Source organism: Choloepus didactylus, chromosome 3, assembly GCF_015220235.1.
Source record: "Choloepus didactylus isolate mChoDid1 chromosome 3, mChoDid1.pri, whole genome shotgun sequence".
NCBI lineage: Eukaryota > Metazoa > Chordata > Mammalia > Pilosa > Megalonychidae > Choloepus > Choloepus didactylus.
In genome coordinates, this window is record NC_051309.1 from 88,055,141 (window position 1) to 88,127,229 (window position 72,089).

General features: G+C 37.8%; 1 protein-coding gene, 1 long non-coding RNA gene and 1 pseudogene across 2 annotated transcripts; 2 read left to right on the forward strand and 1 right to left on the reverse strand.

Annotated features, from left to right (window-relative positions):
- The first annotated feature begins 13,221 nt into the window (after positions 1 to 13,221).
- On the forward strand, positions 13,222 to 14,538 carry LOC119529578 (ADP-ribosylation factor-like protein 2-binding protein). The gene has a single exon (XM_037830089.1). It carries the CDS (start codon positions 13,507 to 13,509, stop codon positions 13,996 to 13,998), a length of 492 nt encoding a protein of 163 aa, XP_037686017.1. The 5' UTR covers positions 13,222 to 13,506; the 3' UTR covers positions 13,999 to 14,538.
- A 5,027-nt stretch (positions 14,539 to 19,565) lies between these two features.
- On the reverse strand, positions 19,566 to 56,913 carry LOC119529580. The gene is made up of 3 exons (XR_005215900.1): positions 56,722 to 56,913; positions 48,156 to 48,301; positions 19,566 to 20,000 (listed from the first exon to the last, which is right to left on the reverse strand). It is a non-coding gene; the product is annotated as an uncharacterized LOC119529580 (long non-coding RNA).
- A 299-nt stretch (positions 56,914 to 57,212) lies between these two features.
- Positions 57,213 to 60,375, forward strand: LOC119530330 (annotated as a pseudogene).
- Positions 60,376 to 72,089: the final 11,714 nt, after the last annotated feature.

Below are 72,089 nucleotides of genomic sequence, written 5' to 3' on the forward strand. Positions count from 1 at the left end.
ATAGTGGCATTAATCACAATTGCCAAAAGATGGAGAGAACCCAAGTGTCCATCAACTGATTAATGGATAAATAAAATGTAGGATATACATAAATGGAATATTACTCAGTTCAAAAGGGAATGAAATCCTGATACATACGACAACATGGATGAAACTTTAAGACATCATGTCGAGTGAAATAAGGCAGACACAAAAGGACAAATAGTGTATGATCTCAATGATTTGAAACAATTAGAATAAGCAAGCTCATAGAGTCAGAATCTTGTATAACTATATATAGCTATATGGCTTTTATCATGGGACCATGTGATTATGAAAACCTTGTGACTGATATTCTCTTTATCCAGTGTACGGGCAGATGAGCAATAAAATAAAGACAAAAATATATAGATAATAGAGGGCATAAGGGATGTGGGATGTTTTGGGCATTCTTTTTTTATTTTTATTTTTTTCTTTACTTTGGAGTAATGAAAATGTTCTAAAATTGCTTGTGATGATGAATGTGTAACTATGTGATGATACTATGAGCCATTGATTGTATACTTTGAATGGATTATATGGTGTGTGAATGAATATATCTCAATAAAATTGCATTTTTAAAAAAGTAACTTTGTACATATCCAGAAATTTTAACAGAATACTGACCAAGTTAATGTTAGTCAAGATCAAGCTATTCTGTTATCTTTCATAGCATTCATTCATTAAATTAGATAATGCATATAAAGCACTTAAAACAGTGCCCAGCCATATGGTAAACACATCAAAGATATTATTGTTATTATTATTATTATTATCTGCTTAGTAAATATTTTTGAGCAACTATGTGCCTAGCATTATGTTACCACTATTAATAAGGCACACGTATATAGTTGAAGAAAAATAGGAAATCCTAGACTTTTCTATTTGATGTCTTCCTGGGCTCACACCACATGTCCATGTTCAATAACAAAATGGGTGACATAATGTCCACACTGTTGAAGAGAAAAGAGTGTCCTTGTTTCTTCAGAAAAAATTAGGTTCATAGTGAGATTGCCTGTTCACATCAACCAGATGTGTCCCCTTTTCCCATAATGTCAACACCCCTTTTCAACATGAATAAGTTAGGGTGGTCACTGCCTAGCCATCTCTGAAGATCAGGAATGTGATTAAACTAGGGGAAGGGGTAGCAACAGACAAGATGGAATTTAACAAAGGATTATGAACACTGAATCTCTATATAATTTTCTTTTTCTTAGTTGCTAGGGTATTAGAATAGCTAGAAGGAAAGAATTTGAAATGTGGTACTGTAATCTATAATATTCTTTGAAATTTGCTCTCTAACTACTTGTTAAATTGCACTCAGTTATCACTTCTATGTATATTTGTTATATTCTACAATTAAAAACTATGATTTAAAAAAAAGGAAAGTCAAGGAACAAATACGTTATCACATATTGCCTAGGTGATAACAGAAGGCATGGTGAAGTCTCTGGAGATAATATGTGGTTCTGTCACTGGCTAAGAAATGAGGGGATAAAGATGATAGAGTTGATATTACACCTGATTAGATCACCCCTGCTTTAAAACTCTTGTGGATCTCTCCTAGAACTGCCTCCTCACAGATACCTGCTAATAACTGAGTGACAGCCCACAGCAGAGACATGGCCATTCACCAAGATTCATAGAAGAAAAGGAGTGTAAGGCGATCAGTTGCAACAGCTACTGGGACTGAACAAAGGGAAGCTTTGCTAATGAAAACCATGTCAAATGTCACAGACAAATAAACACAGCTTATAATTAGAATCTATCTTTGGGGAGGAAGCAGATCCAGAGTCAAGCTTCAACACCTTAACCACCAATATTTGTAAATAGCTACCACTCTTCTTCTTCTTCTTCAAAAAAAAAACCTAATAAGGTAAATACAAAAGTGCTTAACTGATAAATAAGGAAAGCAAACATTATGATCAGCACCACAGGAGGTAGATATGTGTTTTGACAGCTAACAGAAATAGAATCCGAACTTCCCAAAAGCTACTATTAAAAATACTTAAACAATTTAGTCACTTTCATGATTCCCTTGCTTCATTACTATACTACAAGTTGATTAGGGTAATGCTATATATTTTTTTACACCAATAGATTTCTAGGTTTTTAATGGCAATTTAGCATATATTTCTCTGATAAGTAAAGCAATTAAGGCTTAGGGGGTTGGAGAAAGGTGGATAAGACAATCTCACAAGGAGTCTGGCAAGTAAAGGAGAGCCTAAGCACAAGAGATGTTTCTAACCTTCTTTGACTACAAGAATGAGCAGTGTCTTCTTTCCTAGAAAAGGGAAGGATCCTCTCTCTCTTGGATTCTCAAGGAAGATTTTTTTTTTTACCTTTCTTTTTTCCCCCTTTAGATCAAATACGCTTTTTAAAAATATATATACATTAATGTAAATTTTCTCAGTACTAAATAGACATCTCTTACAGAAAGCAGAATATTTTATAATAATATTTGCCATAAAAATCATGACCGGAGAAACTAAGATGGCGGCTAGGTGAGACGGGGCAAAAAACAACTCCGTGAAAATACTAGATAAAAACCAGAAGGTGACCCAGAATACCAGTTTCAGCAGCATGCACCAGCTGGACAAGGTCTGCTAGAACCACAGGGGCCATACACTTGGTGAAACTGGGAGTGCGCATTCTGAAACAAGTGAGTAAGCCGGCTGAAAGACCCATGGCCATGCTGTGGTGTAGGGAAGCCTGGGGTTGGCATTTGGAGACAGACTAGTTCTTTAAAAAAAAAAAAAAAGGAAAAACCCAGGAGCGGCTGCAGTTGCAACAGTGGGAACCATGCAGTGAAGTAGGGCAGGAGCGGGCTGAGCCGGCCTCTCGGTGTCTGGCATGGAGCATAGCCCACTGGCAGATTCCCCCAGGGCCAGAGGAGCGGAGGGGAGACCAGAAGGAGAAAGAAACCCCACTGCTTGCAGCTGGCTCCCCGGTGGGCTGGAGAGACTCCTGCCCAGGGCCGTGCCCACAGCCCAGAGCCATGCCAGTTGTCCTGGAGCTGGGAAAGAAGAACTGTGCGAAAAGGTGGGGGAGATTGAGATGCCCCATTCGGACATCTTTGCATCTGGCTGGGAGTGCCCCTGCATGGCCCAGCGGCCCAGGGCTTCCCTTGAGGGAAGATGTGCACTAGTGACGTAGCACAGCCTTCCCTCAGCAGAGGTCCTGGAAGATCACAGCTGAGAAGGGGGGCCCACTTGGAAAACCCAGGGACACTACATTAATGCCGGTGGTTTGTGGGTCAGCGACAGAGAGGGTCTGGGGCAGAAATGAAATGGTTTAGACTCTTGCAGTGATCTTGAATCTCCGGGAACACCTGGGGGGTTTGAATATTAAAGCTGCCCTGCCTCCCTAGCCACCTGGACACATGCCCCACATTCAGGGCAGATGGCTCCAGCAACACACCCAAACTGAGTTCACCAACTGAACCCCACAAGAATCATTTTCCCACACACACACAAGGACAAAGTTGAAGACAACTGACTTGAGGGTATAGGTGACTCGCAGACACCATCTGCTGTGTAGTTGGAGAAAGTGTATGTCAAGAACTTGTATTTCTGAAAAATTAGATTGGTATTTTTTTTTTACAACTTGAAAGAACCCTATCAAGCAAAACAAATGCCAAGAGGACAAAAACAACAGAAAATCTTAATGCATATGATAAAACCAGACGATATGGAGAACCCAATTCCAAACACCCAAATCAAAATATCAGAAGAGACACAGTACTTGGCACAATTAATCAAAGAACTACAATCAAGGAACAAAAACATGGCAAAGGATATAAAGGACATGAAGAAGACCATGGCACAGGATATAAGGAACATAAAGAAGAACCTAGAAGAGCATAAAGAAGACATTGCAGAGAAGCGGGGCAAGATGGCAGACTGGTGAGCTGTAAGTTTTAGTTACTCCTCCAGGAAAGTAGGTAGAAAGCCAGGAACTGCGTGGACTGGACACCACAGAGCATCTGTCTTTGGGCATACTTCATACAACACTCATGAAAACGGTGGAACTGCTGAGATCACGAAATCTGTAAGTTTTGCGGCCAGGGGACCCGCGCCCCCTCCTGCCAGGCTCAGTCCCAGGGAGGAGGGGCTGTCAGCTCCAGGAAGGAGAAGGGAGAACTTGCAGTGGCATGCTCTTATCGGAAACATCATTCTACTGATTCATACTCAAACCATAGATAACTGAGGCAGACAACCAGAGAATCTCGAGAGCAGCCAGCCCAGCAGAGAGGAGACAGGCATAGAAAAAAAAAACACCACGAAAAACTCCAAAATAAAAGCAGAGGATTTTTGGAGTTCTGGTGAACACAGAAAGGGGAAGGGCGGAGCTCAGGCCTTGAGGCGCATATGCAAATCCCAAAGAAAAGCTGATCTCTCTGCCCTGTGGACCTTTCCTTAACGGCCTGGTTGCTTTGTCTATTAGCATTTCAATAACCCATGAGATCTCTGACGAGGGCACTTTTTTTTTTTTTTTTTTTTATCCTTTTTTCTTTTTCTAAAACAATTACTCTAAGAAGCCCAATATACAAAGCTTCAAAGAATTGCAATTTGGGCATGTCAAGTCAAGAGCAGAACTAAGAGAGCTCTGAGACAAAAGGCAATAATCCAGTGGCTGAGAAAATTCACTAAACACCACAGCTTCCCAAGAAAAGGGGGGTGTCCGCTCACAGCCACCATCCTGGAGGACAGGAAACACTCCTGCCCATCGCCAGCCCCATAGCCCAGAGCTGCCCCAGACAACCCAGTGTGACGGAAGTGCTTCAAATAACAGGCACACACCACAAAACTGGGCGTGGACATTAGCCTTCCCTGCAACCTCAGCTGATTGTCCCAGAGTTGGGAAGGTGGAGCAGTGTGAATTAACAAAGCCCCATTCAGCCATCATTTCAGCAGACTGGGAGACTCCCTACACAGCCCAGCAGCCCAGAACTGCCCTGGGGGGAAAGCACTCACCTGTGACATAGCACAGTCATCCCTCAACAGAGGACCCGGGGTGCACGGCCTGGAAGAGGGGCCCACTTGCAAGTCTCAGGAGCCATACGCCAATACCAAGGACTTGTGGGTCAGTGGCAGAGACAAACTGTGGCAGGACTGAACTGAAGGATTAGACTATTGCAGCAGCTTTAAAACTCTAGGATCATCAGGGAGATTTGATTGTTAGGGCCACCCCCCCTCCCCGACTGCCCAGAAACATGCCCCACATAAAGGGCAGGCAACACCAACTACACACGCAAGCTTGGTACACCAATTGGGCCCCACAAGACTCACTCCCCCACTCACCAAAAAGGCTAAGCAGGGGAGAACTGGCTTGTGGAGAACAGGTGGCTCGTGGATGCCACCTGCTGGTTAGTTAGAGAAAGTGTACTCCACGAAGCTGTAGATCTGATAAATTAGAGATAAGGACTTCAATAGGTCTACAAACCCTAAAAGAACCCTATCAAGTTCAGCAAATGCCACGAGGCCAAAAACAACAGAAAATTATAAAGCATATGAAAAAAACAGACGATATGGATAACCCAAGCCCAAACACCCAAATCAAAAGACCAGAAGAGACACAGCACCTAGAGCAGCTACTCAAAGAACTAAAGATGAACAATGAGACCATAGTACGGGATATAAAGGGAATCAAGAAGACTCTAGAAGAGCATAAAGAAGACATTGCAAGACTAAATAAAAAAATGGATGATCTTATGGAAATTAAAGAAACTGTTGACCAAATTGAAAAGATTCTGGACACTCATAGTACAAGACTAGAGGAAGTTGAACAACGAATCAGTGACCTGGAAGATGACAGAATGGAAAATGAAAGCATAAAAGAAAGAATGGGGAAAAAAATTGAAAAAATCGAAATGGACCTCAGGGATATGATAGATAATATGAAACGTCCAAATATAAGACTCATTGGTATTCCAGAAGGGGAAGAAAAGGGTAAAGGTCTAGGAAGAGTATTCAAAGAAATTGTTGGGGAAAACTTCCCAAATCTTCTAAACAACATAAATACACAAATCATAAATGCTCAGCGAACTCCAAATAGAATAAATCCAAATAAACCCACTCCGAGACATATACTGATCACACTGTGAAACACAGAAGAGAAGGAGCAAGTTCTGAAAGCAGCAAGAGAAAAGCAATTCACCACATACAAAGGAAACAGCATAAGACTAAGTAGTGACTACTCAGCAGCCACCATGGAGGCGAGAAGGCAGTGGCACGATATATTTAAAATTCTGAGTGAGAAAAATTTCCAGCCAAGAATACTTTATCCAGCAAAGCTCTCCTTCAAATTTGAGGGAGAGCTTAAATTTTTCACAGACAAAGAAATGCTGAGAGAATTTGCTAACAAGAGACCTGCCCTACTGGAGATACTAAAGGGAGCCCTACAGACAGAGAAACAAAGACAGGACAGAGAGACTTGGAGAAAGGTTCAGTACTAAAGAGATTCGGTATGGGTACAATAAAGGATATTAATAGAGAGAGGGAAAAATATGGCAAACATAAACCAAAGGATAAGATGGCCGATTCAAGAAATACCTTCACAGCTATAACGTTGAATGTAAATGGATTAAACTCCCCAATTAAAAGATATAGATTCGCAGAATGGAACAAAAAAAATGAACCATCAATATGTTGCATACAAGAGACTCATCTTAGACACAGGGACACAAAGAAACTGAAAGTGAAAGGATGGAAAAAAATATTTCATGCAAGCTACAGCCAAAAGAAAGCAGGCGTAGCAATATTAATCTCAGATAAAACAGACTTCAAATGCAGGGATGTTTTGAGAGACAAAGAAGGCCACTATATACTAATAAAAGGGGCAATTCAGCAAGAAGAAATAACAATCGTAAATGTCTATGCACCCAATCAAGGTGCCACAAAATACATGAGAGAAACACTGGCAAAACTAAAGGAAGCAATTGATGTTTCCACAATAATTGTGGGAGACTTCAACACATCACTCTCTCCTATAGATAGATCAACCAGACAGAAGACCAATAAGGAAATTGAAAACCTAAACAATCTGATAAATGAATTAGATTTAACAGACATATACAGGACATTACATCCCAAATCACCAGGATACACATACTTTTCTAGTGCTCACGGAACTTTCTCCAGAATAGATCATATGCTGGGACATAAAACAAGCCTCAATAAATTTAAAAAGATTGAAATTATTCAAAGCACATTCTCTGACCACAATGGAATACAATTAGAAGTCAATAACCATCAGAGACTTAGAAAATTCACAAATACCTGCAGGTTAAACAACACACTCCTAAACAATCAGTGGGTTAAAGAAGAAATAGCAAGAGAAATTGCTAAATATATAGAGACAAATGAAAATGAGAACACAACATACCAAAACCTATGGGATGCAGCAAAAGCAGTGCTGAGGGGGAAATTTATAGCACTAAACGCATATATTAAAAAGGAAGAAAGAGCCAAAATCAAAGAACTAATGGAAGCTAGAAAATGAACAGCAAACCAATCCTAAACCAAGTAGAAGAAAAGAAATAACAAGGATTAAAGTAGAAACAAATGACATAGAGAACAAAAAAACAATAGAGAGGATAAATATCACCAAAAGTTGGTTCTTTGAGAAGATCAACAAGATTGACAAGCCCCTAGCTAGACTGACAAAATCAAAAAGAGAGAAGACCCATATAAACAAAATAATGAATGAAAAAGGTGACATAACTGCAGATCCTGAAGAAATTAAAAAAATTATAAGAGGATATTATGAACAACTGTATGGCAACAAACTGGATAATGTAGAAGAAATGGACAATTTCCTGGAAACATATGAACAACCTAGACTGACCAGAGAAGAAATAGAAGACCTCAACCAACTCATCACAAGCAAAGAGATCCAATCAGTCATCAAAAAGCTTCCCACAAATAAATGCCCAGGGCCAGAAGGCTTCACAGGGGAATTCTACCAAACTTTCCAGAAAGAACTGACACCAATCTTACTCAAACTCTTTCAAAACATTGAAAAAAATGGAACACTACCAAACTCATTTTATGAAGCTAACATCAATCTAATACCAAAACCAGGCAAAGATGCTACAAAAAAGGAAAACTACCGGCCAATCTCCCTAATGAATATAGATGCAAAAATCCTCAACAAAATACTTGCAAATCGAATCCAAAGACACATTAAAAAAATCATACACCATGACCAAGTGGGGTTCATTCCAGGCATGCAAGGATGGTTCAACATAAGAAAAACAATCAATGTATTACAACACATTAAAAACTGGAAAGGGAAAAATCAATTGATCATCTCAATAGATGCTGAAAAAGCATTTGACAAAATCCAACATCCCTTTTTGATAAAAACACTTCAAAAGGTAGGAATTGAAGGAAACTTCCTCAACATGATAAAGAGCATATATGAAAAACCCACAGCCAGCATAGTACTCAATGGTGAGAGACTGAAAGCCTTCCCTCTAAGATCAGGAACAACACAAGGATGCCCGCTGTCACCACTGTTATTCAACATTGTGCTGGAAGTGCTAGCCAGGGCAATCTGGCAAGACAAAGAAATAAAAGGCATCCAAATTGGAAAAGAAGAAGTAAAACTGTCATTGTTTGCAGATGATATGATCTTATATCTAGAAAACCCTGAGAAATCGACGATACAGCTACTAGAGCTAATAAACAAATTTAGCAAAGTAGCGGGATACAAGGTTAATGCACATAAGTCAGTAATGTTTCTATATGCTAGAAATGAACAAACTGAAGAGACACTCAAGAAAAAGATACCATTTTCAATAGCAACTAAAAAAATCAAGTACCTAGGAATCAACTTAACCAAAGATGAAAAGACCTATACAAAGAAAACTACATAACTCTACTAAAAGAAATAGAAGGGGACCTTAAAAGATGGAAAAATATTCCATGTTCATGGATAGGAAGGCTAAATATCATTAAGATGTCAATTCTACCCAAACTCATCTACAGATTCAATGCAATCCCAATCAAAATTCCAACAACCTACTTTGCAGACTTGGAAAAGCTAGTTATCAAATTTATTTGGAAAGGGAAGATGCCTCGAATTGCTAAAGACACTCTAAAAAAGAAAAACGAAGTGGGAGGACTTACACTCCCTGACTTTGAAGCTTATTATAAAGCCACAGTTGCCAAAACAGCATGGTACTGGCACAAAGATAGAGATATAGATCAATGGAATCGTATTGAGAATTCAGAGATAGACCCTCAGATCTATGGCCGACTGATCTTTGATAAGGCCCCCAAAGTCACTGAACTGAGCCATAATGGTCTTTTCAACAAATGGGGCTGGGAGAGTTGGATATCCATATCCAAAACAATGAAAGAGGACCCCTACCTCACACCCTACACAAAAATTAACTCAAAATGGACCAAAGATCTCAATATAAAAGAAAGTACCATAAAACTCCTAGAAGATAATATAGGAAAACATCTTCAAGACCTTGTATTAGGCGGCCACTTCCTAGACTTTACACCCAAAGCACAAGCAACAAAAGAGAAAATAGATAAATGGGAACTCCTCAAGCTTAGAAGTTTCTGCACCTCAAAGGAATTTCTCAAAAAGGTAAAGAGGCAGCCAACTCAATGGGAAAAAATTTTTGGAAACCATGTATCTGACAAAAGACTGATATCTTGCATATACAAAGAAATCCTACAACTCAATGACAATAGTACAATCGGCCCAATTATAAAATGGGCAAAAGATATGAAAAGACAGTTCTCTGAAGAGGAAATACAAATGGCCAAGAAACACATGAAAAAATGTTCAGCTTCACTAGCTATTAGAGAGATGCAAATTAAGACCACAATGAGATACCATCTAACACCGGTTAGAATGGCTGCCATTAAACAAACAGGAAACTACAAATGCTGGAGGGGATGTGGAGAAATTGGAACTCTTATTCATTGTTGGTGGGACTGTATAATGGTTCAGCCACTCTGGAAGTCAGTCTGGCAGTTCCTTAGAAAACTAGATATAGAGCTACCATTCTATCCAGCGATTGCACTTCTCGGTATATACCCGGAAGATCGGAAAGCAGTGACACGAACAGATATCTGCACGCCAATGTTCATAGCAGCATTATTCACAATTGCCAAGAGATGGAAACAACCCAAATGTCCTTCAACAGATGAGTGGATAAATAAAATGTGGTATATACACACGATGGAATACTACGCGGCAGTAAGAAGGAACGATCTCGTGAAACATATGACAACATGGATGAACCTTGAAGACATAATGCTGAGCGAAATAAGCCAGGCACAAAAAGAGAAATATTATATGCTACCACTAATGTGAACTTTGAAAAATGTAAAACAAATGGTTTATAATGTAGAATGTAGGGGAACTAGCAGTAGAGAGCAATTAAGGAAGGGGGAACAATAATCCAAGAAGAACAGATAAGCTATTTAACGTTCCGGGGATGCCCAGAAAAGACTATGGTCTGTCAATTTCTGATGGATATAGTAGGAACAAGTTCACAGAAATGTTGCTATATTATGTAACTTTCTTGGGGTAAAGTAGGAACATGTTGGAAGTTAAGCAGTTATCTTAGGTTAGTTGTCTTTTTCTTACTCCCTTGTTATGGTCTCTTTGAAATGTTCTTTTATTGTATGTTTGTTTTCTTTTTAACTTTTTTTTTCATACAGTTGATTTAAAAAAGAAGGGAAAGTTTAAAAAAAAAAAAAAAAAAGAAAAACAAGGAAAAAAAAAGATGTAGTGCCCCCTTGAGGAGCCTGTGGAGAATGCAGGGGTATTCGCCTACCCCACCTCCATGGTTGCTAACATGACCACAGACATAGGGGACTGGCGGTTTGATGGGTTGAGTCCTCTACCATAAGTTTTACCCTTGGGAAGACGGTTGCTGCAAAGGAGAGGCTAGGCCTCCCTATATTTGTGCCTAAGTGTCTCCTCCCGAATGCCTCTTTGTTGCTCAGATGTGGCCCTCGCTCTCTGGCTAAGCCAACTTGAAAGGTGAAATCACTGCCCTCCCCCCTACGTGGGATCAGACACCCAGGGGAGTGAATCTCCCTGGCAACGTGGAATATGACTCCCGGGGAGGAATGTAGACCCGGCATCGTGGGACGGAGAACATCTTCTTGACCAAAAGGGGGATGTGAAAGGAAATGAAATAAGTTTCAGTGGCAGAGAGATTCCAAAACGAGCCGAGAGGTCACTCTGGTGGGCACTCTTACGCACACTTTAGACAACCCTTTTTAGGTTCTAAAGAATTGGGGTAGCTGGTGGTGGATACCTGAAACTATCAAACTACAACCCAGAACCCATGAATCTCGAAGACAGTTGTATAAAAATGTAGCTTATGAGGGGTGACAAGGGGATTGGGAAAGCCATAAGGACCACACTCCACTTTGTCTAGTTTATGGATGGATGAGTAGAAAAATAGGGGAAGGAAACAAACAGACAAAGGTACCCAGTGTTCTTTTTTACTTCAATTGCTCTTTTTCACTCTAATTATTATTCTTGTTATTCTTGTGTGTGTGCTAATGAAGGTGTCAGGGATTGATTTGGGTGATGAATGTACAACTATGTAATGGTACTGTGAACAATCGAAAGTACGATTTGTTTTGTATGACTGCGTGGTATATGAATATATCTCAATAAAATGAAGATTAAAAAAAAAAAAAAAAAAAGACATAATGCTGAGCAAAATAAGCCAGGCACAAAAAGAGAGATATTGTATGTTACCACTAATGTGAATTCTGTGAAAAACGTACAATGTTTTATACTGTAGAATGTAGGGGACCTAGAGATACCAATTAGTGGAGGGGGAATGATAATCTAATAAGAACAGATAAACTATGGAGGGTAATCTCAATGTTATGGGAATGCTCAGGAATGATTATGGTTTGTAAACTTTCTTGGATATAGTAAGATCAAGTTGGAAGCAATAGAGTTATTTTAGGTTTTTTTTTTCTCTTATTCCTTTGTTTTCTTAGGGGTTGTTAATTTTCTTGGGGTATGGAAGGAACATGTTGGAAGCAATGTAGTTATTTTAGATTATTTGTTTTTCTTACTCCTCTGTTTGGACATGGTTTATTAATTTTCTTGGGGTATGGTAGGAACATATTGGAAGCAAAGTAGTTATTTTAGGTTATTTGTTTTCCTTAATCCATTGCTTTGTTTGAAATGTTGTGGGGTTTTTTTGGTTGTTGTTTGCCTGTTTGTTTTTAATTTTTTGATAAACAAAGTTAAAAAATTGAAAAAAAATCAGTAGAAAAATGGGAGTAAAAACTAAATGACAAATAGGGTGGGATGGGGGGATGGTTTGGGTATTCTTTTTTCACTTTTATTTTTTATTCTTATTCTGATTCTTTCTGATGTAAGGAAAATGTTCAGAAATAGATTGTGGTGATGAACGCATAACTATATGATCATACTGTGAACAGTTGATTGTATACCATGGATGACTGTATGGTTTGTGAATATATTTCAATAAAACTGAATTAAAAAAAAAAAAATAAAGAATTGGGGTAGCTGGTGGTGGATACCTGAAACTATCAAACTACAACCCAGAACCCATGAATCTCGAAGATAGTTGTATAAAAATGTAGCTTATGAGGGGTGACAATGGGATTGGGAAAGCCATAAGGACCACACTCCACTTTGTCTAGTTTATGGATGGATGTGTAGAAAAATAGGGGAAGGAAACAAACAGACAAAGGTACCCAGTGTTCTTTTTTACTTCAATTGCTCTTTTTCACTCTAATTATTATTCTTGTTATTTTTGTGTGTGTGCTAATGAAGGTGTCAGGGATTGATTTAGGTGATGAATGTACAACTGTGTAATGGTACTGTAAACAATCGAAAGTACGATTTGTTTTGTATGACTGCGTGGTATGTGAATATATCTCAATAAAATGATGATTAAAAAAAAAAAGAAGACATTGCAAGAGTAAATAAAAAAATAGAAGATCTTATGGAAATTAAAGAAATTGTTGGCCAAATTAAAAAGACTCTGGATACTCATAATACAAGATTAGAGGAAGTTGAACAACGACTCAGTGTCCTAGAAGTCCACAGAACAGAAAATGAAAGAACAAAAGAAAGAATGGAGAAAAAAATTGAAAAAATCGAAACAGATCTCAGGGATACGATAGATAAAATAAAACGTCCAAACTTAAGACTCATTGGTAACGGACGCCGCGATCGCAGAGGCGGCGGCGGGCGCGGAGCGGCGTGGTGGGGCCTGAAGGCCCGGCCCGCGCATGGCCGCTGCGCGAGGAGTGCAGGCGCAAACTCGGCTGGGCCGTGGCAGGCTGTGGGCCCCGCGGGGAGGCCTCTTCCCGGCCCCGCGACGCGCCCTCGATGCCGTTTGGGGCTCAGCGGAGCGGAACGGAAGCCGGGCCCGGACAGCGGGCTGGGTAGAAGACTGAAGGGCCTGGTCGTCCGGCGCGGGTGGATGTGGCGGCGGCGGCGGCGGCAGCGATGGACGCCTTAGAGGAAGAGAGCTTCGCGCTGTCCCTCTCTTCCGCCTCTGATGCAGAATTTGATGCTGTGGTTGGATATTTGGAGGACATTATCATGGATGACGCGTTCCAGTTATTACAGAGAAATTTCATGGACAAGTACTACCAGGAGTTTGAAGACACAGAAGAGAATAAACTCACCTACACGCCCATTTTTAATGAATATATTTCCTTGGTAGAAAAGTATATTGAGGAACAGCTGCTGGAGAGGATTCCTGGATTTAACATGGCGGCTTTCACAACAACATTACAGCACCATAAAGATGAAGTGGCTGGTGACATATTTGACATGCTGCTCACATTTACAGATTTTCTGGCTTTCAAAGAAATGTTTCTGGACTACAGAGCAGAAAAAGAAGGCCGAGGATTGGACTTAAGCAGTGGTTTAGTGGTGACTTCATTGTGCAAATCATCTTCCACGCCAGCTTCCCAGAACAATCTGCGGCACTAGCTCCCATCTCTAAGCACTGGACTGGGTCTAGACATCACCAGCATGGTGGGCTCGATGAGGCTTTGGCTAATGCCAACAAGAGAATACAGTTTGCAAAGACTGACTGTCATGTGGCTCTTCATTAATGTTAAGTATTGATGAGTCAAAAAGAAAATTCCCTGACCCTCCCAGGACCTGTTTCTCCTGAGCCACCTTCTTGTATTCAGTAACCCTAGAGCCCCTCCTAGAGTAGACAACTCTCTCAAGTACATCTGGGAGAAGCCCTTCATTCAGCATAAATGGAATGTCAACAGTGTGGAGTAACCCACCATCACGAGCCCTCTCTGCCCCCAGTACCAGAGTAGGCTTTGGAAGAATCTTCTCTGCATGCTCAGCTCTTTTGCTTGGTTTCAGTCCTTCAGCCCCAGTGGTCCAGCTGGGTGGGTTTTTATTTCAGTGTTTTATCTAGAGTGTCACCACTCCTGTCTCTAGATTTCCGGAGCCCCTATTTTCATAGCTAGTCTTGGCCTTGGCAGTCAGTGGAAAGAGATGCCTTTTACCTAAAAGAGATGTAAAACTCAGCTTGTGTTTTCCAGTCCTTTTGTCACTATCTTCTGCTGGTCTTGATATAGTCCCACTGTGTTCCTAGAAGCCTCTTTTAAGCATTATTTTTTGAAAAATATTTTTATAGATGAATACTCAGGCTAACCTAGTGGATCTAATCTTGGAATTTCCATGATTACCCACTTAAAGATCAAAGTATTATATGCTGTGTGCTTTTTAGATGTTAGTGCTATGAAGGCAAAAATGCTTTCTACATTGGTGTTCCTAACTGGGCACTGATGAATGTGAGCTGTGTGCTGAATGTAGACTAAGAGGTATCCTTTACTTATACAGCATGTTAAGTGTGTTTGTGCAGGTTTCCTTAAAATCCTTTCTATATAAATCAATTCATTAGATTTTGTTGGGATGGGTGTCAAGTTTAGTGAAAAAAAAAACGTGACTGCAATTGCTTCTTCACATCACATCTCTCCTACCAAGATGGTGTTCACTGCTCTAGCTCAGCATGACTAGCAGGTAGCAAACAGCTTTCATGGCTTTCTGTCTGGCTTTGGTTTAGTAAAATGTTTGGTATAACATTACTGACCAGAAAACATGTATGCCATGTCCTGAGAAAGAAGAAAAAACATAGCTTAATTCCCAACGTGTACCTTTGAAAAAAGTTTTTAAATAAAAATAAAATTCTGTACTGACTTTCCAAAAAAAAAAAGACTCATTGGTGTCCCAGAAGGGGAAGAAAAAGGTTAAAGGTCTAGAAAGAGTATTCAAAGAAATTGTTGGGGAAAAATTCCCAAACCTTATACACAATATAAATACACAAAGCATAAATGCCCAGCAAACTCCAAACAGAATATATCCAAATAAACCCACTCCAAGACATGTTCTGATCAGACTCTCAAATACTGAAGAGAAGGAGCAAGTTCTGAAAGCAGCAAGAGAAAAGCAATTCACCACATACAAAGGAAACAACATAAGATTAAGTTGTGACTACTCAGCAGCCACCATGGAGGTGAGATGGCAGTGGCATGAAATAATTAAAATTCTGAGAGAGAAAAATCTCCAACCAAGAATACTTTATCCAGCAAAACTCTCCTTCAAATTTGAGGGAGAGCTTAAATTTTTCACAGACAAACAAATGCTGGGAGAGTTTGCCAATAAAAGACCTGCCCTACTTCAGATACTAAAGGGAGCCCTACCAACAGAGAAACAAAGAAAGGAGAAAGAGATATAGAGAATTTTAACAGACATATACAGAACCTTACATCCCAACTCACCAGGACACTCATCTTTCTCTAGTGATCACGGATCTTTCTCCAGAATGGACCATATGCTGGGACATAAAACAAGCATCAATAAATTAAAAAAAAAAAAAAGAAGAAGAAATTGAATATATTCAAAGCACATTCTTGACCACAATGGAATACAAATAGAAGTCAATAATTTTTGAATTGTGACTCCACTATTTACTTCCTACACGATATAAAATACACAAACTCTAATGACAAATCAGTGGTTTTGAACTCAGTGTAAAATATGTAATTTTTGGCAAGAACTATATAAAGGTGGGGGAATGGAGGAGTATAGGATCATAGTTTATGTGTCTTATTGAAGTTAAGTTGGTATCAAAGAAAAACAAGATTGTTATGGATTTAAGAGGTTAATTTTAAGCCCCACAGTAAACACAAAGAAATTATCAGAGAATATGACCATAGAGATGAAAAGTAGAGTATGGGTTAAGAGAAATGGGGGAAGGGGCAATGGGGAGTTAAGAAATGAGTGTAGGGTTGCTGTTTGAGGTGAAGGGAAATTTCCAGTAATGGATGGTGGGAAAGAGATAGCATTACAACATTCTAAATGTGATTAATCCCACTAATAGAATGCTAGGGTGGGGGTGGAATGGGAAGATTTAGGCTGTGTATATGCTTCCACAATTGAGAGAAAAAAAAAAAAAGACAGTCTAAATAGATGACAATTGAAAGCCAAGGATGACCCTGGATGGGATCTGAGGATGGAGGACAGGAGGCTCAAAAGGACACAGTTGAGACATAAGGGAAAAAAGAAAAAAAAAAAAAAAGGAAATATAGAATTTAAGCTTTGTATCAATGTTGAATCTCTTATACTTCTTAGCTGCGTTTAATGGGATTGCATAAAAGAATGTTCTTGTTCATGGGAATTGAATATGTGAATTATAGTGTTTGTTCAAGGATGTGTGCACCTAGCTCTCATATGTTCAGAAGACAGAGCAATAGATGATGGATGATAGATAGGGAGGGAGGGAGGGAGGGAAAGAAATAGCGGTGTGACAGTATGTTAAAGTTGGTGGATTGGGGTATCAGGGGAGGGGGGTCTGGGTATGCTGGAGTTCTGTGTTTGGGGTTTGTATTGTTTTTGCAACTGTTCCTATAACTTTGAATTTATCTCAAAATAAAAAAATATATATATCATGACCACCTTCTGAGTCACAGGCTTTCTGTCATGTGAATCATACTGAACTCTAATGCTAGAGTACATACCTGTTTTGATCTGCTAAAGCTACCGGAATGCAACATAGCAGAAATGGGTTGGCTTTTAACAATGGGGATTTATTAAGTTAGAAGTTACAATTCTAAGACCATGAGCATGTCAAAATTAAGGCATATCAAGAGGGTACCTTTTATGAAGAAAGACTGCTGGCATCTGGGGTTCCTTTGTCAGATAGCAAGGCACATGGCCAGTGTCTGCTGGTTCTTCACTCCAGGGCAGATTTTGAAGTAACATCCTTGTATTTTCTGTGGCTAATATTATAAATAATATAATATTATAAATAAAACATTAATCATTATTACCCTTGTCTGAAAAAAAAGAATGCTGTGCTAGAGACTAATCCACATTTTTCAAAACCAAATTCAAATTTCATGCTCCCCTGTGCCAAATTCAGAAGTGTTTACTCCTGAGAAAAAATCCCTTTGCTCCTTTTACTGAGATTTTCTGACTCAACCAAAACCCTTAAAGTTGAAAATTGCCTTGAGTATCATGAGCACCATAGTCAAATACTTGAGTAAAATGAAACCTTGCCTGAAGCTGCCAAACGAAGCGGTGTCTCTTGTATTATTTAGCCTGAGTGTATGCCTCAACTTCTTCCTGAGTAACGTAAAGATGCAAATGTTTAACAGCTTCTTTAAAGATTATTTCAACACACAAGTCCAAACATTCTACCAATTCAAAATCCCAGCATTGCTATTAGGCAAAGGATATCCCTTAGGAGATACTCATAAATTACCCCCAGCTTTCTGGTCACCTGTAAATGAAAGTATTCTCTGCTGATCACAGAGAAACAACTGTGATCATTAAGCACTTGTGACCAATTTGCCTAACAATTTGGACCTTGGCACTGACAAGTTCTGTCTACTATTGATCATGAACTTGCTGGTTATTATCAGATTACACTATTTTTTGCACAGTGTAAGTCATTAGGTAGGGTCAGAAAGAGTTGACATGTCTGAAATTACATTGCACATTTGCTCGCTACTATTATGATCACACATTTCTTATTTGGAATGTTAAAAGATGACTATGTATAGATAAGTTATACAGAGTGAGCTCCTTTATTAACCAGCTTCTTCAGCCCTCCAAAGGGACAAGATGACTTAAACCCATACAGTAACTTTTATGCATTTTCTCCAGGGCAGCAGAATTCAAATCCTACATCCTGGAGCAGGAAAAGTTTCAATAATTTCAGTTACTGTTATTTTAACCTCTTCTGAATAGATAATTCAAAATGGATGAAGGCTGAAATGATAGTCAGATAAACAACTACAAAAAAAAAAAAAATGACTTCAACTTTCTAATTCAGCAAATAAGAATAATTGCTATAATTTATATTAGTACAGTGTTTTACAGTTCACTAAGAACTTTCAAATATGTTATCCTATAGTTGATTCTCCAACAGCTGACTTAAAATAATATTAGACCATACAATAACAATTGTAGAATATAGTGCAACTGGGAAAAATGTAGAACTAATGGACATGGAAATATATTCATAATATATTTAGTACAAAATGCTGATTTTAAAATAGACTGGTCCCATTCTCTCTCTCTCTCTCTCTCTCTCTCTCTCTCTCTCTCTCTCCCTCTCTCTCTCTCTCTCTCTCTCTCTCTCTCTCTATATATATATATATATATATATATATATATATATATATATATTCACACACACATAAAAAGAATATGGAAATATATCAACCAACTGTGGTCTCTGTGTTAGGATTACTGACTACTTTTCCTTTTGTGTATTTGTATTTTTCAGATATTTCTGCAGTGATCTTGTATTACATATGTCATCAGTAAAAGCTAATATTCATATATGTTAAAGAATGTGGACATTTTATTTTTTTTTAACTAAGATTTTTTCAGTGAACTTCAATAACCAAGCTTAATAGTGAGGAGAAATGTGACCTAATTTGAACTGTTTTTAGAAGATGTATTTTGTGAATATCAGAATTTATTGAGTTTTATAATCATCCCATAGTTAATAGGGCTGCCATTTCAGGACAGTCCGTCACAGAATATGCATTGAGTGATGTCTTAATCCAAATCCTTTAGTAAGCTGAAGTACTGAAATTTTATATGGTTGCTGCAAGACAAAGGTGATTTAGGTGGGGAAAAAGGAAGCAAGGCAAGGAAAGATGCGAAGCAATGCAATGCAGTGTCACCATACCCAAACTGACCACTTCAGAACAATCTGCAGAGACGCAATGGGTCATGCATGTTCGCTTAGCACATGGGACTTTGCTGTGACTGGCTGCAGGAAGTAACCACCTTGGAGCAGTCCAGGGAAGGGAAAAAAGAACAGGGTTTATGTGCCTAGTTTCCCACCATCTCCAATGCCCCTTGGTCAAGGTCCACCTGGAGATGACCATCCCACACTCCTAGTAGCATCATCAAGCCCCTCAATACCCACTCGGGAAGCCAGAGCCACTGCCTTGAGTAGCATTTTATCCAAGTGTGGAAGGAAAGGAGCAACTTAGTGCAAGTGGGGCTCAGTATTTGGGGTGTGAAAGCCAGAGAGGCCCAGGGCATCATCTCAGACTCCGGAAAGCAAGGGAGCCAGCAAAGGTAGCAGAATGTGGAAGAAGGCAGCATCTCCAGAGAAAAGAGGTGACTAAAAGAATCCAAGAAACCATATAGAGGTTTACCTCCAACATAAATGTCTTGCCACATCTTGGAAAGAGTTGACCATTTTATTACATCAAATTCCATTAACAATGAGAATACTAAAAATGACTTTTCTTTTTTACATCTGTAAATATAAATTAGACTATACAGACCCTTGTTTTATTAATCTGCTTCACAGACATCTGGCAAAGCATTCACATGTACATGAAATGGGCATACTCAGATTATGAACCGCACAGATTATACACAAGTCCTGGCACCCGAAATATACTTCTATCCTTTTCTCTCCCACTCAGGAAAGCACCCTAGAACAAAAATAAATGAAGCTGATATTATTAAAGAAATTATCTTAAATTCACTCTAGTTTTTTTTTTAAGTAAACCATTTATAAACTTCAGTACTTTTGAGTGAAAAAATTACTTGTGATTCACCTCACAACTTGTCACCACCCCTTATATGTACAGATGGTGATTAAAACCAGCTCGTGAACATAGTAGGTATTCAATTAATGCATATTGGTATGAAATAAACAACTGGAACATCCAAAATCATACTAGAGTAATAAATTGCTTAAGGTTACTACAAAAGTATGAAAACCTGTTTTAGGCACAATTTTTCCAAAGTCTTCCAATGTCTTCCAAAGACTCTACCAACACCACCCCAACCCCCACCCCACACACAAACAATACAGGCCTGGCAGAAATTATTTGCCATGCTTATAGCAGTTAAAAACTTATCCCTTAATCCATAAAGAGCTCCTACAAACTAATAAGTAAAAGGCAAATAGCCTAATAGGAAAAAACCCAGTATCTATCAAAGGATTCAAAACACATGAATCCTTTATCCCCTGAATTTCACTTAAAGAAATCTCTCCTCAAGAAATGTTTGCACATCTGCACAAAAATATGTGTGCAAGAAAGTTCATTTTAGTATTGTGTGTAGTCAAAGAAACATGAAAACAATCTAAATGCTCATTAAGATAAATATAACTAAACAAAGTTTTGAGGAAGCCATGCTGTAGAATACTACACACCTGCTAATAAGAATGCAGTAGACCCACAAGTGCTAAATGGAAAGATAACGTGAAAAAAAACAAAGTATGATGCCATTTATTTTTTTATACATTTTTATTGTGAAATTTAACATATATACCTAACAGCGACAACTTTCAAAGCACAATTTAACAAGTAGTTAGAGCGCAAATTTCAAAGAATGCTATGGGTTACAGTTCCACCATTTCCGTTATTTCCTTCTAGCTATTCTAATACCCTAGCATCTATAAGTATATATATATATATTTATATAAAGATTCAGTATTCATAATCCTTTGTGAAATCCTATCTTGTCTGCTGCTACCCCTTCCTCTAGTTTAATCACTTTCTCAATCTTTAGGGACGTCTAGGCAGTGACCACCTTAACTTGTTCATCTTGAAAAGGGGCATCACCATTATGGGGAAGGGGGCTGCACCTGAGTGCTTAAAAAGGCTGTTGCCTCTGGGTTTCAGGACTTATCTGGCATAGGAATGCTCTGAAAGATTTAAGTTTCTGAGACCTAACCTTAGTTAGTGAAACTTTTATAGACTCTCAGATAGGGATCTAGGTATTTGGGGACTACTGTTGGTAAGGGCATGGCATACTGTGGCCATTTAGGATATCTAGCTGGAGGTTGCATAAGAGTAACCTCTAGGATAGCCTCTCAACTCTATTTGAAATCTCTTAGCCACTGTAACCTTATTTTGTTAGCTTCCTTTTCCCCCTTTTGGTCAAGAAGGCATTTTCAATCCCTCATTGCCAGAGCCAGGCTCATTCCTAGAAGTCATGTCCCATGTCACCAGGGAGATTCACTCCCCAGGGAGTTACGTCCCATTACATAGGGAGGTGAATGAATTTATTTGCTGATTTGGGCTTAGAGAGAGAAAGGCCACATCAGAGCAATAAAAGAGGTTCTCTGGAGGTGCCTCTTAGGCGTAATTATAGGAAGGCTTAGCCTCCTATTTACAGCCCTAAGTTTCATAAGAGCAAGCCTTAAGATTGAGGGTTTGACTTACTAAGTAGGGGGTTCCTAATTTCACACAGCATATATTCTGTTCAAGATAAAAAATCAGTGTCTCACATTATCTTCACTTAGTTGTACAATCATCATCACTCTTAATTTTAAACAATTATCATAACACAAAACATCCCAGAGCTCTTATCAGCCACTATTATTCGTCCTCAGTATTAGTGTAGCACTGATACGATATTCCTATTAAATATAGTCTATATATGTAATGGATAGTTTTTTCATATACCACTTTGTTGTTAACTCTTTGTATCAGTCTCATAACTTAGAAGTATATCATGCAAACACTTATTTATATTTGTAGGGCTACTCTGTGGGTTACATGACTTGAAACAACCAGTTTCAATCATGTTTGCCTTCAATGTGATGCCATTTATTTTTTTTTAATTTTTTTTAAATTCAGTTTTATTGAGATATATTCACATAGCATACAATCATCCATGGTGCACAATCAACTGTTCACAGTACCATCATATAGTTGTACATTCATCACCCCAATCAATTTTTGAACATTTTCCTTACTCCAAAAAGAATGAAAATAAGATTAAAAATAAAGTCAAAAAGAACACCCAAAGCATTCCATCCCCTCCGTCCCATTCCATTTTTCATTTAGTTTTTGTCCCCAGTTTTCTACTCATCTGTCCACACACTGGATAAAGGAAGTATGAGCCACAAGGTTTTCACAATCACAGAGTCACACCATGTAAGCTACATAGTTATGCAGTCATCTTCAAGAATCAAGCCTACTGGGGTTGCAGGTGATGCCACTTATTTTTAAATAAAAACTACCAGTGTCCACATATGCAAGGATGTGTGTGTGTGTGTGTGTGTGTGTGTGTGTGTGTGTGTGTGTGTATCTTACAAATATCTTGAAAGACACATATCCAAACTACTAACCAAGGATATCTCTGTGGAATGGAGCATTTATGGGAGTGTGAGAGAATGAGGCAATTGTAGACTCCATTAATCAGAACTCTGTTGGTTGCAAGTGACCGAAATGAGTAAAAATCACACCGAGGAAAAAAGAAAATATAAATTCAGAACTCCTGGCTTTATGCAAGACTGGATCCAGTAACGCAAAGATGTCATCAGCCTCTGCCTTACTCTCTTCGGCTGTCTCTCCTCAGTTTTGTTCTTCAGAAAACCCAAATGGTAACCAAAGTTGCCACTGGAAGTTCAGGCTCCCATCCCTTCAACTTAGCAACCCCAGGGAAGAGAGGCTATCTTCCCCCTTTACCCCACAGAAAAGTCCGAGGATGAGCTGATTGTTCCCATTTGGAACACATGCTGAATTTGAGTTTGTATTTAGGAGCAAGTTACAGACCACCCAACTAACAGTAGTTTCAACACGTACAAGTTTGATTTTCTTTTTATCTGACAACAAAATAAGTCCCAAAAGTAGGCAATTGTTGGCATTGGTTCATAGGCACTAAAATTCTTTTGATCTTCCTTGGGTTGTAAGATAACAATTGCAGCTTCAGTTCACACATCTCTGAGTATCAGGTAAGAAAGAAGATAAAGTAGCATCTGTATCAGGAAACCAAAGGGATTCCCAGAAACCTTCAGCAGACTTCTGCTTACTTTTGATCTATAGAATGGTGTCACATGGTCACCTATCTGCAACGGTATCTGGGAAAATTTAGCATTCCAAACTCCATAACAAAAGAGAGCAAAGGAAGCTGATGTGGAAAAGAGTGTTGAGTGAACCAATCTAGATAATCTGCCACAATGTCTATTCCTGACCAATCAACCCCCATAGCCAGGGGTATGGAGTAGTCTAACAAGCCAGGATCAGGTCTTAATTTTCATCCGTGTGTCAGGGGACAATAGGATTCATGACCAACCCCAAGAACCACATGGAATGGAGGGAGATCAACCCCCCAACCACCCAAAAAAAGAATTCTCTTTCCAAAGAAAAGGAATGGAAAATCACCCTGGATAGAAGGCATTAGAGTTACCACAGTCAACTCCGAAGATTCATAAAACACACCCACATATACACACACATACACAGACACACACATATAGACACAAATACAAAGACACATGTATACACAAGCACACACACATATACCTACAGAGGCAAATACACACAGACATATACAAACTCACACACACACACAAACACACAAACACATACACACAAATACACATACACATACCAGGCTAAAACATCGGAAAAGTTGAAAATGTTTTAAAAAATTAAAGCTACCCTATTAATCATGTTTAACTTGCAGGGCACAAGTGATAGCTGGTGATGGTTAAAGGTGCAAAGAACAAAAAGAATTTCATTTCTTACTTTATATAGCTCCCCAAAATAATTGAGGAATTGAAGGCAATTTTTCCTTTTCTGGCTTTTGCTTTTTTTTTTTAACCCAGTAACTTTCAACTAACAAAGAAAACTTTAAATTATTAATAGTAATATGATAACAAACCAAATTTTATTAAAGAAAGAAATGAGACTAATCCAGACTTTAAAGAAAAACATGATGATCCTAGAAATTATCATCATGAGGCAATATTTATTAGGAAAGAATAAAAGAGGAAAAAAAAAACTAGGTAAAGAAAGAGTCATGAATAATGAAAATTAATCTCTCCCATTTAATTTTCCCTACATCTGTCTAGATGAAATTACACCTACTAAATATTGACTTTGCTTCTAACGACCTGAAGGCATGTGACATACTTTATTTGACATAGATCACTACATTTAACCTTTGGGTAAGGATGCAGTCCGCACATTTCATTCAGTGACACAGAAGAGAGTGATGCATAAAGAGGTAGAGTGATGAATTTGGTCTCAGTTGTCACACAGCAATAGCCTCATAGACCCCTCTGCCACTTATGGGGAGGTGTGGGTGACTGCATTTGTAGTGGCTGCTTTTCAGAAAGTATACACTCCTACCCAAAATGGAGCTCTTCACTTAGGACACTGTGAACCTAGATGGGAAATAAATCACAGCTTTATTTCCACAAACCTCTAACTTAGATTTCCTTCCATTACTTTGTAGGGCATCACCATGTATTAGCAGCACCCATGACCTTGTCACCAGTAAAAATCACAGATATTTTCTTGTCACATCACACTGTTGCTGATACCTTGAAATATCATTTACAGTCATCACTACTTCAAAATTACAGCAGTTCTTTGACTCACTGCAAGACCTTTTATTTGGTATGTTAATAAAGTACATATGTATTTAATTATCGTGATAACTATATTTCAATAAAATGTGTATTTTAAGGTAGTTTTATTGAGGTAAATTCACATACTACACAATCTATCCAAAGTGTACAATCACTGTCTTCTGCTATTTTCAGAGTTGTGCATTCATCACCACAATCAATTCTCAAATATTTTCACCCCAACCTATGTTTTTTATTTTATGCATTTAAAAACATTCTCTTGACTGTCAAAGACATCCATGACACTAAAAAATAAATCAAAATAGATTTAAAAGGTTAAGAACATCCCAATAGAGTATCTCAATCACTGTGGCATCTATAGGAGCCCCCAAAGAACTTTCCCAAGATTAGAAGAAATTCAAGCCATCCTTGCCCCAGGGCTGCAGTGGTATTTGACCACAGAATACCAGACCCATTGCTTGGAGTTTGTTTGCCTTGTGTTACAACATAACCAATTTGACAAATCAAGGCTCAAATACCCAATTCCTGTTTTTTCCTCCTCTTAGAAGAACATTCTGCTTTCACTGCTATCAGGAAGCATCAAACATTGTCTGTGTCAAACAAAGCAACTGCCATTTCTCTAACATAATCACAGACACTTTCAGTAGTACAGTAGTTCACAGACAACAATCTAAGACACAATCAATAAAACTAGAAGCCATGTGAAAAAAGTTAAAACCTACCTTCTTAGCTAGAAAGAAAATATAAATTACATAAATTAGCTGTCACTTTCAGTGTTTTCCTGTGGACATTGGAGTCAAACAGAACTGGTTTTGAATTCCAGCTCTTCTGCTATACCTGTGGATGACCTCAGGCAGATATGGCAGATATTATTCCTGAGCTAAGGATTTTTTACCTGAAGAACCCTCAAAGGGTTATTCATTCATTCATTCATGCACTCAACCATTCAACAGATATTATTTGAGCATGTACCATATGCCAGTTATTGCTCTAGGAGCTGGAGACACCGTGGTAAACAAAGCAGGTGAAATCCCAGCCCTCATGGGGATTATATTCTAATGGGGGGTGGGGGTGTGCAGGGGAGAAAGACAATAAAGACTACAATAAATGCAATAAGAATAAATTTATACATGGAGAGAAGTGCTAGAAAGACCAAAAAAATCAGAGAAAGAGGTTAAAGAGTGACTGGATAGGATACTCTGGGAAGGAGTTTCTGAGGTAATATTTGAGTAGTTACCAAAATAAAGTGAAAGAACAAGCCATTTTAAAACCTGAAGGAAGAAATGTCCCGGTAGAGAACAGCAAAAACAAAGTCCTGAGGAAGGAAGAAGGTCGATAAAGAATGGAGAGAGAATGAGAGAGATTTGAAGGTCAAGAGGTAGGCAAGGTATGATGCTGTGAGTTTGGAATGGGGTCTTGTGTATAAAGCTTAGCATATACGTGGTTCATAATGAAGCTGGTTTAAGCCAGGATTCTTTCTAGTATGGATGAGAAAAAATCCAACTCGAACCAGCTTAAGCCAAAAGGAAGTGCACTGACACATACAACTCTAAAGTTCAGGACCAGAGCTGACTCAAGCATCGGAACTCAGTTTCTGGCCCACTTCCACTTTCTGTTGGCTCCATTCTCACACTATCTCTCCTACTATGTCGGCAAAATGACAGAGGCATTTCTGGGTTTTTCACTTTAGACTCAAGCCCAATGGGAACGAGCTAGCCGCTTTTCCAATCAGGCTTTCAGTCCTGACCATTGTCACTCTGACTGGAGCCATTTAGGTTATCTGGCCCCACCTGGTCCAGTGACTGCGGACAGGTAAATAGGCTGAGTGTCATAGGCCCATGTTACATGCCCATGCCCTGATCTGCAGGCGGAGTCCCATTTAGACCCCATGGACTGGGAAATGGGGAGGAGTGGATGCATAAACAAAGCTTTAGGGTTGTTGTTGGACGAAGACAGCATATTCCGGGAAGGCAAATGACAAATGTGCACTAGAGAAATCAACAAAACCTTGTAGTCATTACTGTTGCTGTTGTGTTTTTGTGAGTCTTCACTATAAAAATGAACAGTTCAAGGGTGACTGCTGTTCAGTAGTTCATTCATTCATTCAACAGATATTTATTGAGCCCTTAGTATATGCCAGGCACTGTCCTGGGTACTTGAAATATATCAGGAACAAAGTAAACAAAGATTTGTGCCTTTGAGGAGCTGAAAGTGGGGATGGGGTATGGCAGGGCAAGAAATTTTTAAAAGTCATAATAAGTAAGTAAATTATTGAAAGGTGTATTAGTATCCTGTGGCTGGTATAACAAATTACCACAAATTTTGTGGCTTAAATCAACAGAAAGTTATTCTCTCACAGTTTTGGAGGCCAGAAGTCTGAAATCAATATCTCTAGGATGAAACCGAAGTGTCAGCAGGGCCATGCTCCTTGCAGAGTCTCTAGAGGAGAATTCGTTCCTTGCCTCTTCCAGCTTCTGGTGGCTGCATTATTCCTTGGATTCTGCTGCATCAATGCAATTTCTACTTCCTGTCACATTGCCATCTCCTCTTCTGTATGAGTATCAATCTCCTTTGCGTTTCTCTTAAGAGGCTACTTGTGATTGGAGTAGTGTCCACCTGAATAATTCAGGATAATCTCTCCATATGAAGATTCTTAATCACATCTGCAATGACCCCTTTTCCTTGTAAGGTAACATTTACAGGTTCCAGGGATTAGGACACCATTCAGCTTACTACGGAGGTGACAAGGGCAATAGAAAAAAAGAAAAATTATAGAACAGTAAAAGAGAATGGAAGTGTGGGGAGAGAGTATTTGCAATTTTAAATGTAGATGGTGACATCTGAGTAGAGGATTGAAGAAAATGAGGAAGACATCCACCGGCTATCCAAAGGGAGAGGCAGAGAGAACAGTACATACAAAAGCCCTGTGGTAGAAGCATACTCAGCACGTTCTAGAAAGAGCCACCCTGACTGGAGCCGAGTGAGAATCACGGGAGATGAGGTCAGATGACATGATCCTATAACACAGAAAATCCCAAAGAAACCACAAGAAAGCAATGGAGCTAATAAAGAAATTCAGCAAAAATGTGTAATACAAGATCAATACATGAAATTCTGTGGTGCTTCTATGCACCAGCAATTGACAATCTGGAAAGTAAATCATAGCATCAGAAACTAGAATACCAGCTACCAGGGGCCAGGTGGGGGATGGGAATGGGGAGTTAATGGATATGGAGTTTCTGTTTAAGGTTATGGAAAATTTATGGAAAATTCTGGTAATGGATGGTGGTGATGTGGTGATGGCACAACATTGTGAATGTAATTAACACCATGAAATTGTATATTTGAAAGCCAATAAAATGGGGAATTTTGGGTTGTATATAAGTCACCAGAAAAAAAAATCAGAAGAAAATATGGAACTGTACAACACAAAGAGTGAACCCTAATGTAAACTATGGACTAAAGTTAATAGTATAATTACAATAATATTCTTTCATCAATTTTAATAAAGTTACCACACTAATGCAAAATATTAATAATAGGTAAAACTAGGGATGGGGATACGGAAAATATGGGAATTCTATACTTTCTGCATGATTTTTCTGTAAAAATACAATTGCTTTAATTTTTTAAAAAAGGCTTAGCTTTTAAAAAAAATAGAAAATCGCAATGAGATAACACTAAACACCTATTAGAATGCATAAAACTAAACAGACTCAGCATACCAAGTGTTGGCAAGGATGTGGAGCAACTGGAATTCTCAAATGATGCTGGTGGGAGTGTAAAATGGTACAGCAACTTTGGGAAAAGTTTACAGTTTCTTTAAAAGTTAAATATATGTCAATGTGTGATCCAGCCATTCCTCTCCTCAGTGTTTACCCAAGAGAAATGAAAGCATTTGCCCATACAAAATTCTATACACAGATATTCACGGCAGCTTTATTTGAAACAGCCAAAACTGGAAATAAATCAAATATCTATCAGCAGGTGAAAAGATAAATACATTGTGGCTTGTCCATACAATCGAATACTACTTGGCAATAAAAAGAAATAAATTACTGATAACATGCAGCAAAATGAATGAATCTCAAAATAACTATGCTGAATGAAAGAAGTCATACCCCTCCCCGAAAAAAGAGAAAGTACATACTCTATGATTCCATTTATATAAAATTCTAGAAAAAGCGAATGAATCTATAGGGACAGAAAGCAGATCAGTGGTTGCCTGGGGATAGGAGCAGGGGTGAAGGAAGAAGAGCCAGCAGGGAGGGATTACAAAAGGTCATGAGGAAACTTTTGGGAATGTTAGATATGTTCATTATCTTGATTGCAGTGATGATTTCCTAGGTGTATGCATATGTCAAAATTTTTCAACTTGCACACTTTAAATATGGGCAGTTTATTGTATATCGATTATATCTCAATAAGCTGTAAACATTTTAACTACAAAGGAACATGCACAATATTTATGTAAACTTTAAACATAGAAAACAATAATACACATTACTCATGGATACATCCAAAGGCAGTAAAAATTATAAATATAAAAACATAAATGAGAAAAATATATGCCAACTTCAGAATATTGGTTACTTTTTAGAAGGAGAAGAGAATGAGATCACAAAGGGATAAAAAAATGCTGATTAGATAATTTCTGAAAGATTTCTTCTCTCCCCAACCTGAAGTAAATATGGCAAAATGCTGACATCACTCAAATAGGAGAATTGTATACATACATTTTTAAAAGAAAATAGAAGTCCAAAAGATTAAATATATTTTAAAAAACTTAATAAAATTTCCAAATATTTCTTCTTCCAAATAAACCATATTTGTCTATTAAAAACCTATTCTGGAACAATAAAAAGACCAACAACCCAAAGTAAAAATGGTAAAAAGACTCAAATTGAAATTTCTCCAAAGTAGATATACAATAGCCAATAAATATATGGGAAGATGCTCAATGTCATAAACTATTAGGGAAATGCAAATCAAAATCAAAACGAGATACCATTTCACACCTACTAGAATGGCTACTACAAAAACAACTGGAAAATAAAAAGCATTGGGAAGTATGTGGAGAAATAAGAACACCTGTACATGGGTGTTGGAAATGTAAAATCGTGCAGCCACTTGTGGAAAACAGTTTGGCCATTCCTCAGAAAGTTAAGTACATAAAGTACCATGTGATTGGGCAATACCACCTCTAGGTATATATTTGAGAGAACTGACAGTGGGGACTCAAGCAGATGTTTGCACAGTGATGTTCACAATGGCACTATTCACAATTGCCAAAAGGTGAAAGCAGCCAAGTGTCCATCAACAGATAAATGGATAAACAAAATGTGGTACATATGTAAAACAGAATGATTCAGCTATAAAAAGTAATGAAGTTCTGATGCATGGCTACAACATGGATAAACCTCCAAGACTCTGTGTTGAGTGAAATAAGCCAGACACAAACGAAAAATATTGTATGAACTCATTTATATGAAATAACTAGAACATACAAATTCATAAAGTCAGAAACTAGAATACAGGTTACCAGGAGCCCAGTGGGGTGGGCAATGAGGAGATGATGTTTAATTGGTATGGAGTTTCTGTTGTTGGAGGTGATGGAAAAATGCTGGCAGTGGATATGGTCATGGAGACCTAACTTTGTCAATGTAATCAACACTACTGAACAGTATATTTGAAAATGGATAAAAAGGGAAATTTTAGGTTTTATATAAGTTACTAGGAGAAAAAAGCCCATAGTACTGTACAACACAAAGAATGATTTAATTTATGGGCAATAATAATAGTATAATTATAATAATATTGTTTTATCAATTGTAACAGAGGTACCACACTAATACAAATTGTTAATAATAGGGAAAACTGTGTAACAGTTTACTTTACTTTAAAGTTTGGGAACTTTACTTTCTACATGACATTTCTGTAAACCTACAACTGTTTTCATTTAAAAACAATTAATTAAAAAAATACACATGACATTTTGAGGATGTCATGAAAAACAGAAGGTAAATATCTCATTAGTATTTTATATTGATTATATTGATATTTATATTATTTAAATGACAGTATTTTTACCTATTAGTTTAAATAAAATATATTATAAAGTAAAAATATATATATATATACAGACCCCAGGAGTGTTAAGTTAATATTTAATAAAACATTAACTGCTAAAAAAATTTTGAGGCAAGTGATAAAATATGATTTACAAAAAGAAAGAAAGAAAAGGGGGGGAAATGCTACAGAACTTCAGAAGCAAACTCTGTCCATAAGGGAAAAATGTATGTGTATTAGTGCTAAGAGGGAGAGATATCTCTTTCTTGTGGTAGAGATTATGCCAGAGAATTGAAGGAAATATAGACTCACAGAGTGTTACTAAATACCTCCCCACACACATATAAACCTAAGAGGGGAGGATGGGACCCAGGCAACCTATTTACAGTTCAGCTTTAGCTTAAAAAATAAAATAATTTTTTTAAATTGTGAAATCTGGTAGGTTTGTACAGGTTAGTATGAAATTCCAATACATCCCAAAGTAATTTGGGCAGAGAATGAGGATGTATTTGCAGGGACCCCTGGGTAATTCGGGAAGAATGCAGAAATGTTTGACTTCCACACCTGGGTTGTTACTGGTGTTCTTGCAAACACTGAGGACCGACAGTTTGGTAGGATGAGCCGTTGATCTTGGGGCATGCCCTTGTGAAGCTTGTTGCTGCAAAGGAGAGGCTGAGCCTACTTATAATTGTGCTTAAGAGTCACCCCCAGAGAACCTCTTTTGTTGCTCAGATGTGGCCTGTTTCTCTAAGCTCACATGGCAGGTGAACTCATTGCCATCCCCCCTATGTGGGACTTGACTCCCAGGGTAGAAAATCTCCCTGGCAACATGGGACATGACTTCCTGGGATAAGTCTGGACCCGGCATGTGGGATTCAGAAATTCTTCTTGACCAAAAAGGGGAAGCAAAATGAAATGAAGTTTTGGTGGCTGAGAGACTTCAAATGAAGTCGAGAGGTCACTCCAGAGGGCATTCTTATGTGCTATATAGATATCCCTTTTTAGTTCTTAGAATATTGGAATAGCTAGAAGGAAATACCTGAAACTGTCAAACTGCAACCCAGTGGCCTTGATTCTTGAAGACTACTGCATAACTATGTAGCTTACAGGGTGTGACTCTGTGATTGTGAAAAGCTCGTGGCTCACACTCCCTGTATCCAGTGTATGGACAGGTGAGTAGAAAAATAGGGACAAAAACTGAATGAAAAATAGGGTAGGATGAGGGGGATGGAATGTTATGGGTGTTCTTTTTTACTTTTATTTTTATTTTATTTATTTATTTTTTTTTTTTGAGTAAGAAAATGTTCAAAAATTGATTCTGGTGATGAATGCACAACTCTATGATAGTACTGTGAATAAACAATTGTACACTGTGGATGATTGTAGGGTATGTGAATATATCTCAATAAAACTATCAAAAAAAATGTAGTGCTTCCATTTTGGGTGATGGAAAAATTTGGGTAATGAATGGGGGTGATGGTATTACAACATTGTGAGTGCAATTAATACCACTGAATTGAATGCTTGAAAGGGGTTAAAATTAGAAAATTTATATTGTATATATGTTACCATAATAATTTTTAAAAATTAATTTTAAAAAACAAAACACCGGTAATACTTCCTGAACCAGAATTACCTATTTCCATTTTATAGTCAAGTTGTTGCGGCATCATTAGCAGTTGACACAAATTATCCTATATGTTTCATGTTATGCAGTTAACATCTCTTTTTATGATGCTTAAACCAGAACTTGCTGACTTAAAATGCAATGTCATCTTTCACGTGGTCTCCCTTGTTCTCTTTTTAAATACTACATCAAATTGTTTGAAGAAGACAAGGCCTTTTCTCAAATTACCATGGTACCCAAGAGTATTTCTTTCCATCTGTCCCATGCCCATATGGAGAAAGATAAAGTCCAAGCACATCATCATTCTTGGCACTAGCCCAACCTCAAGTAAAATCTGAAACAGAATCAGCCTGTGAGAGTGAAGGAGGCTGCATACACCCGAGTTAGACACTGGGTTTGTGAGACATGACTGCATGGGTATATCCATATATAGCTATACAAAAATTCAATCACATAAGGCAGGACAATACAATGGAAAGAAATGCAAATTTTAGAGCCAGAACTGAATCTAATCCCAGCTGTAATTTACAAACTGGATTTCCTTGGACAAATTTCTTAATCTCTCTGAGTCTTAGTTTATGATGAATAAAATGAAACTGATATCAAATTTTTTGGGTTATTTTAAGGGTGTAATGAGATAATACCTATACCTAATAGTTCAAAAAGTTCCCTTAATATGCATCCTTCTTCATGTAAGATAATTATGAATAATTATCACTCAATTATTATACTCTTATTATTTAAATCACTACTGAAGTCATGAAATCACAAACACACAATATTTACATCAGAGATTAGATTGCACCCATTCTCATCATTTTAGAGATGAAACTGAAATCCAGAGACTAAAGCCAGAGAAACTGTACATAAAGTTACACAGCCTGTGAGCCAAGCAAGAGTTATTAGATACAAGTGATCTAATGGGGAAAAATAGAAGGTGGGATGTACTATAGCGTTTTCACTCAAAGTACTGATAAAATTCACTTACACTGATCAATGTAGCACCATGATGAGCTAGTTAAATGGCAAGCACTATTTTACTTTTTGTTTTCCTTTGCTTTGTTTTATTGTCATTTTATTTTATAGACAGTTAATCTCAACCAGATTGGTTTTTCACAATCATGTTCCAACCTCTTTCTATCCTGAGACATCAAATTTAAATGTGAAATCTCCTTCAAGTTTTGGATATAATACGAGAAAAGGGAAAAAAAGAATGGTTAGGCTGTTTTTCAATAAAGTCAGCTGAATAACAGCCCTGATCGATGTAGATGCTCTTCTGTTAGCTGCTCACACAGAACAAAATACCTGGTATTGTATAGCATCACTTCCATAACACATTAGCATTTATAGAGTAATTTATCATGTCATCCTCACAAGGATGTTATTTTTTCCACAAGGAAGTTAAAGTAGGAAGTAGCAGTGTTAGCACTGAACCAGATCCTTTAAAGGATTTTATTCTGACATCATTCACTAATTGTGATATGATGGGAAAAGAGCCTAACGTGTCCTAATCCTAAACATGAGTGTAAATTGACATAAAAATTTTGAGAATGAAACCCCAAACATATTTCATTTAAAAAATTAAATTCTATTTAAAATGAATATTAGAGCTTGTCATTCTTAAGAAAAAACACCTTGCTTTCAGAATTTTATGCCTTTAATTTTTGGTATATGGAAATTACACCTGGCTGAACTTTGGTCATGAGCTTACCAGTGACCTTGAAGTTGCTTACTTCCTCCTTACTAATTATTAAAATCTAGCCTTTCTTTGGTTAAAGTTAGTTCAATAAGTATATGCATACAATAATTTTTCTGTGTAATAATGACATTACATTAATAAGAAAGATTTATATTTTTCTTTAATATTTTATTATTCACACAAAAAGTTAAATAAATGAGGATATTATCTATTAGTTATTCCCAGCAGAAGTAGACTGTCCCTCAGATTCCCTGTACACTATTAGTTAGGATAACACTAGTCGCTAAAACAAAGATCCCAAAATTTCAGTGGCTTAACACAATAATTGTTTATTTTTCACTCACATAAAAATTCATGGAAGATATTTCTAGCCAGTGGTCAGTTCTTCTCTAATGAGAGTCAAGGACCCTTACTCTTCCATCTGTGGTTCACCATTTTCTAGGGCCTCATCATTATTGCATGAGGATGATCATGGGGTTGGCAAAAGGTGAGCATGGAGAATATTCACATGCTTCTCAAAAGCCTCGGCATGGAAGTGAACCATCTCATTTCTGCTAGCATTTCATGGGTAAGAACATGTTACCCAGCCACTCTTAGCTGCAAAGAGGGCTGGGAAACGTAGTCCTTTACTAAGTAGCTGCTTCCCATCAATAACATTACACCATGGAAAGAAAAGCATAAATTTCCATGGGCAGCCAGTCATCTCTATGCCCTTAACAGATAATGCATAAATGCAAGAAACTCAGAGAAACCCAATATCAGGGTATGCAAACACTCTCAAGACAAAAATCCACAAAAGATTCAGAAATAGTGGACCCAATTTGTTGTATTTCAGGACACAGTATGACAGAATGAGGTTTCACAGCAACACAGGACAAGTGAAGAGAAAGGGGATTAAGGATCTAGCAGACATTCCCCAGAACCAGGTAAACAGACCTAGCCAGCATAGGAACATGGACTGGGCATGATGGAAACCATATCAGTTATTGAAGCAAAGGTCCACCAAGGAAGACCAAGAGAGGATTGGGAGAGAGTACTCAGCACCTAAGTGAAGAATAGCAGCTGTAAATCCAGGATCAAGAAAGACTCAAGAGTGACATCACAATGTTTGTCGGTGGGGAAACAGAACTTCTGCTACCTAACTTGGAGGCAGAGCCACAGAGAAGGCCTAGGAAGAACAAAACAAGTTAGCAGGCACCAGAGCTGACATCCAGAGCAGACAGAGATGCATGCAGGGAAGCAGAGGTTGTAGCACTGAGGGTAGTATTGGAACCCAGTAGCCATAGGAGCACCAAACCTGGGCTACTGACAACAAGAGTCAGGAAACTGGCAGAAGCCTACAAGTGTATCCAAAGCCCAGCTTTAGGAAGATGACTAGTGCTAAACAGAAGGTGAAGGCCACGAGGTATGCATTTCCTGCCTCAGTGAGGACTAGCTCTGAACCTAGGTCAGGAGGAGGTGGGTAGGTAGGGGAACGCAGTGGTACCAGCTGTGAGGGCCAGAAGCAGAGAGACAAAGGAAGTGAATGATGGGGGGAAGGGTGTTGACCCAAAAAGGTTCAACTTTAAAATGTGGTCTATGACCAAGAAAAGATGTACAAGAGGCTCCCCTATCACTATGAAAGTTCATTTACTCCCAAACAAGGTCCTTCCTATCTTGGAAACATCCCAGACCTAAGTCATGGGGTCAGGATTTGCCAAAAAAAATACATTACCCGATCTCAGGGTGAAAATTTCCGGAGAAGCTCTACGTTAACAACTAAAAGATGTTGCCTAAGAATATACCTTGAAAAATATTAATACACCAGAAATGAATAATTTCAAAAAGCACTTCCTCCTACTTAAAATTAACACAAAACAAGCATGGGAAATACAATCATCTTTATACCTAGACTTAAATACTTTAGCTCAGAAGTTAGGTGAAACATCTTATGAAACTATATCACCACAGTGTGATTGTGAAAACCTTGTGGATTGCACTCCTTTTATCCAGTGTATGGATGGATGAGTAGATAAATGGGGACAAAAACTAAATGAAAAATAGGGTGGGATGGGGGGATGATTTGGGTGTTTTTATTTTTACTTTTTATTCTTATTCTCATTCTTTCTGGTATAAGAAAAATGTTCAAAAATAGATTGGGGTGATGAATGCAGAGCTATATGATGGTACTGTGAACAATTGATTGTACACCATGGATAACCGTATGGTATGTGAATATATCTCAATAAAACTGAATAAAATAAAAAATCACCAGTTGGCATGTAAGAAACTCAGTAAGTCTGCAACTTTCCCCAAGTCCAACCAAAGTCCCCTGTCATAACAAACCAATCTTATTTATCATGTTAAACAATTTCTTAATTTTTTATTATAATCGTTTTACAAAACAGGCCCAAGTAGATATCTTTTAAAGTTGGGTGGCCTTTATTTTCAAAGAAGAAAGCATATTTAAGTAACAAAGATAGGCTTTATTTTGTAATAAGCCCACCAACCTTAAAATGGTGTATTGCTGTTTTTCAAAAGGAGTAGAAGGAAATACACAGAAATGAACATACTTGTATAAGGTTTCTGAGATTGTGGTCATTTACAATTTTTTTTCCAAATTTTTCTTTAATGCTATCATATCATCTTCCCAGAATATATATATAATGCTCTCCTTTCCTTGGCCTACTGAATGAGAATATTGAACTGATTTAGGTTTAATTAACTACACCTTGGGTTACTGGTTCTCTTTTACAACTTATCTGCCACTAAGGAGCTCCTCTGCCTTTGTTGTCTAAAGCCTTTCCGAAAGCATTTTAAAATAAAAATGCTTTACAAGTATTTAAAGCAAAGCTTCCTGGAAGTTTTATAATATCCCCCCAAGATTGTGACAAGTATAAATGTCACTGAAGCAGCTATAAGCAGTCCCTCTGAAACTGCAGTGGCTATAAAAGAAATTGATTTTTTAAAAATTATTTTCATTTAAAAGCACAGCTCACCTTAATGTTCAGGGAAATGTAAACTTCTGCTCTATTTATACAGCAGCCCCCAACATTAAGTTTAGGCTGCAGGCCAAAAGGGTAAGCTTAAATTCTAGGACCCCACATAAAAATTTCTATTTGTGGTTTTCAAAACAAAAACCTTTCCAGTAGAGAAAATTTGAACAGGCAGTGATCAGACAGTATCTGTACGTGGAACTGGCAAATAATAAAATGACAACACTGCAAGTTGCATTGCAGTTCTTTTTTTAATTCAGTTTTATTGATATATTCACATACCATACAATCACCCATGGTGTACAATCAACTGTTCACAGTGCCATCATATAGTTGTACATTCATCACCCTAATCTATTGTTGAATATTTTCATTACACCAGAAAGAATGAGAATAAGAATAAAAAATAAAAATAAAAATAAAAAAGAACACCCAAATCATCCCCCCCATCCCACCCTATTCTTCATTTAGTTTTTGTCCCCATTTTTCTACTCATCCATCCATACAATGGATAAAGGGAGTGCAATCCACAAGGTTTTCACAATCACATTGTCACCCCTTGTAATCTACATAGTTATACAATCACCTTCAAGAGTCAAGCCTACTGGGCTAGAGTTTGGTAGTTTCAGGTTTTTACTTATAGCTGTTCCAATACATTAAAACCTAAAAAGTGTTATCTATATAGAGCATAAGAATGTCCACCACAGTAATGTCTCAACTCTATTTGAAATCTTTCAGCCACCGAAGCTTTATTTCATTTCATTTTGCATTCCCCTTTTGGTCAAGAAGATGTTCTCAATCCCACAATGCCAGGTCCAGATTCATCCCTGGGAGTCATATCCCGCATTGCCAGGGAGATTTACACTCCTGGGGGTCAGGTCCCACATCGGGGGAAGGCAGTGAGATCACCGCCAAGGTGGCTTAGTTAGAGAGAGAGGGACACATCTGAGCAACAAAGAGGCACTCGGGAAACTCTTAGGCACAATTATAAGCAGGTTTAGCCTCTCCTTTGTGCATTGCAGTTTTTAATATAGAATGAAGATAATAGGCAGTCATCTATCTGTTTCCTTTTGCTAATTTTCACACCCAAGTGAGATTCTTGATGGACTTTTCCTTGAAAGTACCTTGTTCACTCAACTACTCTAACTGGGGTAATAAAGAACCAGCCTCATACAACACATGCAATGAATGGATTTGGTATTCAATATGCACAAGTCATCCCAGACAGAGTATAGGATGCCTCATTAAATTTCTGTCTAAGATAAACAATGAACATATTTTTTCTATAAATATGTCTTAAGCATTATTTTGGACATACTTATAATGAAAAAGTATTTATTGTTATATGAAACTCAAATTTATCTGAGTGTCCTATATTTTTATTTGCTCAATCTGGCAACCATATCTCCTGTCTCATAGATGCAAGGCCTGCTTTTGGAATATTCAGTTATTTGCTGTTTGTTTCTGGTCCTTCAGCCAACAAAATGAACCAACACATTTTGAATTCTACTATATAGCTTGTTCTTTCTATTTGGTTTCAAGGAACTCCAGTTTAATTTGTAGACACTGTTAACAATTACAGATGGATGATGATTGCTGAAATGAGTTTGCTTTGGGTAAGCACCATGACATCCATAAAGCTTTTATAAAATGTACATAATCAATAAAAAGAAATTAGAACCATCAATTCTAGGTGTAAAGATGTAACCAGCTTTCAAGGGCATTTTAAATTCCTTATTTTAATGTTGTAGCCTTCAGAAGAATATAGGAAGAACACAAAAAGAACTTTTTTTTATTTTCATCATTATTAAAAAAATTATTTTTTAATAAAAATGGAATCTATCCCTTTAAGGATAATGGTGTTTTTAAAAGATTTTGTAATCTGCTATTTCAATCTCATTTCTTATTCTCTCCAGACCGCTGCTCCTTCAACTGTAAAATGAGGAGGTAGAAAACAACTCTAGGGCTCTTCTCAGGATTCTGGAATTAGCCCCAGGCTTAATCAGCCTTTTCCTCTCTCTCTCCCTTTTGTCTCTCCACCACTGACCCCACCTCTCATCATAGCTTTTCTTCCTTAGTGTTGGGAAAGGCCCCTCCAAGCATAACAGAAAACACAAAAGAAACAATTGTTAGATTTGGCTGCATGTATCAAAAGTCTTCATAAACAAAATTAAAAGGCAATGACTAAATGGAAGAAGTATTTGCATGATATAGATAGAAAAGTTAACCAACCAAAAAAAATTGCGGCAAAGGATAAAACAGGCAATTCACACATACACGCACATACATGCACAAACAAAAGATATATGTGTGTGTGTGTATGTGTATATATATATATATATATAGAGAGAGAGAGAGAGACAGATGTGTGTATGTATACATATGTGTGTGTGTGTATAGAGAGGAGGGAAATAGCCATATGAAAATATGTCCCATCCATTGATAATTAAAGAAATATGAATTAAAGCAAGAAAGCACCATTTTGTCTATCAAATTCATAGAATTCTTTTAAGAAACCAACCAAATATAATAAAAATGTGCTCACATGCTGCTGGTAACTGTTAAAGTGATACAATCATTTTAGCAGCTAATATGGCAATTCATATTTAAGGCCTTAAAAATCTACAAACTTTTTAATACAGCAATTCAGCCTCTAGGAATTGTGTTCAAAGAGTGGGCTTAAGACCTTATTCATTCTGTCATCAGTGAGAGCAACAATTTGGAAACAATCTGACTTAGGTTGGTTAAATTAATTATGATACAACCATATAGTAGAATACCACGTAGCTATTTAAAATTCTATTGTAGAAGAGTACTTAATGATGTGAAATACATCCATGATTTATTTTAGACATTTTTAAAGGAGCTCACTAATAGTATGACTCTATTTTTCTAAAAGAAAATGTGTGTTTATAAACATATAACCCTGGATGTAAGAGTAAAAGTGTATACAAACAAAAACAAAAACAAAAACAAAAACAAAAACAAAACAAAACACTATTTCTGAGCAGTGGGATTAGGAGCTTTTTTCTCTCTACTTTCCTAGTTTCCTACAATAAGCATGTAATATTTTTTATAAAAGGGAAAAATAATAAATATTATAGTTTTGAATTCATCTATCCTGTCTTAAGACCTGCCTCTACTGAGCTGTACATTAATCTAATAAAATAGGCCATTTATCTGCTGGTTTGTAACATTATGCTTTAAACTAGTGAACTAGTTTAAAACACTTAGTTGCAAGAAACAGAAATTCCAGTTTGAAATAGATTAAGTCAAAAGAAGCATTATAAAATGTGGGGCTGCATAAGAATACAGTGTGGTGGTTTGAAACTGTTATGTACCTCAGAAAAATGTCATATTCTTTTAATCCATTTTGGTGGGTGCACAACTGTTGTGTGTGGGACCTTTTGGTTAGGTTATTTCTATTGAGATGTGCCCCACCCCATTCAGGATGAGTTTTGATCCTTTTACTGGAGTCCTTTATGAGAGGATGGGATATATACAAAAGAAGAGAGATGAAATCCAGAGAAGCTCATAGAGAAAAGCCCTGGAGAAACTATAAAAGGACCCACAGAAGATCAGAGAAGCTGGAAACAGAAGCTGAAAGCAATGAAACCCAGGAACGAAAGACCAGCAGATGCCAGCCACGTGCATTCCCATGTGACAGAAGCATGCCAGATGCCAGTAAGGCAGGTTAGATATAGAAAAAGGCCTAAGAAGACCCTGAGGTGCCTTCGGGATCAGGTGCAGGGCAGAGGCATCTGAAGATAACTATCAAGTCCTGAAACCCAGAGCAGTTGAACAAATAGGAGACATTACTCAACCACCAGTCACAGATAACAGACTCTTGAAACACAATTGATTGCTTAAGATAAAAATGAACAAGAATGGCAAAAACAAGGTGAGAGAAAGGAAAATTCCAGTCTCTAAGCTGTACTCATGACCTTGCTCATAAAAACCCATGTACCAAACAACCTGGGGTGTGTCTCTCCCTTGAGCACGCCCACACTCCTTTCTTGGGCATGTACTGTCCTTTTTCTTCTCAATAGAACTATCGCTTGCTTATACCTGCTTGTCTCATCCTTGAAGTCCTTCTTGCTATGAGACACCGAACCTGGAACATAGCTCCAGTAACAGCTTTCTGGTAACATCTTTCTTGGCGAGCCAGCCAGGAGTGACTTTGCAGGGTAAGTGAAACCCCTGGCTACCCTAACTGGGTTGAGTCTGAGCTGAGCCTGTGTTCTGTTGAGAGCTGGTAAGCCACCTTGTTCTCCTCGTAATGAGCATGCAGGCCCTCTTACCCTCCGATCGCTCGCAGCACCGCTCTCATAACCGGCTTCTTACCTTTTCTCTCTGGGTCTTTCCATCCCTTCATCCACTAATATGTCTCAAGTCCCAACACATCCTGCTCTTAGCCCTCCTTAGAGTTCCACCCACGGCAGAGGGAAGCCATTGGCTAGCCTCATCTCGCTGTTGAGTGTGTGTTCACTTTCTTGAAAGGAATCTGCACTGTAAGGGATGGAGGGAGCCTCACTCCTGGCCCTGCCCTCTAATAATCCTTACCCAGACCTCATGGATTGTCTAAAAAGTGTCATAAGCCACATTTTATTGTACCTGGCCTTACCCAGGACACTTCCCCCTGAAAGGAGCCCTATTTCTTTGCCTCATGCTCCTTCCCTCTAGCCCGACCATGACAACACCTGGGCAGATACCCTCCCTAGAGTTTGTTTGTGGCAAATTCTTTCTGTTCTGTTGGGCAATAATCTGGAAAGAAAGAGTAATCTGGAAGCACAGACACACAGGGAGATGAGAAGGTTGACTCAGGAGTGTCACGATGGTACTGGGCCATCCGCCTCCTGAGACCTTAAGGGACCTGGGGATTCCCGGGGGTAGAAGCTCAATCCCATGGCACCAAGGGATCAGAAACCTGGAGTGGCAGGCCAGCAACCCAGGACACCAGGCACCAGTACCAAAATCTGCCTTTTTCTTTTCTCTCTCCCTTAGAAATGGGTTGTGCTCCCAGTATTCTAGCTGACAGTTCCTTGGGCTGCCTGCTACAAAACTGGGATAACCTCCCTACCACAAAATTAAAGATGAAAAATCTTATTTTCTACTGTAATACTGCTTGGCCACAATATCACCTGGAAGATGGCCAGCAATGGCCCATGTATGGGACAGTCAACTATAATCCTATCTTACAATTATATTGCTTTTGTAAAAAGGAAGGAAAATAGCAAGAACTTCCTTAAGACAAACCCATGAATTGCTCTTGCAAATTATGTTATGCCCAGGAGGACTGTCAGAAACCCCCTCCTCACAACCCTTCTTCGAGGCAGGAGGTAAATATTTTAGATGATCCCCTTTTGAGTAGCTCCCCTCTGCAGCCCTGTTCCAGAACCTGAAGCACCTCTGGACCTTCCTAGCATTAGGCCTCAGCCCCCCAGCACCATCTTCACCTCCACCCTACTCTAACTCGGCAGGCCCTACTCATAGTGGGGCCCCTACCACCCCACAGGGAAAAAGGGAAAGAGGATGGTATGTTCCCCATTTGGGAAGTAGCAAACAGAGACATGGGAACCATCCGTGTTCAAGTTCCTTATCCTGTGGCCAATCTGGCACAGTGTAAAAAACAGTTAGGGAGGTTCTTGGAGGATCCCTTAAAATTTACAGAAGAATTTAAAAACCTAGTATTGGCCTTTGAATTCACTTGGGGTGGGGGGGTGTGCAAATCATTCTTCTTGTTGCACTCCTAAGGAAAAAAACATCAAATTTGGAATGAAACACAGGGCCACAAAGACCAACTTGCAGGCCAGTAACCTGCCCAATATGCGGTAGGGGCTGTAGCAGTTCCACTTGCTAATCCAAACTGGAACTATCAGAGGGGTCAGACAGACTTGAAGGCCAGGGACCACATGATAGCATGTCTAATAGAAGGAATGAAAAAGTGGACCATCAAACCTGTAAATTATAATACGTTATAGAGATCACTCAGGAGAAAGAGGAAAACCCGGCTCTGTTCCAGGGGAGACTAGTGAAAGCCCTAAAAAGTATACTAATGTCAGCCTGGATTCCCAGGAAGGTCAAATTTTGCTGGGCATCCATTTCACCAGCCAATCTGCCCCTGTCATTTGGAGAAAGCAGCAAAAGCTCTCCAGGGTCCCACAAACTTCCACTAATGACCTATTAAAACCGCCTTTTCTATCTTTAACTATCAAAACAAGGTGGAGGAGGAGGAGAAGAGTGGTAAGCAAAAGACTGACGAACAGGCTCAGCTTATTGCAGTCACCATCAAAGGTGCTCTGCCCCCTCATCACCTGAATCATGGCTCCCAGCCTCAAGGGCCTTGCTTCAACTGTGGGTCAGAGGCCACTGGCAGAGAGTGCCAGAAACCTCAAGACAACCGTCAACCTTGGGGCCCACCAGGGCTTTGCCCCAAGTACAACCAACATGGGCACTGGGCCAGGGGCTGCACTGTCTCCTGAAAGGGGGATGGGGGACAGGACATCCCCTGGAGCCCTGCTCATGGCACGTGAAGAAAACTGAGGGTGCCTGAGGCTGTTTATGGCTCTGCTGACTTCACATCTGACCTTTAACCTAGAGGAGCCTTGGGTGACACTAGACATGGCAGGTAAGATTATCAATTTCTTAATTAACACTGGAGCCACTCTGTCCTGAACTGCCACTCTGGGCGTACCTCCACTTGGACTTGCCTAGTTATAAGAGTTTACGGTAGAGCCAAAACTAAGACCTTCACTACCCCTCTCCTTTATAAGCTTAAGGGCATTCTAGCACCCCATCAATTTCTCATTGTGTCTGAATGCCCCACCCCCCTTCTGGGGTGAGATCTTCTTCATTCCCTGGGAACCACCTTAAGACTAGTAGACCCAGCTAGTGTGTACCTCCTTGTTTGCCCTGAGGTTCCTTCTGGATCAAGGCCTCTCAGCATCCCAAAGGAGATCACTGAGCAAACAGATCCATCTATATGGAATGAAGGCATCCCTGGGCGAGCCCACTGAATAGCCCCTGCTTGCATTCAGGTTCTCAGTCCTAGATATTAAAGACACATTTTTTTATATCCCTCTTCACCCCAACTCCCAATACCTTTTTGCTTTTAAATGGCAGGGACTTAAAAATAAGATCCCCACCGTACTCAGTGCTTTAAGAGTGCCTTAGCAGCAGAATTACCGACCCCCAACTGCCTCAGAGAACAGTCTTGGAAGGTGTTAACTTTGTGAACTAACATTCCTAATATGAAAGTGAATTTTGTTTGTTGTAGTCATTGCTGACTGAATGAATATGGAAAGTTACAGCAAGTTTGTGAAAGTAAATTTTGCTTGTAGTCATTGCTGACTACTAGTTGTGGAGGGTTTAAAACAGTGAATTTTGTTTGTAGTCATTACTGACTACAAACCCTGAATGGATATGGAAAGCTGCAGAAAGTTTGAGAAAGTAAATTTTGTAGCCATTACCGACCACAAGTCCTGAAAGGAGGTGGAAAGTTGTGGAGAGTTTAAGAAAGTAAGTTTTGTTTGTAGTCACTGCTGACTACAAGAAGTTATAGAGAGTTAATAAAAATTGTCTGTCTGTCATAGTCAGTGCTGCTCTGTTAAACTGCTCTTAATGAAAGTTTATAAAAAAGTTTTCCTTAACCATCTAAATACTGTCTAGAAAACAAAGATTTTATATCATATCAGAACAATGTCCTTGTTGATGTTTATTTGACTTTATCTTCCTTCCATTCAAGACAATACTTCTCACTCCTTAAGCAAAATTGCTACAAAGAATATGTTCTTTCTTCTTGTAAAAGTGCTAAAATAGTTTAACATTTTATATAAAAAGTGTTTAAGAAGTATTACAACAAAGGAAATTATCTATCTTTCTGTTAAGCTAAGTTTCTCATATTTTTAGAAATTGTATAAAATTCCAAAAAACTTGACAATATTCTCCCTGTCCATATTATATCCTAATACTGATCTGTGTGATGTTAAACATCCAGATTTACTTATCAATTACACTACTTTACTACCCATGGTCAGCTATAAGTCAGAACTTCATCTTCAACAAAAGACTTTAAAAGAGAAACAAGGACAAGTATATATATATTATGCTCTACCTGTTAATTAACATAACCCTAGTAAATGTGTAAAGGTAAAACTGGACAAAACTTCTGCTACAATTTGTCAAATATTTTTATTTCTAAAAGTAGTTCATTAACCAAAGAAACAAAATAGCAAAGTATGCAACAGTGAAACCAGAGTGTTGCCAAAGCCCTGCTCCCAGGGACTTTAGCGCAAAAAGCAAAACTAATTGCCCTCACCTGAGCTCTAGAACTAGGAAAAGGGAAGAGGCTTGTGCCTCCTAGTCCTGCATGCTCATGCAGCAGTGTAGAAAGACCGAAGCTTTCTCCCAGTTAAACACCACCAAAAGATACTCAATCTCTTAAATGCCCAGCTCTTGCCAACAGAAATAACTGTAATTCTTGTCACCCCTACAGCAGGCAAGGTCAGTGGAATCTCCATTTGGGTACATCTATCAGGATCAAGCCCATCTAGGGACATCTTGGTCCTCCGGTGCAGCAGGAATCTTTCAAGTGTCAACAATTAGAAGGACTAAAGCTTTTATTCAGAAAACAAAGGTAAGTATACCCCTTTGCATCATGTTCCCTAAATCAGGATTCCTTTTCATTCTCCTAAGTAGCCTACCTATAACTGTCTCTGAACACCCCTTGGAGAATTTTGTCCAGTATGTGACTCAAAAACTAAACCTATCCAACTGCTGGATCTGCACCCATTAATATTTGACCACCCTGGCATGGCCAGCTAACAGTACTTACTGGGGAACTGCAAATCTTTCCATTTCCCCAACTCTACAGCACACAGTACCATGGTCCCATCATACATGGGATCCTTTGGCTAACTTTCCAGGGGCACTTTCTTACCTTCTAGAGCAATTTAAGGTTCATCAACAGGTAACACCTGCTGTTACAGGTGCTGTGTACTCCAAAGTAACAACAGCCCCCAATTCTACTTCCCTTTTTGTGTCAAATCAAATTCTACAAACAGTCCATACTTGGGGGAGATACATCCTGACCTGTGCAAGTCCATAATATATGCCTACCCAAATGCACAAACATGGAATCTTGAAGTATCAGGTACAGACACTAAAACCCAGGCTCAAGGAAACCCCTGGTCAGGAAATCCCACCTTTTATACCAGTCCCTACTACTTTCTCACTGCCAGGTTAGATGAGGTGGCTGCTCTTTTAAGTAAACCAATCCCCAATTAATTGACAGGATGGAACACAGTTTTGTCACAACAGACCCAATCCAAAGTTTTTCTTTAAAACTACTATTCATCAGGAAGAAGTCTGCCAAGGAGACCACAGCACAACCAGCCCCTATGTCAATATGACCTGGCAAAACAAGAAGTTGCCCAGCATTCTTTTCATGAACACCCTGAAGCAGCAACATCCACCCCCCTTTCGCCTTTAACTGCCATTTGTACAAGCCCCTCCAAAATATGCCTCCATGCCCCTGAGGCAGACCCTTACAAACACACCTGTGGAGTTTCCCCAGGATGAACTGGAGGCTGCGTTACCTCAGTCTGTGGACATTTGGCTACCTTGTTCTTTGCTGTTACCCTCAGAACTGAACAGGGATTGTTTTTCCTTTGTGGAAATAATATACACCAAACTCTGCCCAGTACTCGACAGGCTCTTGCTCTTTAGCCCATGTTAAGTCCCCAGCTGTACTACTTAGATGGCTCCACCCAAGTCCCTCGCCCTGCCTTTCACTCCTTTCCTTGTCAGAAAAGGGTGGTCCCCATCTTAGTACCCCTTTCAGGTTCAGCACTAGGAGCCGGTTTAGGCATAGGGGGCCTAGTCACAAGCCATCGGTTTCATCATAATCTTTCCCTTGAGTTTAGCAACCACAGCACAGGCTTTGGGTCTCCTCCAGACTCATGTAGAGTCTCTAGCTGCAGTAGTCCTTCAAAATAGGCATGCCTTAGACCTGCCTGCACAGCCCAGGGGGGAACCTGCCTCTTCTTGAAAGAGGAATGCTGTTTTTATGTAAATCAATCAGGACAACTCCAAAAGAACATCAAAGACCTAACGGATCAATCCAAACATCTCCATAAAAATGCAGGGACAAATTGTTTTCAGCTTCCTCCCCTCCCCAGTCTGCTCTCTTGATTCTTCCCTTTCTGAGACCTCTTATTCCTCTGCTAGCCCTCCTCTTAGCCCTTCTTAACCTTCTTGTCCTATTTGTCTCCAACAGGTTAGAGGCCTTTCACAACAAATTCATTTTGACTCGCAGGTTCATTGCCCCCACCCCTGACACCAAACAAGACCCTCCCCTTCTTAACCCATCTAGAATAGCCAGACAGTTCTACACCGTCAGGCAGAGACTACACACCCTAAACAACAGGAGGAAGCTCCATAGATCATCACCCCTCAGCAACCCCTTAAGAATAAGGATGTACAACTCTCTCAGGGGGAAGTTGAGGCAGGTTAGAAATAGAAGAATGCCGACGCAGACCCTGAGGTACCTTCAGGATCAGGTGCAGGGCAGAGGCACCTAAGATAACAATCAAGTCCTGAAACCTGGAGCAGTTGAACAAATAGGAGACATTACTCAATCACCAGTCATGGATAACAGACTCTCCAAAAACAGTTGGTTGCTTAAGATAAAAATTAACAAGAATGGCGAAAACAAGGTGAGGTAATGGAAAATTCCAGACCCTAAACGTTACTCACAACTTGCTCATAAAAACTCATGTACCAAACAACCTGGGTTGCATCTCTCCCTTGAGCCTGCCTGCACCCACTTCTCAAGTGTGTACTGTCCTTTTTCTTCTCAATAAAACTATCACTTGCTTATACCTGCATGTCTCATCCTTGAATTCCTTCTCATGACGAGACACCAAACCGGGAATGTAGCAGCTTTCCAGTAACACCAGCAGCCTGTCTTCAGAGTCTAGGTATCATCCTGTTGATGCCTTGAGTTGGACATTTTCACAGCCTGAGAACTGTAAATTGTAAGTCAGTAAGTCCCCATTGTAAAAACCAACCCATTTCTGGAATATTGCATTATAGCAGCTTTAGCAAACCAAAACAGACAGCATATCCTACAATAAACAATATGACTGGGATCTCAGGAAAGGACTATTTTCAAAAGAAGGAAGAAAACTTTCCAGAAAAGAAAAGGCTTACCAGGAAAAAATATAATGGATATCCACCAAGGCAATTAAAGCAGATGTCTCTGACAGGCCATTGAATAATTTCTCTAGCAACTTTCCAGTCTGTCTTAGATTGGGTTTCCAAATCTGAGGTGGGGAGTTGTGTGCAGAAGTTTTTCGGGGAGTGCTCTTGGGAAATACTTCCTCTCAAGGAAGTGAGGAAGGCAGGATTAAGCAGAGGGTGAAGATGACTGAAATGATATAGCTTCCAGGATATAGCTATGCTTAAAAATTTAAAAAGCAGGCTCTAATCAAGATGGAGGACTGACATACTTCAGGGCTCCATCCCTCCCATAGAAGCTTTTAAAAATCAGCAAAAAACCAGCAGAAGCATCTTTCTCAAAGCTCCAATTTGTCCCTGCATTTTTATGGAGATGTTTGGATTGATCCATTAGGTCTTTGATGTTCTGTTGGAGTTGTCCTGATTGATTTACATACTTTCAAAGCATACTTTCTCAAAGTACAATTTTACTACAGTTAAAAGACTGCAGTAACAAGGAGAACACCAAATCAAGAAAAAGGCTGCTTAAAAGCAGTAGGAGGAGGGACAAGATGGTGATGTATGGAGGTGCAGAATTTAGTTAGTCCTCTAGAGCAGCTAGCAAATAGCCAGGAAAAATTAGTAAATAGTCTGGAAATGGACAGAGGTTGACAGTAGCACATTATTGTGAGAATATCTAACAGTGCTGAATATTGTGTGAATGTGGTGGAAAGGGGAAGTTTAGAGTCCCGTGTGTAACCAGAAAGAAAGTTGGAGGTTAAAAGATGGGAATGTATAAAGCAGTGAATTTTGTGGTGGACAGTGTCCATGATTGACTGTACAAATATTAGAAATCTCTTTCATGAACTAGAACAAATATATGACATTATAACTAGAAGTCAATAATAGAGGGGTATATAGAGAAAAATATACCTATTGCAAACTATGTACTATAGTTAGTAGTATTTTAACATTCTTTCATCAACAGTAACAAATGTACTATACCAATACTATGAGTCAATAACGGAGGGAGGGTAGGAGTATGGGAGGATTTGAGTTTTCTTTTTCATTTTTATTTCTTTTCCTGAGTAATGAAAATGTTTTAAAAATTGAAAAAAAAATTAATTGTGTGATGAATGCACAGCTATGTGGTGGTGCCATGAGCAATTGACTGTACACTTTGGATGACTGTATGGTATGTAAATAATCTCAATAAAATTGAACTAAAAAAAATTGACACCATTCCTGCTCAAACTCTTTCAAAAAACTGAAGAAAAAGGAACACTACCTAACTTATTTTATGAAGTTAATATCACTCTGATACCAAAACCAGATAAAGGCACTACTAAAAGGAAAACTATAGGCCAATCTCCCTAGTGAATATAGATGCAAAAATCCTAAACAAAATACTTCCAAATTGAATCCAAAAGCACATTAAAAGAATTATACACCACGACCAAGTGGAGTTCATTCCTGGAATGCAAGGGTAGTTCAACATAAGAAAATCAATTAATGTATTTCAATACATTAACAAATTGAAAGGGAAAAATCAAATGATCATTCGACAAAATTCAACATCCCTTTTTGATAAAAACACCTCAAAAGGTAGGAATTGAAGGAACCTTCCTCAATATGATAAAGGACATATATGAAAAACTCACAGCCAGTATAGTACTCAATGGTGAGAGCCTGAAAGCCTTCCCCCAAGATCAAGAATGAGAAAAGAATGCCCACTGTCACCTCTGTTACTCAACATTGTGCTAGAAGTTCTAGCCACAGCAATTCGCCAAGACAAAGATATAAAAGTTATCCTAATTGGAAAGGAAAAGTAACACTGTCATTATTTGCAGATGATATGATCTTATATTTGAAAAATCCTGAGAATTCAACCACAAAGCTACTTGAGCTAATAAACAAATTCAGCAGAGTGGTGGGATATAAGATTAATGCATATAAGTCACTAATGTTCCTATATACTTGGGAATTGAAGGAACCTTCCTCAAGGATGACCTAACTGAAGAGGCAATCAAAAAATAATAATAATAATTCCATTCACAATAGCAACTGAAAAAATTAAGTACCCAGGAACAAACAACCAAGGACGTAAAAGACCTCTACACAGAAAATTACAAAAGTTTACTAAAAGAAACTTAAAAAGGACATAAATAGGTGGGAAAATATTCTGTGCTCAAGGATAGGAAGACTAAACATTGTTAAGATGTCAATTCTACCCAAACTGATCTAAAGATTCAATGCAATTCCAATCAAAATTTGAACAACCTACTTTGCAGACTTGGAAAAGCTAGTTATTAAATTTATTTGGAAGGGAAACAAGCCTTGAATTGCAAAAAACATCCTAAAAAAAGAAGAACGAAGTGGCAGGACTTAACACTTCCAGACTTTGAAGCCTACTATAAAGCTACAGTGGTCAAAACAGCATGGTATTGAAATAAAGATAGACATATTGATCAGTGGAATCGAACTGAGAGTCTGGAAATAGACCCCAAGATATATGGTTAACTGATATTTGATAAGGCCCCTAAATCCACTGAACTGGGACAGAATAATCTCTTCAACAAAAGGGGCTTGGAGATCTGGATAGCCATAACCAAAAGAATGAAAGAGGACCCCTACCTCACACCCTATACAAAAATTAACTCAAAGTGGATCAAAGACCTCAATATAAGAGACAGTACCATAAAACTCCTAGAAGCTAATGTAGGGAAACATCTTCAAGACCTAGTATTAGGATGTGCCAGTTTGAATGTATTGTGTCCCCCAAATGCCATTATCTTTGATGTAGTCTTGTGGGGCAGACGTTTTGGTGCTGATTAGATTTGCTTGGAATGTGCCCCACCCAGCTGTGGGTGATGACTCTGACAAGATATTCCCATGGAGGCATGGCCCCACCCATTCAGGGTGGGCCTTGATCAGTGGAGCCATATAAATGAGCCGACTCAAAGAGAAGGAACTCAGTGCAGCTGTGAGTGATGTTTTGAAGAGGAGCAAGCTTGCTAGAGAGGAACGTCCTGGGAGAAAGCCATTTTGAAACCAGAACTTTGGAGCAGACACCAGCCACGTGCCTTCTTAGCTAACAGAGGTTTTCTGGATGCCATTGGCCATCCTCCAGTGAAGGTACCCAATTACTGAGGTGTTACCTTGGACACTTTATGGCCATAAGACTGTAACTGTGTAGCCAAATAAACCCCCTTTTTATAAAAGCCAATCCATCTCTGGTGTTTTGCATTCTGCAGCATTAGCAAACTAGAACATAGGAGGTAGCTTCTTAGACCTTAAACCCAAAGTACAAGCAATGAAAGAAAAAATAGATAAATGGGAACTCCTCAAAATCAAAAGCTTCTGTGCCTCAAAAAACTTTGTCAAAAGGTTGAAGAGACAGCCAACTCAATGGGAGAAAATATTTGGTAACCATATATCTGATAAGAGACTGATATCCTACATTTATAAAGAAATCCTACAACTCAACAATGCTAGTACAAACAGCCCAATTATAAAAAGGGCAAAGGATAGGAAAAGATATTTTTCTGAAGAGGAAATACAAATGGCTAAAAAACACATAAAAAAAGAGTTCATCTTCACTAGCTATTAGGGAAATGCAAATCAAAACCACAATGAGATATCATCTTACACCAATAAGAATGGCTGCCATTAAACAAACAGGAAACAATAAATGCTGGAGAGGATGTGGAGAAATTGGAACTCTTATTCATGGCTGGTGGGAATGTATAATGGTACCGCCACTGTGGAAGACAGTTTGGCAGTTTCTCAGAAAACTAGACATTGAATTACCCTATGATCTGGCAATTCTACTTCTCAGTATAGACACAGAAGATTTGAAAGCAGTGACAGAACAGACATACACCAATGTTCATAGCATCATTGTTCACAATTGCCAAGAGATGGAAACAATCCAAGTGTCCTTCAACAGATGAGTGGATAAACAAAATGTGGTGTATTACATTCTCACTGCTACGCAGCAGTAAGAAGCAACAAGGTCTTGAAACATATGGTAACATGGATGAACCCTGAAGATATAATTCTGAGTAAAATAAGTCAGACACAAAAGGAGAGATATCATATGTTTACCACCTCTATGAACTCTCTGAACAATGTAAAATTAATGTCTTATAATATAGAATATCGGGGACCTAGTGATAGACAGTAGCTGGTGAGGGGGAATGATAATCTAATATGTCCAGATATGTTAATAATGATGAATTCAAAGGTTTGGTAATGGTTAGGAATAATGATTGTGTTAATGGGATTATAAGTATCAGAGCTATACTGAAGGTGAATAGGATTGAAAGAGATTGTTTAAAGGCATGTTTCCCACAGATCAGCACCGCAAATATAGATAGGTGCTTGAATAATATACTTCTAAGGTATGACACTAGCACAGAGAGTTGACAACAAAAGGGTATATGGGAAAAATCTACATATTGCATACTAGGGACTAGAATTAATAGGAATACTATACTAGTTATTACACAAATACTAGGGACAAATAATTAAGGGCTGACAAGAGCTACAAGATGTTTTGGGTCATGAGAATTGTTTAAAATGGAGAGGGATGAGGATTGTACAACTAAGTGATGATAATGTGAGATATGGATGGATTATCATCAACATAACATATGCTATGTGAACTTAGGAATCCCCTACTTGATAAGTCAAGCCCTCAATATTGTCGCTGGCTTGCTCAGGTGTAAAGGGGAGGCTAAGCCCACCTGTAATTATGCCTAGGAGTCACCTCCAGAGAACATCTTTTGTTGCTCAAATGTGGACTTTCTCTCACAAGTCCAACTCTGCAAATAAATTCATCATCCTCTCCCCCAAATGGGACAGGACTCCCCAGGTAAATGAGTCTCCCTCGTGACATGGAACATAGATTCCAGGAATGAGCCTGACCCTGGCATCGTGGGATTGAGAATGCCTTTTTGACCAAAAGGGGGAAAAGAAAGGGGAAAAAATAAGCTTTCAGTGGCCAAGAGAATTCATATAGAGTCAAGAGGCTGTCCTGGAGGTTACTCCTATGTAAGTTTCACCTAGATATGCCAAATGACCACAGTATGATAAGCCCAAGTCAACAGTAGTCCCAAAAACATTAAAGAATACCTGGATCCCTATCTGAGACTCTATAAAAGTTTCACTCACTAAGTTTATTCTTCAGAAACTTAAATATTTCAGAGAACTCCTATGCCCGCTAAGTCCCCAAACCCAGAGACAATAACCTCTTCAAGAACATCAACCAGATGTGTCCCCTTTTCTCATAAAGTCGACAGCCCTTTTCAACATGAACAAGTTAGGGTGGTCACTGCCTAGACATCCCCGAAGATTGGGAAAGTGATTAAACAAGAGGAAGGGGTAGCAACAGACAAGAGAGAATTTAACAGAATTATGAATATTGAATCTTTATATAATTTGCTTTATTTTAGTTGCTAGGGTATTAGAACAGCTAGAAGGAAAGAACTGAAATGGTGGAACTGTAACACATAGCGTCATTTGAAATTTGTTCTATAGCTACTTGTTAAATTGTAATTTGAAAGCTATCAACTTTTTGTATATGTATTATATTTCACAATAAATAAATAACTGAAACTATGGTACTATAACTCAAAACAACTTTGGAAATTTCCTATATATCTACTTTTTAAATCATACTTTGAAAGATTTTAAAAAAATGGTTAACTGTATATTATGTAAATTTACCACAACTTAAAAAAAGGGAAAAAGTGGTAGAATAATGTTCATGGAAGTTTTATTCATAATTATCAAAAATTGGAAGCGACCAAAATGCCCCTCAATAAGTGAATGGATAAACAATCTGTGGTGTATAGATATATACATACAATGGAATATTATTCATTGATAAAAAGAAATGAGCTACTGAGCTATGAAAAAAACATGGAGGAACTTTAAATGTACATTGCTAAGTGAAAGAAGCCAGTCTAAAAAGGCTACATACTATGTGATTCCAACTATATGACAATCTAGAAAAGACAAAACTATGGAGAAAGTAAAAGGATCAACGATTGCCAGGGGGAAGGGGGAAGGATGAAAAGGTGGAGGACATGGCATTTTGAGGGCAGTGAAATTGTTCTGTATAATGCTGTAGTGGTGAATACATGTCAGAACCCCTAGAACTGTACAGTACAGAGTGAACCCTAATGTAAACTATGGACTTTAGTTAATAACAGTGTATCCATATTGGTTCATCAATTGTAACAAATGTACAACACTAATTTAAGATGTGAATAATAACAGAAACTGTGGGTGGGACAAGGCGGTATATGAGAAAATTCTGTCCTTTTGCAGTTTTTCTGTAAACCTAAAACTGCTCTAAAAAATAAAGACAATTAAAACAAATAATAAGCAAATCTGTGGCCCAGAAAAAGAAAATCAAGTGACAAGCAAGGACTGAACCCATAGACCTATGAGGCTCTGGGATCAAAAACAGGCAATAACGGCTGGGAATTCAACTCTAGCTGAGGGACAGGGGCTAAAAGTGCTCAAACAGGCAAAGAACCATAGCCTGACCCACTGAGTAAAATAGGGTGATGTAAAAGAACCCCAATGAAAGATCTGGCTCTGGACCGGATCAGGTGAAAGCAGCCACCAGACAGAGAATATCAAAACAGATTTGAAAACATTTCTCACTAAGTCCATGACATGGCACCATTCCGGGAGAGAACAGGCAGCCCCCACATAGCAGAATGATTACATCGGATCCTTTCCATAACATAGGCGATAGCAGTAGACAGTTATTCTGAATGTGGACTTACTACCAGGCTCTCATTGCTTCTGCAGTATCACATCCATCAGTTTTCAAAATGTCTTATTACCATCATAGGGTACCATGCATCATTGCTTCTAAAGAAGGAGCTCCTTTTATAGCAAAAGAAGTCAGGCAATGGGCTCACCCATGGAATTCTTACTATGTATCCCTTTACCCACAAGCAGCTAACTTGAGACAATGGCAAAGTGGCCTTTTTTTATTAGAGAAGTTGTAGGTTTACAAAATAGTCATACAGAAAATACAGAGTTCCTATGTACACACTCCAACCCACCCCAGCCCCCAACAGTTTTCCCTTTTATTAACTCTTTGCATTAGTGTGGCACCTTTGTTACAATTGATGAAACAATATTATTATAACTATACTATTAACTATAGTCCATAGTTTGCATTAGGGTTCACTCTTTGTGTTGTACAGTCCTATGTTTTTTTTATTTTTATTCTAGCAACATATATGCAGCATAAAATTTCACACTTTTAATGACATTCAAATATATGGTGTTAATTACATTCACAATGTTGTGCTACCATTATCACCATCCATGACCAAAACTTTTTCATCACCCCAAACAGAAATTCTGTTCCAATTAAGCATTAACTCCCCATTCCCTACCCCTACCCCAGCCCCTGGTAAACTATATTCTAGTTTCTGACTCTATGAATTTGCTTATTCAAATTATTCCATGAGTGAGATCATATGATATTTGTCCTTTTGTGCCTGGCTTATCTCACTCAGCATGATGTCTTCAAGGTTCATCCATGTTGTAGCATGTATCAGAACTTCATTCCTTTTCATGGTTGAATAATATTCCATTGTACATACGCACCACATTTTATTTATCCATGCATCTTTTGATGGACATTTTGACTCTTTCATCTTTTGGTAATTTTGTCTATGCTGCTATGGACAAGTTGTAATTTAGTAAGAAAAAATTAATTCCAATAAAAAGCTTACATTCTAATTTAATTATTAATTAAATTTATTAATATATAACATTTTACCATATACTAAACATTTTCATATTCATTATCTTATTTAATCCTCACCATGACCCTGTAAGGTTAGTATTGTTATTCCTATTTTACAGATGAAGAAACAATGGCTCATTAGAATTAAGGGAACTGGGCCAGTCACAGAAAACAAGTGACCCATCTGGACTTTAATCCATTTATCAAGAGACATTATGCCAATTACTTTTAGGTTCTATATAAATAGGAAAGAAGCAGGTGATTTCTCAGATTCTCCTGTATCACTGTATTTTTTAGACTAATGAAACTTTAGGCATGTCACTTAAGTCTTCAATGGTCCTAAGTATTTTGTTCTATAAGATTAGAGGGTTTTAAACAATTAGAGGTTCCCAAACACTATTTTAGCAACTGGAAACAAGGATGATCTAGTAAATCTCTAAGCCTTACCTGACTAATATCTGGACAGTTACCACTGTCACAATTCTTTTTCTTCCAACCCTCACTCCCAATATGGTTTTACTCATTCATGCCTTCATTCCAAAAATATTTATGAAGCACTTTCCATTGGCCAGGAATTTTCAAGGGAAAAGATAAAGCAGCAAGTTAGAGTTCTTTCCTAACGCTGTGGTCTCCACTGTCAGTAAATTTACCCCTGCCTAGAATATTAAAAAAAAAACAAAAGTATGAAATTAAAAGTAGTCAATTTCTGAGATTTCTTTGTGTTCTAAAAGGCTGTGAATCTGTGACTTTGGAAATGAGAAATCAAATTGAGAGGGATTATAGGAAAGGGAGACCTGTAGGGAGAGAAATAATCGGTGCAAGGGAAAAGACCAAAACTAGCAATAACAGCCCAGTCCTTGCCCATGGACATTTCCTTTAATAACAAGTAGTATTTGAGTGGGGTCCAGAAAGAGCCAGCACTTCCACAAGATCCAAAAATGCCCCATCCCATCAACCGCATCTCTCCACAGGACCATTGTGCATTATTCACTGGATCAATTCCAAAGCTTGATGGTCTGATCACAGTGTGGGTTGCAGGACCCCATGGGACTCTGGGTGTAGCCCTATACTGTGTCTTTGAAATCCCAGACTTCCCAGGTGCAGAGATGGGTGTTGATGGATGTTTATGACTCCAAAGGGCCACTGTGAAGATTAATGACTTATATTTTGCAAAGTGTTTTTAAATCCCCAGGTGAGAACCACTCATACAGCTGGCTGCTGCATGATTAGCATTTGCTTGCTTTAAATTAGTTACTCCCACCATATTTCAAGACCCCCAAAAAGACCCAGATTAAGGGCAATGCCCAGGAGTCCACTGATAGCTTTTAGATAGCACTTCCCCAGAGGCTGATGAGCTGACAGAGATAGAGCAATCCTATTCAGTACCACCTTTTCAGCAACACATTGCATCTTTGCTTTCAGATGTGTGATCAAGAGCATAAAAGTCACGTTTGAACTAACATCTGATGTCTCTCTTGAGGCTATGCTGCAGACTGTACCATGCTGTTCTGTTTTTTGGAGTATTTCCAGGCTAATAGCAAAATGATTTCTTATGGGATTATCAGAGGGGGAAAGACTAAGTGGAGATTTATCTTGCTATTTAGAAAAAATAATTAGTAAATAAGTTTGAGTGATAATCACAGAAAATCTAAAATCGCTTAATACGCATGGCTTCTAATGATCTGTAAATTGATAAGAAACTATACTTACAATCTGATTATTCTTAGAAAAACTGGAGCAAATCCCAGCTTGGGAATTCTATATTGTTGTCTACTTCAAGACTGATTTTATTTTTTGGCTGACAATTTGAGTGACTTACACTTTAGAGGATAAAATAAATTGTGTTGATCCAATAAGAGAAGATAAAATTAAAGTATTGCTTTTCCCCTGTGAAACATTTTCCCTGGCCTTTCAAGTTTTTTTTAAAGACTATTAATCAAAATGCATGATAGATTATAATTTATAATTATGTGACCCATGCACAATGTTAAAAGGTATTCACAATACCACTAGAACAGATGTGGTAGGTATACCTTAAACAAAGACTTGTGCAAATACTCACATACAGTCCTTTGGATGTGAATTTACTTATAAATAGGATCTTCAAAGATCCTGTTAAGATGAGCCCAAACTGAATCAGGATGGGCCTTATTCCAATGTAACTGGACTCCTTATAAGCAAAGGAAATTTGGACATGGTAATAGGAATGAGGAGGAGACAGAAGGAGGCAGATGACCACATGATAGCAGCAGAAAATGCCAGCAAGCTACCAGCAGAACACTACAGACTTCTGAGAACGCATTACCTTGATTTTGGACTTCAAACCTCCAAAACTGGGAGACGATAAATGCCTGTTGTTTAAGGAACAGTTCAGTTTGTAGCATTTGTTATAGCAGCCCCAGCAAAATAAGACAGGAGCCAATCTTGAAGTTGTTACATGTGCAATGAAAATCTGCATTTGAAAAGGTCTATCTGTTTCTGGAGTCAGAGTTTTCACAAAAATAGAGTAAATTACACTGTTTTACACTATAGAAAAATTAGACTTTTAAATGCATAGCTAGTAATAACACACGACATAGTCACATGAATATTATCAAACCAAACATTTGCACTATATGTGTCAAATGTAAAATGGTGACTTCATCAAGGCCTATTTTGAATTTTCAGTTTTCTTACTATTTGGTTAAAAGTCTAAATGGCTTGAAACAGTCACATCTTTAGTAACATCTCCCTAACTTACTAAATAAATTTTGCAAAATGCCTAGGAGTTTAAAGAAAGACAGAGAGAGAGAGAGAGAAAGAGAGAGAAATATTGCAGAAGCAATATTTAAAGATATAATAGGTAAGAATTTTTCAGAACTGCTAAAGCAAAACCAATACACAGATTCAGGAATTCCAATGAATTCCAAGTAGGGTATATAACACACAGCTAAACATTTTATATTGAAACTATAGACTGCCCATGAGAAAGCAAGGTAGATTATTTGCAAAGAAATGACATATGGGCTGAGAACTGACTGCTCAACAGGAGACAAGATATTGGATTAATGAGCAATGAAAGTGGCAAATGCAAGCAGAAATCTAAACAAATTTGGACTGTGAGCAAAATAATAAAAATGGCTTAAAAAATAAATAGATCTAAAATGCCCATCAATAATATATAAGTTAGGGGGATTGAAAGGAGTAAAATGTTCTAAGTTCCTTATGTTGTCTGAAGTAGATAAAGACATTAATTTTAGACTTCAATGAATTAAATACACATATTTCTAATATAAACATGAAAATAAATAGATTAACAGAGAGCAACAATGATAAGAAATAGTAATCAATCAGTTTAAAGGAAGATGAGGAAAAAGGAAAAAAGGAAAACAGAAAAGGCAGAGAAAAGAAAGTACAAAATTAAATGGTAGATAAATCTGTATACATTAATAACTATATTAAATAAGAATGAAATAAATGCTCCAATTAAAATACAAACTGTCAGCCAAATTTTTTTCATCCAATTTTATGCTATTTATAAAAAAATATGAGAGCTGCACTAAGATGGCAATTCCCATGCACCATCTCATAGCCCGGAGACAGGCAGTTCAGCAAACCACAGCCTGCCGAATCCTGCCTGCTGCCTGATTTTGTACGCCTGCAAGCTAAGAATGGGAAGCAAATAAGCAACATGTAATATGTCAAAAATGCTTAGAATTTGGACACTGGACTTACGAATGCACAGGAAAAAGAAAATACCTACAGAGGCCTTCAAGAGCAGCAGAACTGAAGAAAGCTTTAAAAGAAAAAGAAAACAGATTATTACAACAAAGCATTGGAGAGTAATGTAGAAAAAAAAGTTTAAGAGTGCAACCAGTTCCAGTACCAGTAGCAGTGACAGTTCAGCCAGTGATTCTTCATCAGAAAGTGAAGAAACATCTACCTCATCTTCCTCAGAGGATAGTAACACTGATGAAAGCTCTTCTAGTCCATCATCTTCAGCTTCCTCCACAAGCTCTTTCTCCTCCTCTGATTCAGACTCAGATTCCAGCTCCTCCAGTGGCAGTAGCCCCAGTGCAGATCAGCTCTGAGGATGAACCACCAAAGAAGAAAAAGAAATAGAATTGCTCCATCCATATTGGACTTAACAGACTGAAAACATTAAAGTGATTCTCTAAAGGGAATTTAATATTTGTTAAGGCCAAAAAGGTTAACTGGTCAAACTTTCTAGAGTTCAGAGTTTATAAATGTTTTACGTTTTAAGAGCATAAAAAGTATCAATAATGGATTACATATATAATGACTTTTATTTTAAGGGGAATTTTGTTTCAAATATATCTCTAAAATTAAAGCTGAAATCCAGTAAATCTGTTTTTGTGATGAAACTTACCTTTTTCTCCCTGTGAAATAAATGCTATATTTTTTTATATGTTAATGGTATGTATCTATCAGACATGTTTTCAGAATAATGCATCAGAATATCAGACAAGGAATTTCTAATACTTTTGGCTGTGTGTTATTCTGTAAGATTTAATATCTTGCTCTTGTAAGGTTATGAGTTTTCCTACTGTTGATAAATGTGGTCTATTTTTATGTTTACATTCAGAAAGTTTTTCTGACTTCTTGTGCTAAATGAAAAGTTCAAGGAACTTATATATTTATACCTTCAGAATGGTACAAGTTTCACATTGCTTGTTGTATCATTCATTATCTTATGGTTCCTCATGTTCTCAAAGTCACACTTGTCTGAGGAAAATCATTCTTGAAGAATCTCCAAAGGGACAAAAACTCAGAAACTACTTGGGAGTCTAATCTTGGTGCCTTTTGATAAATTGAGCATATCAGAAAAGAACACAGCCATGTAAAAAGCTATCTTAAGTAAAAGTGATATAAATATCTTTGAGTGATGGCATGCTCTAAAAGGTACCATTAAAAGGAGAAAAGAGGTAGGATGAAGAGGTAATTTTTGCATAAAATTAGGGAAGTGTTGGTTGCCTTTTATTAAAAAGATTTTTTTTTGTCTTTCATAAAGATTGCCTTTTGCCATTTCTGCAATTACTGTATGACAGTGTATATGGTAACCTGTCACATATGACAGTCTACTGCATAAATATGAACGACTTGGATTAAATTGGTGTGTTTACATAGCATATACAAATTGAAATCCTGCATAAAAGTCAGGTTTAAAAGGAAATACTGCATAATATTCCTTAAAAGTAAAATACTTTGTGGTGATGAGACAATTTGGTTTCACATCACATTATTCCGTGATGTCTTTTAAAGTTTCAGGGAAAAAACCTTTTACATTTTTATGAAAAAGTAGTAGAAAATTACTTTTGAAGAAATTGGGTCTCTATTTAACCTTGAAATAGATGTATGTTGTGAGTTAAGGAGTCTGTGATCACTTGTAAGATTTATAGAAATGATCTGCTTCCATGATTGTAAATAAACTCTCAAAATATCATTTCAAAGACTCCATACAGAATGTTATCATTTGACAGGTAAATTTTATAAATTAATAACCAAACACATTTTACAATATTTGTAGCCTGTAAGGGTAATTTTGGCAGTTAAAGAACTTGTAAGAGGAAAAATGTGTACATACATGAAATACATGCAGTTAATAAAACTCAGTTTGTGCTCACAAATATATATACACACACACATATATATATATATCTGAAACATAAAGAGACAGAAAAGTTGAAAGAAAAAAGTTGGAAAAAGATATACTAGGTAAATAATAGTCAAAAGAAAACTATATATAATATCATTTGAACAAGGACCAAAAAATATGTCTGGGGATAGAAATAGTAATTAATGCTAAAAGGCTCAAAATATAAGAAGAATGTCACATTCTAAAATTGTATTCACTTATTATAGATTCAAAATATATAAAGAAAAAATTGACAGAACTTCAATAAGAAATAGGAAATTTATCATCTTAGTAGGAGATACTAGCATATTTCTCCCAGTAATTGCTAAACAAGCAAACAAAAAACTTTCTAAGGATACAGTACATTTGAACAACACAATTAAAAAGCTTGATCTAAAAATCATGTATAGAATACCACATCCAACAACTACTGGATACACATTCTTTTCTTTTCAAACACACGTGAAATGGTTTAGTTAAAAAAAAAAAAAAAAAACTTTTACTAGGACATAAGGCAAATTGAAACAAATTTCTAAGGATTCATTACTTATAGAACATGTTTTCTGACCATAGTGCAGATAAGCTAGAAATCAGTAACAAAAGTAGATAATCAAAACAGTGGTATGGGTAAAAGGGTAGATATATAGACCAATAAGATGGAAGCAACCCAAGTGTCCAATCATAGATAAATGCATAAACAAAATGTGGTCCATACCTACAATGGAATATTATTCAGCTGTAAAATGGAATGAAGTTCTGATACATGCTACAACACAGAACCTTGAAAATATGCTGAGTGAAGTAAGGCAGACAAGTAGACACAAAAGGACAAATATTGTATGATTCCACTTACAAGAAGTATCTAGAACAGGCAAATTCATAGAGACAGAAAGTACATTAGAGATTACTGGGTTCTGCAGGAGCAGGAAACGGGACATTGCTTAAAGAGCACAGGGTTTCTCATTGGAGTGATGAAAAAGTTTTAGAAATGGATGGTGGTGTTGGTTGTGCAACATTTTCATGTAATTAATGCCACTTAATTGTACACTTAAAATATAAAATGGAAAATTTTGTTTTATATTTTCCCACAATAATTTCTTTAAAAAAAAATAAGTAGAAAAAACTCATGCCTACAAAACAAGAAAACTTCCAAATATCTCATAGCTCAATGAAGAAAGTATAATAGAAACTTGAAAATAATTGGAATTGAATGAGAATGAAAATACTACAAATCAAAATTTACATTATGCAGATAAATTCCTGGAGGTAAATTTATAGCCGTAAATGCTCATATAAAAAAAAAGGCTGAAAATTAGTCAGGCATCTTAAGAAGTTAGGGGGAAAAGTCACAGAATAAACCAACAGAACAAATCTAAAGAAAGCAGAGGAATGAAATAATAAAAATTAGAAAATAAATTAATGAACTAGTACAAAAGACATAACAGAGAAGATTAAGAAAGCTAATAGTCCATGCTTTAAAAAAAAAATAATAAAATAGAATGCCAAGATGGATCAAGAGAAAAAGAGAAAAGGTAAAAGTAATATTAGGAATAAAAAGGGACTAATAACTATGATGCTGAAGGCAATAAAAAGATTAGAGCATATTATGAAAAACTTGATGCAGAAAAATGAAAAACTTCTGGAATAGAAAAATCTTAGGGAAAATATAAATTGCCCAAAATGACCCAATAAGAATAATTTCAAAAACCCAAATATTCCAAAAAACATTAGGAAAATTAAATCAACAGTCAAAATTACTCCTCCAACTGGATAGATGGATAGATATTTGATAAAGCAAGTACAGTGAAATGTCAATGGTATAATCTGGATGATGGGTACAGGGTATTCACTGTAAAATTCCTTAAACCTGGTTGTTTATTTGATAATTGACATACTAAAATATTGGAAGAAAATATTCCCACAAAGGAAACACTAGACCCACACAGTTTTACCAGCAAGTTCTACCAAATATTCAAGGAACAAATAATTCTAATTTTATATAAAACTATTTCAAAACATAGAAAAAGAGAGAATACTCCCAACAAATTTTATTAGTCTAAAAACCTTGATTCCAAAACCTGTCAAGAGCAAAATGAGAAAAGAAAATTATAGGCCAATACTGTTCAGAGACACAGATGTCAATATCCTAAGCAAATATTAGCAAACAATCAAGCAATTCAGAAAAAAAGCAAATATATCACAAACAAGATGGTTTTAATCCAGGAATGAAACACTGGTTTAACATTAGAAAAGCAAAAACCATGATTTACCGCATTAAAGATTGTTGGGAAAAATTATATGATCATCTCAACAGATGCAGGGAAAAAAAAGGGTGTCTGATAAAGCTCATAATAATAACCAAGTAAAGAATACACAAAAACCTACAGCAAACATTGTACTTAATGGTACAACATTGAAAGGATACACTTTAAGATTAGGAACAAGACAGGAGTGCCTGCTATTTCCACTTTTATTTACCTTTGGTTGGAGATCCTAGCCACTGTAATAAAGCAAGAAAAATAAATGAAATGTTTAAGAATAACAAGAAAGAAACAAAACTATCATGTTCACAGATGATATGACTGTGTAGATAAATTAAAAATAATCTACACAATTAATAAGAGTTTAACAAAGTATAAAAATTTCTTGCATTTCCATTCACTAGCAACAAATAGAAAATAATAAAAAGATATCATTCCACCAAAACATACAAAGTTCCAAGTAATAAATCTAGACTTCATTAAAAAAAAAAAAACAAAATGATAGCCTAACTAGCATATTCATGGACTGAGAAAGTCACAATCATAAATATCTTTATTGATCCATGGATTTGATTTAACCCTTACCAAATTCCCAATGGATTATCTTTCAGGGAATTTGACATGTTGACTCTAAAATATGTAAGGAAGAGCAAAAGGGCTAAGAATAACCCAGACACCAATAAAGAACAAATTGGGGAAGGGACCCTTCTTACCAGATATTGAAAATTATTAGAAGAACTTAAGATGCTGGTATTAGTGTGAGGATAAGACTTTATAGAAAAAAGTAATAAATTTGAATATCTTAAAATTAAGAACTTCTATCCATCAAAAGATACATTAAAATGATTCAAAAAGCTATTCTAAACATCAAGATATTTCTAGCTTATATAACCATCAAATGATTTGCTTTTAAAATATATAAAGAATGCCTACAAATCAATAAGTAAAATTCACATAATCCACTAGAAAAAAAAAATCGAACAAGTACTTCACAGAAAAGGAAACCAAGCAGCTAGTAAACATATGAAAGTATGCTCAACTTCATTAACAGTCAGGTAAATGCTAATAAAAATCTCAATGAAATATTTCACACCAACCATATTGTCAAAGATTTTAAAGTCTGGCAATAACAAGTATTCTCAAAGTTGTGGAGCAAGAGAATACTCATTCTCTGTTGGGGGGAATATAAATAAACATAAACATTTTGGGAAACACTTCTTTATCTAGCAACATCAAAAAGTGCCTTTCACCAGGCCTAGTGATTCCACTCCCACAGCAGGCTTCCTTACTCTTAACCAGAGGTGACAAGGCCAAGGATGACAGCCTGCAAGGTCTAACTCCCCAGGCCCTACCCGGGCACTCCAAGGCCTGGAGGATCAGTATTTCCACATCCCTGTAACCCATCTATGGCACAAAAATGTGCAAAGAACACCAGATGAGAAGTGCTGCCACAGAGAAATCTTCTCACACAGTCACCATGAGAAATATCAGAAAACCCTAGAAACAATAGACATGTCCATTTACAGTAAAATAAATAATTACGTTGTGATATGTTCAAGTAGTAGAATATAACAGTAAAAGTTAATAGTGGCAGTATTCACAATTGCCAAAAGGTGGAAGCAAACCAAGGATTCATCAACAGATGAATGGATAAACAAAATGTGGTATATACATATGGTAGAATATTATTTAGCCATAAAAAAGAATGAAGTTCCGATACATGCCACATTATGGAAACTTAAAGACCTCATGTTGAGTGAAATAAGCCACACAGGAAAAGACAAATATTGTATGATCTCAGTGATATGAAATAATTAGAAGAAGCAAATTCATAGAGTCATAAATTAGAATAAACAAATGCATTTGAGTAACATAATGTTGAGCATAAACAGCAAATTAAAAAGGAACACATGCAGTATGATTCCATTGTATAAAGTTGAAAAACACTTAAAACTAAACAGTTTTGAGGAGCTCTAACATGGCAGCATAGAGAGGAATGGAAGATGGCTAGTCCCCCTGGAACAACTAATAAACAACCAGGAACAACTAGTAAATAATTTGGAATAACTTCAGGGGGACAACTGTGACCATCCACTCATCATACACCAACCTGAATTAGGAGAATGCCCGAGATCGCAGCATAAAATCTGTAAGTAAAAACTGCGGATCCAAACCGGAGCCCCCTCCCCTCACAGCCCAAGCTGCAAAGCCTCATGGTGCTAGAAAGCAGCTCTCTCTGAGCAAGTGAATACAGCTCAGCTGAGCTCCAACTGGGGTTTTAATTAATAAACATGGACTGCTCGATAAAAGCTACAATTCCCAACAAGCAGACAGAGGCTTTGGGTGATGACTGACCTTGGAGAGCCAGAGAGTGGCTGCAGACTGGCCCTGAAGGGGGTTTTCTGTCCCTGTTTCAGCTCAGTGAAGAAAGCCTCAGCCATTTTCAGTTCCCAGGGCTTTGACCCAGAAAAGGGTGGAGACAGCACAGGCAGAGTCTAATCAAATGTTAATGACCTCTCCTTAGGGGATCTATCTTCCCTAAGAGGAAAGAGGTGGGGCCCAGATCTACTACCCACCTTCCATTCAGAACCACACCCCAGAGCCTGGAGGAAAACAGCCATGGGCCACACCTCCTTACACCAGTCTGGGCAGAAAAGCACAGTGACTTGAGGCCTCACAGGGTGTACCAATTTTGTAAGACACACCCTCAGGGAAACCGGATACTGAATAGTTCTTCCTTCTGAGACCAGAGCCCATTTTGGTCTGGGAAAACCAGGGTAACCAAGGAAACCATGCCTACACATCAGAACACTACAGCCTACACTAAGAAAAACAAAGTTATGGCCCAGTCAAAGGAACAAACTTATACTTCAACTGAGACACAGGAATTTAAACAACTAATACTAAGTCAATTCAAAAAGTTTAGGGAAGATATGGCAAAAGCGATGAACTACATAATGAAAACACTGGGCACACATAAGGTAGAAATTGAAAGTTCAAAAAACCAACTGGCAGAATATATGGAAATGAAAGGCACAACCCAAGACATGAAAGACACAATGAAAACATACAACAGCAGATTTCAAGAGGCAGAAGTAAACATGCAGGAACTGGAGAACAAGGCAACTGAAAGCCTACACACAAAAGAACAGATAGAGAAAAGAACAGAAAAATATGAGCAATGTCTCCGAGAACTTAAGGACAAAACAAAAAGCAGGAATGTGCATGTCATTGGTGTCCCAGAAGGAGAAAAGAAGAGAAAAGGAGCAGAAGCAATAATAGAGGAAATAATCAATGAAAATTTCCCATCTCTTATGAAAGACATAAAATTATGGATCCATGAGGCGCAGCATACACCAAACAGAATAGATCTGAATAGGCCTATGCTAAGACACTTAACAATCAGATTATCAAAAGTCAAAGATAAAGAGAGAATCCTGAAAGCAGCAAGAGAAAAGTGATCCATCACATAAGAAGGAAGCTTGATAAGACTATGTGCGGATTTCTCAATAGAAACCATGGAGGCAAGAAGGAAGTGGGGTGATATATTTAAGGTACTGAAAGAGAAAAACCACCAACCAAGAATCCTATATCTGGCAAAACTGTCCTTCAAATATGAGGGAGAGCTTAAAATATTCTCAGACAAACAGACAATGACAGAGTTTGTGAACAAGATACCTGCTCTACAGGAAACACTAAAGGAAGCACTGCAGACAGAAAGGAAAAGACAGGAGTGAAAGGTTTGGAAAACAGTTTTGGGGGATTGTAGCACAGCAATGTAAGTACACTGAACAAGGATGACTGTGAGCATGGTTGAAAGAGGAAGGCTGGGACCATGTGGGACACCAGAACAAAAGACAAAGGATAAAGACTGGGACTGTGTAACCCAGGGAAACCTAGGGTGTTCAACGAGTGTAATAAAAGGTACAAATATGTTTTTACATGAGGTAGAACAAATGAATGTCAACATTGCAAGGTGTTAAAAATAGGGTGAGATTGGGGGGAAAATACAATCAACGCACACTAGAGACTATAATTAATGGAAACATTGTATTATGCTTCCCTTAATACAAGAAAGGCAATATACCAAAGCTAAATGCATATGGGGGAGGGGGGAAATAGAGGAAGGGTATGGGACTCCTGGCATTGGTGATGTTATCTGGCTCTTTATTCTACTTTAGGTTAATGCTATCTTTCCTTTTGTTGCTTTCTAGCTGTCATGTTTTTATTCTTCTCTCTCTCTTTCTCTTTTCTTTTTCTTTTGTCTCTCAGCCTTCTTTGACTCTTCCTCCTTCTTTGTGGAAGAAACGGAGATGTCCTTATATAGATAGTGGCGATGGTGCTGAATACATAAATACGTGACTGTACAGGGAACCACTGATTGTTTATTTAGGACAGAATGTATGGTGTGTGAACAAAACCATCTTAAAAGAAATGGGTTGATGAAGAAACCCTGAGGGCACTATATTGAGTGAAATAAGACAGACACATAAAAGCAAATATTGCAGGGTCTCACTGATATGAACTAACTATAACATGTAAACTCATAGACATGAAATATAAGTTACTAGGATATAGAATGAGGCTAAAGAATGTGGGGTAGTTGCTTATGATGAGCAGAATGTTCAACTAGGGTGAACTTAAACATTTGGAAATGGACAGGGGTAATGGTAGCATGTTGTGAGAATAACTAAAAACAGTGCTGAAAGGTGGGTGAAGGTGGTGGAAAGGGTAAGCTCAGAATCACGTATGTCACAAGAAGGAAAGTTGGAGGTTAAAAGATGGGAATGTATAAAACAGTGAATCTTGTGGTGGACAATGTCTGTGATTAACTATACAAATATTAGAAATCTCTCTCACAAACTAGAACAAATGTATGACACTATAATTAGAAGTTAATAATAGAAAGGCATATAGGGAAAAATATATACCTATTGCAAACTATATACTACAGTTAGTAGTATTTTAACATTCTTTCATCAACCTTAACAAATGTACTATATCAAAACTATGAATCAATAATGGAGGGGGGTGGTTAGGGGTATGGGAGTATTTGAGTTTCCTTTCTTGTCTGTATTTCTTTTCTGGAGTAATGAAAAGGTTCTAAAAATTGAAAAAAAAATTTATGGATGTACAGCTGTATGGTGGTGCCATGGGCAATTGATTCCATACTTTGGATCTTTGGATAGTTGTACAGTATGTGAACAATCTTAATTTAAAAATATATATATGTGTGTATATATATATATATATATAACTAAACAGTTTATACATAGTATTTTTAAAAAAACACAAGGGAATGACAAACACGAGATTCAGGAGGAAGGGAATTTTTTCTGGGGGGGGTGTGTATTAGTTAGGGTTCTCTAGGGAAACAGAATCAACAAGAGATATCTGTAAATATAAAATTTTATAAAAGATTTTATAAAAGTGCCTCATGCAACTGCGGGGATGCATGAGTCCAAATTCCATAGGGCAGGATGCATGAGTCCAAATTCCTTAGGTCAGGCAGTGAACTGGCAACTCCAATGATCTTGTGGGGGCAAATGTATTAGTGTTGATTGGGTTGGGACCTGTTGATTTAGTGTTTCCATGGAGATGTGACTCAATCAACTGTGGGAGAGATCTTTGATTGGATTATTTTCATGGAGGTATTACCTGCCCATTTAGGGTGGGTCTTGATGAAATACTGGAGTCCTATAAAAGAGTTCACAGACAGAAGGAGCTCAGAGCAGCTGACAGTGACATTTTAGAGAAGGCCGTTGAAAGCAGACTTTTGCTGACACTTTGGAGATGCTAGCCCAGAGTTGATCCAGAGAAGCTAAGAGAGGACAACACACCCCAAGAGCAACATTTTAAAGAATGCTCAGAAACTGAGAGAGAAGCTGGATGGAACACAACCCAGGATCAGCAGATGCCAGCCACGTGCCTTCCCAGCTAACAGAGGTTTTACAGACGCCATTAGCCTTCCTTCGGTAAAGGTAGACTTGTGTTGATGCCTTAATTTGGACATTTTCATGGACTTCATACTGTAAATTTGTAACCAAATAAATCCCCTTTATAAAAGCCAATCCATTTCTGGTATTTTGCGAACAGCAGCATTAGCAAACTGGAACAGGGGGTTGGTATAACAGGTAGAAAACTTAAAAGATAATGGTGATACCCACTTCCTTCTGTTGGACTTTGTGTAGACGGGTATTCAATTATTGTTATTCTTATCCCTAATAGATTTTATAAGTATTCCTTTACACTATTCAATCTTAGTAAAAACTATGTATAAAAGTTAGAAGTTATTATATAGCGACACATGCGCGCGTGCACACACACACACAATCCCAAAGTGAAGCTAGTTCCAGGGCTGATTCTTCAGTGATACAATGACATCATCAAGGACCAAGATCCTCTACATCCTTCCACTCTGCCATCCACAATAAATCAAACGGCTTTCCATTCTGCTCACAAGATGACCACAGCACTTCCAGATGCTACATGAAGACCGGAACACATCCAGCAAAGAGGAGGAGTATTTCTGCTCAAGCATTTCTTTTTGTTAGTGAGACAGGGAGCCCCCCAGAAGACTTGCCCTCAAGTCCCATTGGCCAGGATGGGAGCACATGTCCATACCTAAAGCAGTCACGGGCAAGGGATATAAGACTTTCATGACCAGCTCAGACCAGTGATTAATTAGCAAAGTATGATCCTTGGCCCATCAGCATCCCCTCTGAACTTGTTAGAAATGTCTCACCCCAGACCTGTTGAATTGGAAACTCTGGGTGAGGGGCCCAGCAAGCCTTCCAAAAGAATTTGATGCCCACTACAGTTTGAGAAAAATAGCTTAGACTTAGGCAAGTTCTGATTTGACCTCTGGGGCTGGAGACTCGACTATATTCTTAAGGACACAGATGGGAAGTGAACACTTAAATTGGGGCTCTGACAGAAAGAACATTCTCCCTAGACATCTTCAGAGTCTCCCTGAAAAAAATGTTTAGGAAGATCAGAGAAGGGTTAGAGTCCTCAGAGAAGTGAGACATGGCTGAGCCAGCAGGATGGGAGAGTTTCATACAACTGGAAAAGGCATTTCAAGAAATGGAAACAAAATGAGAGGACATCACTACGATTCCCTTAGCTCAGCTCTACTTAACTGATTAGGATTCATTTGTTGCAGATAAAGTAAAAATTCATTTCCCCAAATGTCAACCTAATACATCTGAAAACCCAACTCCCTCTTTTTCAACTATAAGTATGCCTAAAGGGGAATTGTAATTTCAAAGCACCTCGGTGTGAGTAAAGCAACTAATTCCCTTGAGGTTATTTTTCATATTTTAGATTAATTTAGTGAGACTCTACCCACATCATAGTTCCTCTGTTTGCCTTAAGTATTACTGTTTTTTCAAATGGCTAATATGATTTGTAACAACAGTATCTGGGGTCGTATTTTTAACAACTGCTTTGGAGGTTTTCTAATGTGAACAAGAAATAAATACCAAATGGTGTCAAATAAATAAGTTAAAGAAAAGTAGCAGACTGGGAGAAAATATTTGCAACTCATATAATAAGGAAGAAGTTAATATCCATAATCTATAAAGAGTTCCAATACATTAAAAGAAAAAGAACTCAATAGAAAAATAAGCAAGAAATACAAACAAATAATTCATTCATTTATTCACTCAACAATTCATTTTTTAGTTTCAATATGGTTCTACCCTTTGTTGTTGTGTGATCTTGAACAGTTTATTTAACCTCTCAACGAATCAGTTTTCCCATCAGCCATAGGCAGATAATAATCTCATCCACAACAGGGCTCAAAAAATGCTAGCTATCACTATTATTCTGTTACATACTATAAAACAGTCACTCTACCAGATACTAACAGTTCTCAAAAGAAGAAAAATAAATGGCAAAAAATTAGTAAAAGATGG

Coding starts and splice junctions, on each gene's coding strand:
- LOC119529578 (XM_037830089.1), top strand. CDS start 13,507: ATGGACGCCTTAGAGGAAGAGAGCTTCGCGCTGTCCCTCTCTTCCGCC.